We start from the raw sequence: 72,089 nt of genomic DNA, 5'->3' as shown, positions 1-72,089 counted from the left end.
GTAAACATACTGTGCTGCCTTTAACGGATGCATGCTGGAAATATATAATCAAATTAGAAAATGTCCTCTACCAGCCTTGCATTTGCAGAAAGAGCCCGTTCCCTGTAATGTGTGTACACTTGAATCTCCTTTTTCTGCCTCTGTTCTCTGCGGAAATGATGTGATAACGCATTTGTGTGCAAGTCACTGGCCAGGTAGAACAGAGCAAAACAGGAAAGGCAAACAGGATTCTCAGGGTCTTGAATTTACATTGCAAAAAACCAAAATGAAGTTTGTTAACTTCTCCCCAGCAGATGAGTTTCTCCCAGGTCAAGGTGAGAACCAAACGAGAACTAAGGCAGGCCCCCTAGTTAGTGGAAGCATCATTTTAAATGATGCAGTGTTTTGTTTTTGTTTTTTGATTTTTGTCTGCGTTTGGACTTCGTAGCTGCGCACGGGCTTTCTCTAGTTGCGGCAAGCTGGGGCTACTCTTAGTGGCGATGCGTGGGCTTCTCATTGCGGTGGCTTGTCTTGCTGCGGAGCACGGGCTCGTGGCATGCGGGCTTCAGTAGTTGTGGCACACGGGCTTAGCTGCTCCGCGGCAAGTGGGATCTTCCCCAACCAGGGCTCAAACCCGTGTCCCCTGCATAGACAGGCAGATTCTTAACCACTGTGCCACCAGGGAATTCCCAGTGATGCAGTTATTGATAGAACCTCTGCTTAGCTCACGAAGCACTGGCGAAGGAAGGCCCTCCGTCCCCTTCCCCTTCTGCACACGTAACACACACTCATACTCACACACATGAAACTGGACAGGACAAGCAGCTTTCTGGTCTCTGATCCTTCCGGTCCTCACAGAGGTAAAAGCTGTCCAAAAAACAGCTGTGTCTGGGATAGCTGCCTGAAGTGTCTCATCCTTTGAGAAAACCCCACTACCTTCTCAGGATGCTGGGCCCTCGGCCCTGACTGCTAGTCTCTGTTCAGGTCACAGAGAATGCTCTTCCTTTGAGAACTGGTTCATTCCCCAATTTTTGACATTTGTAGTTAATGCTTATTTCTGTCATCATCTTCGTGGCCTCCAGAGGTGAAATTATCCCACAATGATAATAGCTAGCATTTATGTAGCACTTACAGTGTGCCAGGCACTCCCCCAAATGATTCTTTTTAATTAAGTAATTTATTTTTATTTTTAGCTGCACTGGATCTTCGTTGCCGCGAGCGGGCTTTCTCTAGTTGCGTCGAGGGGGGCTACCGTTCGTTGCGTGTGCAGGCTTCTCATTGCAGTGGCTTCTCTTGTTGTGGAGCACCGGCTCTAGGCCCGCGGACATCAGTAGTTGCAGCACTCAGGCTCAGTAGTTGTGGCTCACGGGCTCTAGAACGCAGGTTCAGTAGTTGTGGCGCGCAGGCTTTGTTGCTCCGCGGCATGTGGGATCTTCCCGGACCAGGCCTCGAACTTGTGTCCCCTGCACTGGCAGGCGGGTTCTTAACCACTGCGCCACCAGGGAAGCCCCCCCCCCCCAAATGATTGTAATACAACCAATTTAAGCCTCACAGCAACACCGTGGATAGATACCATTAAAATCCCTATTTTATAGATATGAACATCAAGGCACGGAAGTTAAGTAACTCACCCAAAGATCCTACAGCTGGAAAGTGGCATAAAAGGGATTCAAATCCAAGTAATCTGGCCCCAGAGTGTTTGCTCCCAGCCATTATACTACACTGCCTCTTGCTATGTATGTATAAAAATGATACGGCAAGGTTAATCCAAATAATATTCTCTTTTATAATCCTCACACTTGACAGTTTATATTCATAAGCAATATTTGCACAGATATTTGTTGCCAGATATAGAATCATTTCAAATATTTTGGCCTCAAGGAGTTTGAGGGAGGATTGATCCCCAGACCTCTGTATGACATCTAGAGTCCAAATGGGAGAGAAAAAGCACAGTGAGGGAAGGGGGGGGGCAGTGAGAGGCTGAAAGACAGAAGGAGAAGCCGGGACATACATAACAGCTTAGAGACACAGAGAATTGTGAGAAGTGGATCAGCAAGAGGCCAGAGATAACAGCAGCTAGAACAGTTAAGGAGATGCCCACAAGGAAACCCGATACAAACCCAGGAGAAAGCCTAGCACCCACGCAAGTGCAATGGAGCAGGGAGAAATGAATGTGCTACTTGCGCTCTAGATAAAAGAAGGAACCATAAAGAAACTCTAAGCATGAGAGGGAGCCAAGAAGTGAACTAGATTTGAGGACAAATAGCACACTAGTTATTAGAGGGCTATCTAAATAATGTTCCGCCTATTTGGAAGTAAAGGTCCTGGAGATACATATGCCCATGTGCATCCATTCACATGAATGCCCTGGCACATCCCCGCAGGTAGCAGCCAGCTCTGCACCTAAGGCATCGATGGAGCAGCAGTTGGCATGCTTCCCAAAGGGGAGAACTCCACAGGACCTAGACCAAGGTCCGAAGGCCTTGGGTGGTAGCAGCAAAAGTAGAATGAATCTATTGTATTTATTAACAACAGGAATATATTTCTTAGGGTAAGTATGCATTGAATCTATAGGTCAACTTGGGGACAATTGACATCTTCATAGTACTGTTTTTCAATTCATGAACATGATGTATCTCTCTACATTTATTTAGATCACCTTTCATAGTGTTTTGGGGGCTTTCAACATACATATCCTCCACATATTTTGTTGGATTTATACTTAAATATTTCATGTTTCTGGTGCTATTTTAAATGATACTCATTTTTTCAAATTTTTATTTCCAATTGCTTATTGTATTTCTATATAGTAGCAATAAACTTTTGTATATTAACCTTGTTCGATCTTGCCAAACTCACTTAGGAATTCTAGTAGAATGTGCTTTTGTGGATTCCTTTGGATTGTCAGCATAGACAATCAGTTCATCTGCCAAACAGAGTTGTTTCCAATTTTGTCTATTATGAAAATACTCCAACGAATGTCCTCATACATATTTTTTTTGCTCACTTAACCAATCATACACTCAGCAGATACATGCATTTTAAATCTTGATGCAATATGTCCAACGCTAATGTATCCCCCAAAGTTCTATCTGCTCTCAGGGCCAGAACCTGGGCAGGTAGCTCGCTATTTTATGAGGAACACCTCTCCTCAACTGCAAGGTGAAATCTGGATATCTTCCTACTCACAGATAAAACTTTTAAAATCTAGATAGGATCAGCCTGAATCTGTCATCCTGGTTTTTTAGCAAATTCCTTGTTCCTCCTTTCCACCCTAACACCCAAAGATTTTTTTTTTTTTTTTTTCCGGTACGCGGGCCTCTCACTGTTGTGGCCTCTCCCGTTGCGGAGCACAGGCTCCGGACGCGCAGGAACACCCAAAGATTTTTACAGCTCCCAGAGTGCTGCAGGAAGTGGAGTGTTGAGAGGGACGACTGGTCAGAGAGCGTAGTCTCTGACTTCCAGCTCCTGCTTCCAATTATTAATTCAGTCTATGAATCATTTAGATGGCATATATATGCTGTCTCTCCTATGTAACACATCAACCCAGTCAGCTCAGACCCCTTTCCTGACTTTCCAACAAAAGAATAACTTAAAAAATGTTCACACAACCCTGTGCATGTATGGGCAGACTTGACTGAAGTTTTGATGAAACGAAGAAGATAGGCATTGCAGACATGCAAACAACATACAGTTAAAAATTAACTCTCCCTGCTCCTATAAGTCTTCTTGGCCATGACCAGTTTTATGGCCAGACCACTCCCACCATAGCACACCAGATTTTGCCCACCTTGCCGGCCCTTTGTCCTTTTCCACTGTCCCACGTCTATCTCTGTCATCATCCCGTCCCCATCAAATTACTCTCATCAAAATGACCAAAGTGATAGGATAGGGCTGATTTCATAGTCTTTTTTTTAAGTACTAAAGATTCTTATTCTGATTAGGAAGGTGAGCTTTAACTAGACCTTTCTTCAAAACTGGATTTGAGATACTAATTAGAGTACTATAAACCCTTAGTTAAAAGAAATACACTAGGGCTTCCTTGGTGGCGCAGTGGTTGAGAGTCCGCCTGCCAATGCAGGCGACGCGGATTCGTGCCCCGGTCCGGGAGGATCCCACGTGCCGCGGAGCGGCTGGGCCCGTGAGCCATGGCCGCTGAGCCTGCGCGTCCGGAGCCTGTGCTCCGCAACGGGAGAGGTCACAACAGTGAGAGGCCCGCATACCACACACACAAAAAAAGAAATACACTACCTGTGATTCCTCGGTAACAATGTAATGGTTTTTCCGAAAGACATAAGCTCTATCCCTGTTGGTATTTTAAATTGTTGGTAGTTAAAATTTTTTAAAAATTGCAATCCTTTGTGTGTATCCTCCTGTAGGTTAAATAGTGGTTGCTTTTATGTTCTGGTCCTTTTTCTCTCTTCTCTTTTTTGATTAGTATAAGGTAAGGTAAGACCTGAAAAAAATGCTTCTTACAATGATAAGGAAGAAGCAGAATTGACTGATTGGGGCAGGGGGTGGGGGAAGGACAGAAGGGGGACGGGGGAGGAAAGAGGAGAGAAAAGGAGAGAGAATTACAGGGAAAGCCTTAAAGACAGGTTTGTTATCAGACTTAATATTCACACAGAGATTATTCTTTCTTTTAATAGTAACACATTTAAAGGGTCATCTTCTTCAAAATGACACAGGCCAGATTTCAGTAGGCTCTTCAAACCATGAATTATAGTGATTAAGCCTATAACTACTATCAACAATAACAATCAAATTGTTACGGCAACAAATGATTCCCCAGCTGAAAGTAAAACCACAGGGCTATAAAATTATTTTCCCTTAAATACTAATCATTCTTTTCCTAAAATCTTAGTCTCATTTTCCTTGAAACTAAGTTCTTTCCTAAGCTTTGTTTAAAAGCATTTCCACTAATTCCAGTTCCCAGAACCAAAAATGCTTGATTTAATATCGAGTCTTAATAAAGTTGGAGACAATACAGGAATCGCTTACACCTTTTCACTTTTTTTTCTCCAATATGTTGGATAAGTCAGGTTATCCTGCAAATCGGTGTCTCCATTATAACAAAGGAGAATATCAAGGAAGTTCCTAGTCCCAGAGTTGGATTAAGTTGCATGTCTTATTATAAATAAATTCATTTCCAATCATCCAGAAACAGAATTGTTGGCCTAACACACGTGTAAAATCTGCTTATTTGGCTCATTCACAATTAAATACAAAAAAAACCCCCAAAATATTGAGATACTTTTTTCATGCAACAGTTTAGATAAATAAGACTGTATGGCAATACCCAATACTGGCGATGGTGTCAGGGTACGAGCCCTCTGACCCAGCGTTCACAAGAATACAAAGTGCTGCAGCCTTTTAGAGAACAATTTCAGGATCCATGAGATTTAAAATACACACCCCTGGGGACTTGCCTGGTGACGCAGTGGATAAGAAAGACTCCATGCAGCCAGTGAAGGGGGCCGGGTTCGATCCCTCGTGAGGGAACTAGATCCCACATGCATGCTGCAACTAAGACCCGGTGCAACCAAATAAATAAATATATTTAAAAAAAAATACATACCCCTAGTCATCCCACTTTCAGAATCTGACCTACATACATAATAGAAATATATAAACACATGTTGTGAAAACGTTCTTTTTTTCCAGTATTTTTTGTAATGTATCCAATACTAGAAGAACGAATAAATGAGCTATGCTAAACATATGCAATGGAATATCATGCAAATATTAAAAGCATGAGAGAGATCTACATGATAAACTGCCTCAGAACTGCCTTAATGTCCATGATTCTTGGTTAAATTAAAATTCTCAGTATAAAGTTATTCTATTCTTTGTAAAACTAACCAAAGAAAACTTGCATGTGGTCACTCAGTATTAATTGACAGAATTTATATTGCAATTCAGAGACATCTGCCTCTAAAGGTCTTGTCCTTCCAGGGGCCCTACTACCTTCCACTTGTAGCAGTATCACTGCCGCATTTTGTGACAAGTTCACAGAAAGGCTCTGCTTTTAAAAATCCACTCATTTGAAAAGCCAAATCTGCACAATAGATTAATTCAGAAGCAATCGTCTCTAGCACAATAGTTTAGTTCACTTTCAAATGGACTCAAAACAAGGATCCTTTAAAAGGCAAGATTTCCTGGCTCTGTAAAAATAGGACTCCATTTACACAAACTTGAGGGGAATATATCTGTTATGTAAATTGAGGAATGCAGGCAACCTAAGACCTCTGACAGTCCTTTTTCAAAGAGCACTTGGAACAACCTGTCTAGCCTGTCACGCTCAGTTTGCAGGTACAAAGGAATGACACCATCATCTCTGTCCTCTCGAAGTTGACAATTCATCACATTGAACTAGGTTGGGCAAGTGCACTCACAATTAACATTTAACACTAAATGCTTAAATGTCCTTACCGGAAGCCACACAGGCCAGCAGTTACTGCTCACTCACCCGCTGGAGCTGAAGCGCTTCCAGGTATATCATGTTTTTGCTTATTCCATCAGGCCTCTTTTGTTCTCTCTAAAAATCATCCCTAAAAAATAAGTTTCCATGAACTGAGTTTTGGGTGGGGGGACCTATGACATCAATATGAATCACAAAACACGTTAGTTTCAGCTTTAAAGCCATTGAAGGTCAAATGTCAAAGCTCCATTCAATCAACCCTCCAGCCTGTTGCAGAGAGAAGCATGGGGCCACTGAATTTGCAGGAGCGTCTGCCCAGGTTGCAGCTGGGCACAAAACCTGCCCCTCCTCTGTGGCCTTGGGCAAGGCTTTTAACAGCTAGCTTCAGTTTCTTCCCGCCTTTGAAACAGATAATTGTCATTTTCCTCTGAGATGTGTATAAATTAATTCGTTGAGGTTTGAAAGGAGTTGTGAAAGCAAAATGACACTCATAAATGCTAACTTTTAGCTGATTTTCTGAATTTCATGGTTTTATTTTGGCATCGAATATACATGACATACACTGAGAAGCAGGAAATATCACCACCTTGTATATGATTATTCTTGCTTAAGTTACAGAAGGACGAACCTCAGGGATTAAAACCAATTCCAAAAGATTCGTAAGTCTTCATGCATTGTTAAGGAAAAAGATCATTATTTGCTAGGCATCTTAATATCCTATAACATAGCCTGTTATTTTTATTAGTCATGCTTCACAAACACCCATGGCGGTGATAATAGTAGTTTTGTCACCATCTTACCTTAGGAAATAGGCAAAGATTGCACACATGCCTTGCACAGGCAACTTCCTAAAATTAGAACTGATGGTTTTTAAATTACCAATCTCTCCTATGAATCACATCTTCTGTACAAAAGAAATTGTCCAAAACATGCATCATAAGCATCTAAAAGAAAAAGGTGTATAGTTTTTAGAGATTCTGCAAATGTCAGAAACAGTCTTCTTGATAGGGATGCTTATAAAGAAAAGACGAAGTTCTGTAAGCTCCAAAGTTCTCCCTTGACCCTTGAAAGTCAGGCTATGGATATATTGGAAATTATCCCTTTAAAAAATGTTTTAACATAGGAGACTTTATGAATCCATGTCACTACTTAATTTGCTGAGAGGTGATTTGTTATCTCCTTCCAGAGCTAAGCAAAGACCAGAGCCCTGAATGCCATACTGGGGAGTATGGACCTTATTCTAAAGGCCAAGGGAGACCCAAGGTGCTAGGAAAGGAAGGGGTTATGTGAAATACTCAGGCTTAACATTTTGGAAAAATCACTCTGGCTTCATGGAAGGATGGTCTGGAAAAGGCAATACTATGTGCAGAGAAATGAATTAGGGGAGCAGAGAGATTGTGAGATTGTAGTGCCTTAAATTCAAACAGAGGCAGTGAAGCTGGAGATACGAAAAAAAAAAATCCAAGAGCTGTTAAGTAGATAAAATCAGAGGGTGTAAAGAGGCCAGAGGTAGGGAACTGAGAACCCACAAGTAGAGACTGACCTTGGGTGGAAGGGGGAACATCTTCTCCATCATGATAGGGGAGAAGAACAAATGTGTGTTGGAAAAATGAAGAAGGAACATGCCCCAAACCATCAGGGAATGTCGGTGAAAGGTGAGAGGAAAGTGCTCAGGAGATGGAAGTCAGCAGAAGACAGCCATGGATCCAGATGGCCGCAGAGGACCGGGCTTTCAGTGAGTGTGGAAGGAGGAGTGGGGCTTGAGCGGGGACCTGGGCAAGCAGCCTGCATGGGAAGCCCCCAGCAGGAGGAGTCCCGGGGAGCAGGCAGGTCTGACTTAAAGCAGGAGACAGAAGGATGCTCTGTGAACCAGGGAAGGTATTTGCCATAGAACAAAGCGGTGCTCTGCCAATTCCTCAGTTTCTATCAAAGTTATTCTGAAGTCTAATTCTGATCTCATATGTGTACTTTCAGTTGTTCCTTCCAAGAAAGTGTCATCTATAAATTAAAAGGGCAATGTTTTCTACTACTCACCAAAGGAAATATTAAAATACCTGGCCACGGGGAGCACTCAGGCTGCTATTAAACCAAGGCTGGCAACCTCCACTCCCAGACCCATGTACTCTGGGACGCTCGGTCCCTGTGCACTGATCACGAGGCATGACCAATAGCCTCCAAAGTCTTCTAATGTCAAACAAAAGAAGACAAATTTCAGAGGTTAGAGCACGTGCATGTGTGTACATACACACAGAGAGACACACACAGAGAATGGTTTTATTTAGGGCAGAAATGAAGCAAAAACACATTTTAAAAGACTAACACTAAGTCAATGTCCTTGCCACAGCATGAACTGCTTTGCATTTCAGTATAAATTAGGATAAACAGTACATCAATTTCCAGGAAATTTTGTAAAGTGGCATACAGAAAATGAAAATTTAAAGTCCTAAAGTTGTTCCTAAACATCACACGTGTCCAAGGATCTCCCCAAGTTCACTAATAAAGGTTGGTAGACAAAAGAATGCTAAGGACTCTTTAGAGGAATGTATAGCACTCCATTCCGAAAAGAAAAAATAAATTATATGTTTTTTCCATGCCACAAAAGCCACCAAAGGTCATCAATTTAACCAAAATATTCAAGTAGAGATTCTGCCAGGCCGCTGGGTCCATTTTGCCAACAAGCTGGGCAGGTGGCTCCTGCAGAAACCCTTCCATCTGAGGACTCTCCCTTAATATTTATCTCCTTTCACTTAATCTCAGTAATCCTGATTTCTGTGAGCCAAAACCTGCACAGTCAGAAGATGCTATTTATGGAAAATTTTTTAAAGCTTAGAATGTTAGAGCTTAATATCCAACGTGAAATAGTAATGGTATAAATGTTCTTTACAACTTAAAAAAAAAAATTACCTCTCTTCCCTACTTCTAGTGTCCATGTTTGTGGGCTTCTGGAAGACTTTCTATCCCAGGACACATAGTTTATATACATAGGCCAGATACAGAAGCTCAGCCATTGTGCAGGAGAAACTGTGTAGTGCCTTGCGGCCTTGTTTGTTTTTTCTGGCAAGCTTCCCCTGGAGTACCGCTCTAGAGGGAAAATGCATACCTATTACGTACAAAGCAAAGTAACAACCCCTAGAATTTTTCTTTCTCCTTCAATCATTTTTTAATCTTGGAAAGGAAACTCAAGAAAAAGATGACAACGGTGGCCCTCAAAATCAGCTCATTGGCATGAATAAGCCTTTTCTGAGATATGAAAGAAAAATCTAGAGCTTCTCTATTAAAAAAAAAAAAAAGAAAAAAAAGGAAACATTCCATGCAGCCATGTGATTGTAAAAAGGAGGTTTTACTCATGTCTTTTTCTGTGTAGATTTACGAGGGTTTCTGCTGACATGAAGTATGTTCTTTACTGAATTCCTCAAGTGAAGCAAAACCACACATATCTGGTTCTAAAGCAACATTAGCAACATTACTGAGTCACTAGTTTACACAGTAGATGTGAAATTGTCGTTTGCAAGCTTCCCGTATACCTGTGAAGTGGACTGAACCATAACAACTTTCTGGGGAAAGAGAAGATTTTTTAATGCAAAAAAATACATATTTTTAAATCACCAGTCTAAAAATCAGGTTACACCACCTCAAAAACTACTCACAAGTAGGACTATTCCGGCAGAGTGAACACTGGATTAAAAAAAAAAAGCAGGGAATCTTGGTGACCACATTTATCTAATGAATGAACTCGTATAGCTTTTGCAGGATAGACGCTTGATGCAGTCACGAGTTCCCCCTTAAATTCTAACTAATGGCTACTCTGAGATTACTGACCAATTTGTAATTTTATTGGCCTTCCTTCTAGCATTCAGATCTGGGGCTCATCTCGGCCCAGTCTCTTTCTGTTGCCATTGGGTGGAACCAGTCATCAAATTCCTAACAAGGCTACTCCTGTAACCTTAGCCTCGAGTCCATCTCTCCTTTCCCTCCTACTGTGACACCTGAATTCTGGCTCTCATTATCAATCTCTCTCAAGTCCACTGCAATCTTCCTAACTGACATTGGGTGCCCAAAGCTCCCACTGGGTATAAAACCAGCTCCGTTCTCTCAGAACACTGTTCTCAGATCATGGCTAAAAACTGAGTCTAAACTCCTTGGGTCCTCCATTTGCCCCTCTCTCCTATCAACTTCTCAACCTTCTCACCTACTACCTACCCAGCACATACTTTATCTTCAAGTCATTTGCATCACTTGTTGTTCTTTACGTTTACTCTATCTTTTTCTACCTTTATGTCTTTGTTTCTGTTTTCCCCTCTGACCACAATGCTATTCCCTCTCCCTGAAAACCTCACCATCTGTGAACGGCCAAGATAAATATCACTTTCTGTGTGAAATTTTCCATGAAAAGCCCAGGATAATATAATCAATCTCTCTCTCTCTCTCTCTCTCTCTCTCTCTCTCTCTCTCTCTCCCTCTCTCTCTCTCTCTCTCTCTCCCAACACCCACTGTACTTTGTTCATGCCTCTACTATGACACTTCTAAAATACTTTCTCGTATTCATTTTTTACACTTGTGTCTCATGCATCTTATTCATGCATTCAATGCACATACATTGAGATGTAACCAAATTTAAGGCACCCTGTTAAAAGTTGAGAATAACTGCAGAAAATGAGATGAATGTAGTCCCTGCTTTCATGGAGCCTCAGCCTAGCAGAGAGACAGTTTTGGATAAATAACTGCACAACGTGTTACAGAATGAATAACGATGGTGATTAGTACTATTAATGGAGAGTTTCAGGCTACATAATAGGGGCCCTTAACCTGGTGGGGAGCACTAGGCACAGCTCCTCAGCAAAAGTGATGTTTAGGCTGAGAAAGGAGTTTGCAGGAGCTACCCAAACACACAACAGGCCAAGGAAATTACTTGCACAAAGTCCCTAAACCGGAAGGTACCTGATGAAATCCAGTGAGATGGGACCATAGGAAAAAAAGTGGAAAGAAAAAAGTTGCTTAGAATGAGGTACAGAAGAAAAAAGACCAGATGATACAGTTTCACCTAAGCAATTTCATAATTTTAGCCATTTAACTATTTCAAGTGCTCTAAGATCTTATTTAGGACTACAAGTGAAGGTATGATGTAATTAGGTCTGCCTTTTTCTAAAAATCACTTTGGAGACAGTGTAAATCATGGAAAAGAGGGGACGTGAGCGGATAGAGAGAGAACAGTAAGAAAGATATTTGAGCCATTTAAGAACCAGCACTTGGACCAAGACACTGTCACTGAAATAGAGAAAAGTGAATATTAGTATTGGGTTGAATCATTTGAAATTGACTTTTTGTGTAGTAAATGTTTGCTTATCAGTGATTGCATATTTAGGAGGTAGGCTTGGCATGCCTTGGTGCTTCCTTGGGTCTGGGGTATGAGAGGAAGGAATCAAGGAGAATGTCCAGTCTTCTGGATTGTACAAATGACAGTGTCACTTACTGAAATGGAAAAGACAGGAGGAGGAGCATATTTGGAGAAACAAATTATGATTTCCATTAAGGACAAGTTTTATGAGAAACCTCTGAGCCACCCAAGAATGAATGAACTTGTATATACAGTGATCTAGACTCAAAGGCAAGCTCTAGGATTGAGATTTTGATTTGAAAGCCATCAGCACATGGAAGCCACAGGAGAAGATGAAATCACCTTGGAGAGAGGGAGAAAGAGATACACACAAAGAAACAGAGCCACGGTTCTTAACAAGGCGTGTTATTAGGAATCCCCTGTGGAATTTTCTTTTCTCAAAATACACACACCAGAGGCCCAGTAAATCAGAATATCTGGGGTCTGAATATGTAGAGTTAAAAGAAACCCCTCCCAAAACCCCAAACCCCCCCAGATGTTTCCTTTATGTACATTCAGGATTAAAATAACCAGAGGGCTTCCCTGGTGGCGCAGTGGTTGGGAGTCCGCCTGCCGATGCAGGGGACACAGGTTCGTGCCCCGGTACGGGAAGATCCCACATGCCGCGGAGCGGCTGGGCCCGTGAGCCATGGCCGCTGAGCCTGCGTGTCCGGAGCCTGTGCTCCGCAACGGGAGAGGCCACGGCAGTGAGAGGCCCGCGTACCACAAAAACAAACAAAAAAAACCCAGAAAAGCGATATGAGAAAAGAGATTCAACGTTATAGAGGTCTAAGAAAAGCCAACATTTAGATCTGAAAGGATATGGGAGAACTGGCAAAGGAGACTGGAAGTAGAGCAGTCAGAAGGTAAAAGAAAACCAGGAGCAGAAAGTGGAAATGAGGAAGTGGTCACACGTGGAAGGGCTCTTAGCGGTGAGGTTAAGGTTGGGAGGACTGAAAAGTGACTGCTGAGTTCAGGACACAGTGACCTTGGCACAAGCGGAATCCACGAAGTAAGTGATGGGTAGAGGATGCAGACAGGAGAGGGCTGAAGGGGGGGTCGGAAGTGGGGAAAGGGCCCTAAGAAGGTGGACGGGGAGAAGAAATTTAGGGCAGGGGTTAGAGGGTGATATGGGGTCAAGCGGGGCATGTGGTTTCCTCTTGACCGTGGACTCTTCATCGGGAACGGGAATTAATTCATTCTGAGACGCCTCTGCTCTGCACACTGTTCTCACACAGCAAGGAGCATCTGAACTAAAAAGATGCACTTGGTAAAGTGCATCTTTTGCAACTTAGAGGTCTCCTCAGTTAAACTGACTTGACTCAGTTACTTTCACTTCTTCCAAAGACTGAGTGTGCCCCTATTGTGTGCCAGACAGCCTAGTCATCACTGAGGGCACAGAGAAGATGTGGTCCATGTTTACACGCATGTTTATAAGCGGACCTCTGCCCAGTGGGGCCGTATGGCCATAGTGGAGTGGATTCCTGGGGGGGAGGGGATGCCTCAGGGTCTACACTGTAGACACAGTTGAGGGGTCATTTGATTTTACTCGGGCAAGTACCCAAGTCTTGTGAGTGTAACAGTATGGAATATGTTTTCGTGCTACCTAAACGTTCCTATGAGAACGTCTATGGGAAATCTGGACTCCATTCCTTCTTCTGAAGTTATGCAGGCAGGGTAAGACATCTAAAGCCAGGAAGCTACCTCGGGGAACCCAAGGTCACAGCTCTCAACGCCTTAATGAGTTTTTCAGTCTGCACTGACAGTAGCAATATCCCTTACCACTTTAAAGAGCTAGTTAAATGCCTTCTTTGCAGCTGGAGAACTTTCTGGCCTCTCTTTTTCTTGTGAAGCCTGCAGGGGTAAAGGCCAGGGCTCCCCGAGAAGTTCTGAACCAGGGGATTGGGCTGTAGGGGGGACCCAGTTGTCTTTTCTCATAGTTCAGAGAGATCTGTAAAGAGGAAGAGCTAGGATCACAAGATCCTCTCCCCAGAAAGGGGGCACACAGCACCTGGTTGGGGTTACCTGGCCACTAGGGGGCTTTAGTTACACACTGGAAGACAGACAGAGTCAGGTGAACAGCCCTTCACCTGTTCTTGAGAATACATTCCTTTTTTCTCCACCTAATCAAATCCCCATCAGTTCTTAGAGGTCTCATCATGTTGCTAAAAGATGCCAGTCAAACCCCAGTGTCAAAATGAACACAGAGCTTTAAAACAGTACTGTAATCAAAGATTTATGATTAGCATCTTCTCCAAGGAAATATGAAAGTAAAATCACAGACAATCCATGAATAAAATTTGGAAGATGTGGAGGGACAGCCAGGAGCTGAATCCATTCACTACATTTCAAGAAAGAAAACACAAGGGTACAAGAGACTTAGGAAATTCGAATGATGATAAAGAGAAATTAAATGGAAGATGCTTTGGTCATCTCTGGGGAATTCGCTACTCCAGGGCATAGTTTGATTTCAGAGACATTTGGAACTAAGACCCTTACTTTATAAATGAGATCCAGGCAAATCTAAGTGCTTATTTTAAAAACATCCTTTCCTAGTTGCTCAAAAGAGAACAAACTTAGGCACTGTCATAAAATGTGCCTGGAAACTATTAATGTATCAATGGTCTTAAATGGAAACATTTCCTGTAAATACACAAGATCCAACACATGCTAGCTAAAAGTAACTTTTTTTTTTCCAGGGGATTTCATACTTTTTAACCAAGTAGCTACCATACCTTTGGAAAAATTAAACCCTACATTTACAAATATGCCTTTACATTCCAAACATTTAAAAGCTTTATCTAAAATCTTTAGATACAGCTGGGACTTCCCGGGTGGTGCAGTGGTTAAGAATCCGCCTGCCAATGCAGGGGACATGGGTTGGAGCCCTCGCCCGGTAAGATCCCACATGCCGCGGAGCAACTAAGCCCGTGCGCCACAACTACTGAGCCCGCATGCCGCAGCCACTGAAACCCACAAGCCTAGAGCCCACGCTCCACAACAAGAGAAACCACCGCAGTGAGAAGCCCACACACCGCAACGAAGAGTAACCCCCGCTCACCACAACTAGAGAAAGCCAGCGCGCAGCAACGAAGACCCAACACAGCCAAAAATAAATAATAAATAAATAATTTTTTAAAATAAAAAAACTTTACATACTGCTAAATAAAAATTACTATATGGACTTCATTTGTCACTGCAAGTTTTAAAGATCCACTAATTTAAGAATATTTTAAGTGAAATAGTTCACCTTCTTCCCATTTGTTAAAACTCTCTGTATTGCAAGTCTTTCTTCGCCCTGTGAAAAGTCTATGAAAAGCCATAGACACAAAAGCAATAAATGGAACAAAACAGCAGGTTCTTCAGTTGTACGAGATATAGCCCTGATTCAAATCATATTTCTAGTCCAAATACTTTTATCTAATTGAAATTGCAGAACGACTCCACACCTGTGTATAAAAAGGTCTTTGCCAAATCCAGGCCAGCTTGGGCTGGTATAATTCCATTTCTTTGGTGTTATATTTAGGTTTCTACCTTAAATGATTTTGAAGTTGGTGCCTACTTTGTTTTCTGGTTTCTTTTTACTAATTTGGGCAGCTTAATAAAACTTAAGACCATGCATGTAAAATGTTTAAATGACTTCAAAATACTACAGAACAAAACAAGATGAGGTAGGTTTACTTACTGTATTAGTTTCCTAGGGCTGTCATAAAAAAGTACCCCTGACTGGGTGGCTTAAAAAGCAGAGATTAATTTTCTAGCAATTCTAGAGACTAGAAGTCAGATCAAGGCATCAGCAGGGTTGGTTACTTCTGAGGCCTCTCCCTGTGTCTTCACATGGCCTTTCCTCTGTACCTGTCGAAATTTCCTGTTCCTATAAGGACATCATTCATTTTGGATCAGCTTATCCTAATGACCTTATTTTAGTTTAATTGCTTCTCTAAAGACCCTATGTCCAAATATAGTCATATTCTCAGGTATTGGGGGTTAGGACTTTGAAATATGAATGGGGCGGGATGGGGGGTGGGTAATGGGGGGGCAACACTTGGGGGTGGGGGTGGAGAAATAACTCAGCCCCTAATGAATATATGCATACTCCTAATTTAATTGGCCACTATTGGAATACCTCATACTTACTAAAAGAAGTTCAATATACACTGTAAACCCTTTTAATAATATTCTCCCTAACATGAATTATGCCTACAAATAACACTAAGGTATTTAAGCAAGCCAACAGTTTAGAGTCAGGTAGTGAAACGGAACCCTTTTTGTAAATACCTTTTCCTTAGGAAGCATAATTTTGTCCAGATTTTTTAAATTTACTTTTTTCTAATTATAAAAATGATACAAAGTAAATGTTTCTTTACAAAAAACTAAAGAAAAACTCCCCTGAATCATTAAAAATCAGTAAAAATCACCCCAAGTCTTACTTCCCAGAGGTTGTCCTTATACTATGTATGTGAACATTGTCACAGCGTCTCTCCATGTACACATACACAAAAACACACACAATATTGATGGAATTGTCCTACATAGTTGTTTTCAAAACTGCTTTTATTAAATTATAAAACAGTATGCTTTACAATATCTTTCCATGACAGTGGATATAGCTATGACCCATCCTTTTTAACGGCAACATAGAGTTGCATTACATGTATGCACGGTAATGATTTTTGATTTTGATCCATCCTTTGCTGATGGATGTTTAGGTCTCCCATTATTCTCCAATTATTTCCAATGCTATGATGATTTATTTATATATTTTTCTGCACTTGAGAAATTCCTAGAAGTGAAATTTTAAATTTTGATAATCTAGGATCAAGCTGCATCCAGAAATTGTACCAATATGCACCCCATTTATAATGTATAAGTAAGTGCCATTTTTCCACGTTCTTGCAAATACAGGATATCACCAACCTGTACATCTTTATCAGACTGAGAAGTCCATTTGTGAATAATCCGTTTGTTTTATTTGCATTTCTTTGATTACTACTGAAACTCTTCGCCTTTTTTACATTGTACACAAAATATTTTTATTTTCATTGCTTTGGCTGAAAAAATGTTACTCCTAAACCATTACAGAAAAATAGGCAATACCAAGATAATGAAGTATTCAAGGCATCTGGACATATCTTGCCTACTTACCCTTCCTTTACAGTGAAACTCACCAATGTCATTCATACCACAAACAGTAGTAACCTACCACCTGATAGTAGAATCCAATTAGCTGATTCATTTCTATCTCCCTGCTATTGTAACCAGGATATCAAGAAAGGTTGCCAAGAAAGGTTGCTATTGTAACCAGGATATCAAGAAAGGTTGCCAGTTGGCAGTGTAACTGAAGGTTAAAGGATCACATGAAGTAGGTCTTGGTTATTGTCGATTCACAAAGCACGTGCAATTTTAAATTAGCAGAGAATGGAGAATACACAGTTTTGAGATAACAGGAAAGACTTAAGAAATAAGTTCTGGGGGAAGAACTAAATGAAGAGGGGGAGAAAAAGAGGAATGGATAAAATAATAATTGTTAGGATTAAAATAATGTAGTTTACTGACTGTGGGTTGGAGGTCTTGAAAAATTATGGGATGGTTAAAAGAATGTTTCTGTTCTTCCTTATGAATTTAGCCAGGGATTGCAAGCTTGAACACCTCTAAGGACAAAACAGGTAGTGTAAAAGTGGAGAAAAGGCAATGTTTGTCCCACCTTAAAGACATTCAGATTTAGAACTTTTTAAACACAATACTGGTCAAATGATCATGACCATAGACCTAATTCCACCTATGAATTGCCACAGTGACATCTGCTTTATACTCTAGTACAATAATATTGAGAATTGATGTTCACCCTGGTCCCAAGACATCATCTGAGCTCACATAAAAGTCTCCTTACCTCTATTAATGCTTATCTCACCATTGTTTCATTGTTATGGGCTGATTTGTGTCCCCCCAAAATTCCCATGTTGAAGCCCTAACCCCTATTACCTCAGAGTGTGACTGTATTTGGAGATAGGTCCTGACTGAGTTTAAATGAGGCCATTATGGTGGACCCTAATCCAGTCTGACTGGTGTCCCTATGAAAGGAGGAAGTGTGGACACACAGAGGAAAGACCGTGTACAGACACGGGGAGAAGGTGTCCACCTACAGACGAAGGAGAGAGGCCTTGGAGGCGAAATCTGCCAACACCTTGATCTTGGACTTCTAGATTCCAGTACTGTGAGAAAATAAATTTGTCATTTAAGCCACGCAGTCTGTGGTAATTTGTTATGGCAGCCCTAGCAAACTAATACAGTAATTACATATATACATGTCAGTGTCGCCAAAGAGGCTGGAAGTTCCTCCAGAGCAAAGGCTGAACCTTATCCGTTAGGCCCACTGCCAAGTCCAGGGGTGACACATGGTGGGAATTACTCAACAATTATGTATTGAGTGAATGAGGGAGTGAATTTTCTACAAATCGCACAGACTTTCCAACTTGGAAGCCATGTAAATTTTTGTGTATTCTCCTTTGTTGTTAAGAGAGAGAGAGTGAAGCAACTTATTATGAACAGGCAGAAACAAAGATCCCAGGACCCTTCAGGAAGATTCCCTCTCAAGTCAACAGCAACCAGCAGCCAGATGAATGGTGCAAGGGGCCAAATCGGGTCCTTTTCTCTGTTCCGAGAGATCAGCAGCTAGAAGAAATGCGGCAGTAACCTTCAGGCCTCCACTCTGTCAGCCCTGACCCGCCCCATACCTGGAGCAGTGTTCTCTCCCACATGCGCTAAGTCAACACAAGGTCAAAATCCTCTTGGGGCCCAGGGGAGCCACTGGCCTGGAGTTTAAGCGCCCACCATTCCCAATGGTGAAACTTTGAGGGCACAGGCCTAAAACTGATGCTGTGGGCCCCGGCCATTGATCTGTAGTTGTGCACTCACCTAGACTCCAGGCCATATTTTCCCAATTTGTAGAGAACTATATCATGCGGGAAATAATTAAAAGGTTTACTAAGGTCAATACAAACATAATTTATTGCTTCCCCTCAGTCAACCAAGCTCATCTATTTAGGTCTGTGACTAGTTAGCTAAGTTGGTTATAGCACTGTCCGCTCAGGGGCAAGGTCAAAGTATCAGTTTACAAAATCGGTGATTTTCCCTCTGTGGCACAGTCACAGATAACTTCCCTAACGATTCAGTAGTATTTTGGTCCCTTAAGGAACCTGGAGACAAAATCTGTATAGAAAAGCAATGCAAGTCAAGGACACTGATGGAAAACTGCCGCAAAGTCCACGTGGGACACAAGAGGTCAGGAACTCCTAAAAGGACACAATTATCAACCTTCAAGGTCTAGTTTAAATTTCGCTGGCTCTATGAAAGCTTATATTTAAGAAAATGTGTGATAACCTTGAGGGCTCCCATGTATTAAAGTTAAATTGGCAGGCTGATTAATTCTTTTTTAAAAAATGCATTATTTTATTTAGGCATCTTGTCAGTCACCTCTTAATTCTTCAGGATGTTTGTTCCACACTTTGTAGTCAAACCCCATTTCAGTTTTTCTTGGTTTGATCTTTTCCGTCCTCAGGCTGTTCTGATTTCACCCCTAAAACACCCACACTGTCTTCATAGGCCTTCTTGGTAACCTGGCCTAATTCCCCATTTCGAGGCATTCCAGTGGTACCACTCAAAATGAAAGAGAGCTTTCATTTTGAAAACTATAAATATTGTAGATTAATGTTCTATTCCATATGAAATAATGTAATAAAATAAGTTTCTAAATAAAGTATTCTTTGCCTCTTTCCAGATCAATCACTTTATAAATGGACCACAAATTCTTTGTAATGTCTTCATTTTTCCCTAGATTAACAAACTAGGTAGAATTTTCTATTGAAAACGCAATTTAAAGAAGAGACTATTGGCACCCATGAGAAAGAAGTGTAAAGAGCTGTCAAGTTATTCAGATCAAATGTAAACAAAATTAAAAGTCAGCACTAAAATGTTTATTTGTGGTCTGCAATACCTGAGGAAGTTTCCTTATTTTGTAGGTCTGCTACTAAATGTGTTTAGCCTAGTGAAACACTTATAAATAAACTGCTGAGTTAAGCATCTGCTGAGATAAGCACCTGTTACAGGAAAATTACAGTGTAATATTATGGATATTCTAAGCATCTCCTTTAATTACAAGGAAGGACTATTCTCAAATATTTAAAAAAACAATTATTCTAAATTAAATAGCATGATGCCACCTCGATGCCTAATAATATTTATTAAAAACTGGAAATGCTGCTCAGTACTAAGAATTGTGTTAAACCTATGTTCCATACAGCACCGAGAACACAGGCTGATAAGCTATAAAAGTACATATCAGTTAGTAATTGATTCTCATGTTATATTTACAATTATAGGTAATCTACTAAATAAAAAAAGTTACTATATACTACGCCATGTAGGTGAGGCAATGATATTACAAATATTGTATGTAGTTTATTTTAACTTTGCAACTTTAACCATATTTATTTTCTGCCTTCCGTGCTGAAATAATCTTCTTAAAAGAAAGCACACAAAGGATTAACTAGCTACCTTAAAATGGTGACCAAATTTCAACTGATAACATTTAAAACATATTTTTATATCATGCTTTAATTTTTTAAGCCAAGATGAAAATTGTGTGAATAATTCAAATATACATTTCTGGCCACTATGTCTCTCTATTCTTTGGTTAAAAAAAAATTATTCCTGGATCATAAACCACTATATTTTAGAGACTATATCTGCTTATTCTGCATACCATAAAGAAGTGGTATAATAACATATATGAACTGGACAATTCTATTTACTGATGAGAAGGCTGGTGATGTTTTACATATAATAGGCCCAGCCAAATCCCAATTATTTGTCAGTATGCTGGCCAAATATTCACCATATTCCATGACTTATAAGATGAGAAAAGAACTTGCCCAAAACTTACAAAAAAATTTAAATGAATGTTACTTTAAAATCATATTGCTTTCATTGCTGTGAGGAGATGGGACATATACACAGAGACAGAGAACTTCGCATAACATCCAATGAAGAATGTAGACTGAATCCCATGATCAAGGATGCAGGAAGCAGGGAGACTTTTCAGAGTAGCTCATCAGAGGAGGCCTTCCTGAGAAGGAGACATAGAGCCGAGAACTGAACAAGAAGAAGGCCAGCCTTGGGGAGCTCTGTCTGGCAGCAGAACTTCTTAGAGGGGACAGCAGACAGCAGAACCCCTGAGGCAGGAATGAACACTTGTGGTGGTTAAACAACAGACAGGAGGCCTGTGGGGCTGGAGTTTAGTTATCAAGGAAAAAAGAGGCCTGAAGTGCCCTTGGAGAGACAGGCAGGGGCCAAATCACGCAAAAGACCACATAGGGTTGAAGATCTGGGACAAAAGGGCGTGCTTTGGTCAAATAAATTGACGCATCCCTGGGCTGACCGAAGTTGAGCAGGTTTCTCCCTGTGGGACTTGTCAAAGCCTTTGAAATGTGAATGTTCTTTGTAAATTTCCAAGAAGGTAATACAGTTCCCAGAGCTTCCCAGATACATTTGGTCACGGCATTCTTTTCTCATAAAGGAGCTCTTGAGACTATTGTTTCAAGAAAAATGCTTTGGCCAATGCAGTGGCCAAAAAAGCAGGGGTTGATAATCTGATTTTAGGCCAAATCCAGCAGGCGGCAGGCCGCCTGCTTCTGTACAGTGTCTGAACTAAGAATAGCTGATGCATTTTAAAAAGTCTTTAAAAATCAAAATAATATTTCACAACGTGTGAAAATCATGAAATTCAAATTGCTGTGCCCATAAATAAAGTTTTATTGGGACACATCCCACGTGCTTTTGTTCACTATTCTCCAGGGCTGTGTTTGTGTAACCCTGGCAGAGCTGAGCAGTTGTGCCAGACTATGGTCCACAGAGACTAAAATAGTTGCTATCTGGTCCTTTATGGGAAAAGTCTGCCATTTCTTGTCTAAAGCATCTTTTCAGTTACTTTACTATAAATCTTCATATGAACATTGGATTATAGCCATAATTTACATATTTTATAGTAAATACTTATTAAGTACTTGTCCTATTCCATACTGTATTTTTTGCCTTTGATATTTATTTTATAACATTTTGTTCTAAATTTTTAAATTGCTACTCAACAAACTCAGTTTCTTTACCTTTAATATCCTCAATTTCTTTAGTCTGAGTGTGTTTCAATAGATTGGATAATAAGCACTTCAATTTTCTTATACTTAAAAATAAGTTATGGTTAACTCTTTAATATGCTTAGACATTTCTGAAGTTGGATGTGAAGTTTGGTGTATACATCTATATCATATCACTTTCATGTGATATACATTTAACCACATACCATTTCTTAGTAATTCCTGTACCTACTCCTATATTGCTTCTAGTTTCTCAGATGTTAAGCTCTAACGATACTTTAAATATTTCTGAGTTACGTGCTTATTCCACTGACCTCTGTTTCCACTGATAACCTAATTACAAAGGTTTCTTATAACTGTCATAACATTTTGATATCTTCTAAGGCCAGTCAACTATATTACCTTAAAATTGGGGGAAGTATTCTTCCCCATTCATTGATCCATCTGAATATCTTTTAAGTGCCATATAATGTTTAAGGAGATTTTAGTTAGTGTTGCATTAAAACACAGGGATGCAATCAATTCTTTATAAATTCATGCTTATCTTAGTAAACACTTTTCTGTTTAAAATTCTGAGTGTTTATTTATTTATTTTTTTTTTCCGGTACGCGGACCTCTCACTGCTGTGGCCTCTCCCATTGCGGAGCGCAGGCTCCGGACGCGCAGGCTCAGCGGCCACGGCCCACGGGCCCAGCCGCCCCGCAGCATGTGGGATCTTCCCGGACCGGGGCACGAACCCGTGTCCCCTGCATCGGCAGGTGGACTCTCAACCACTGTGCCACCAGGGAAGCCCTGGGTGTTTATTTTTAACCATGTGCACACAACCTAAATACAGTTTCATTGTGAAGTATTCTGGGGAAAACAGAAGTGCCTTCCTGACTCTCCCCTACCCTGTCACACTCCCCCCTTCCCAGAGTCATGCTTCTCTTAGAGAAGCCTAGATACATTGTCAATGGATGGAACACTGCAAAAGAGACCACAGATCATTTGGTCCTGTTTGTCATTTTCTTCCTCCAACAATTCCCTAAGTTTTCTCTTCTTAGTCCCCATGACTTGTCACACAACATCATTGATCTTAGGGAGATATGGCTAGATTTAGTTTCTCCCACAAATGCTCAAAATTTAACAGTTTCAACTCAAAATCGTAGTTTGGCTTCTAGCAGCAAATCCTTCACATTTTTGTAATGGCCCCTTTTATTGACAGAGCTTATTAAAGGTCTGGTTTCTTCCCTCAGATCTCTGTGACTAATCTCCCAGTTTGGAAGTAATAGACACATTAAAAGAAGCACAGTAGATCTCATGCTAACTAGAACCTCAGAGTGTTCAATCTTCAAGAATGCTTAAAAAGTCCTTTATGGTGATGGGTCTCTAAGGTGGGGCATATTTGGTTAAAATAAATTATGAGCTAGTCCTGGAGAATTGCTAAGTGACAATTAAATAAACAATAACCTACACATAGTATAGGCCCTCAGAGATGATTTAAATGCATAGTTTAGTTTGGGTAGAACAAGCAGTATTGCCAAGCGACAAACATATCAAGATAAATTTGTATAATTCCCATGCAGAGTGTCTTCAATATATTAAAAATTTCCTCCTTGAGTATTGGGGGGGTTATTAAAAATAAAATGCAATGTCTGTAAAGAAGAGGAGGAGAGATGTTGGTGGAGTTTGTCTTCCTGGAGTTTTCACCTGAAAAGTCCACACTAAACCGACCCAAACAAACAATGTTAGCAGATCTGTCCTCTCAGCAGCTATATGCTAAATCCTGCATCCCTTCAATCCGGAAAAGCTGGTCAATCTCAAGATAGATAACGAACAAAATAGCCTGAAGTTTTGGAGTTTAGGGGAGGGGAAAGGTTGATCAAACCCACTTATCACACTCCTGAGTTTTGAAAGACAGTGGGAAAAGTGGCTCTCCTTGTTAGGGGTGCCCACCCCCTCCTTTCCAGCCAAAGGGAATGCTTTGCTATGCAAATAATGAGTCTGATCTCAGAGGAAGTGAAGGACCCAGGATAGTAAAGAAACTCACCTTTTGGAGGTAAACTAACTCTTTTAAGGTACCATTGAACAAATTACTTCTCCATGCTCTGAAAGTTCTTAGTGCCCTAAAACCCCCAAATCACCTGAGATTGGTTTGCTCTGTTGAGGGTCAGGCCTCATAAAGAGTGAGTCCCACGGGGAAAACATCTTTTGTCTGTCCTAGTTAAGGTACATAAAAGAAGCATGTGGAAATCACTCAGCAACTGGACATTTGTGTTTGACCCCAACCAACTGGAATCTGAAGGCTGCAAGTGTCAAGGTCGGTTCCAAGCCTAGCAACCCAACTGAATTGGGTTTCAATTTGAGACTTACGCTGTTTAGATAATTCTGCTTCCCTTTCCCATCACCTTCAGTTCCCAAGAAAGCTGGTGCGAGAAGTCAGGGCAAGAAAATGAGGGACACACATTGAGTCCAGTAGGAGATTGTTCAACCAGTGGTTTCAGAGACCTTTAATATGTCTCTTCTTCTCTGGGTCTTGAAGGAACATATGCCCAAGATGACTACATCAGGTGGATACAAGTCCTGCAGTATAAAATTTTCTGAGCCCCAGATGTCAGGTAACCCACTTTTCAGGATACTTAAAACATACAAGGAGCATTCTGTTTAGTACTTTAGCACAACATTTAAGTTGAGCCTTCAGACGTCGGTAAGAACTTTAATGAAATTTGGAAGTGATGCCCATAGCTCTGCTATTATAACTAGGCTGAGTAAAATTACCCAAGGATGACTAAGTTTTATACCCAGCCTGCTTTCACAAAGGTGATCCGCATTAGCATATATGTAGACCATACATTTGAGACATTAAATGTTAAGGTTATAATATTTATCTCACATTAAGAAAAATGGAATACAAAATAAAAGCTTTATGAAAATTTGTAAGTATATGAGCAAAGAATGAAAAATGACAGAAAAACATGAATAGTTTTAAGATGAAGAGGTTATAAGTAAATTTGCTACCTCATAAAAAATTTTTAAACTTCATTTTAATAAAAACTAGAAACAATAGAGGAGGAAAGAGATAGTTGCATCTAAGCACCTGGAATGAGATATTACAATTGCACATTAAATACTTGAGTCTGAACTTTCTGGAGGTGAAGTTAAGTCTGGGTTAGATAGCTCTTGACCAATTAAAGAAGCCTGATAAGTAAGTTCTCAAAAGATACACCTTTTTCTACTTTGTAATCCTAGGTTAATTCAAGGAACAATGGGTATAGCCTTAACTATACCTGTTGTTATCCTAGAAAAAGAGCACTTCATTGTTTTTCGTAATAATCTATAGAAGACTAAAGTAAATTGAATTCAATTAGAAATTCTTTCTTTCCTTCTCTCTCTCTCTCTCTCTCTCTCTTTCAATGTGCATGTCTTTGGGATCTTCCCCTGGGTCCTACCTCAATAACAAACTGCTTTGAAAACAAAATGACAAGGATTAAAAAATTAGCATGAGGCTTGAGATGAACATAGTTATACATTATCTCAACTGAATCATGGACAACTCTGCACAGGATTCAGTCAGTTGCTGACACCAGAGGGACAGAGAAACAATTTCAGGAGTAAATGATAGAGTCCAATGTTTTAATCTCAATCAGTGTGCTTTGGATCGTTCAGAAAATCATCTGCTGGCCAGGCCTTCAGTTACTAAAACTAAAACAGTTGCTAAAGTAATGACAATGAAACTACGCAAACTAGAATCTACTTGCACCTTGGCTTGGGGGTTCAAGGATTTAGGCTGGGGTCCTTGTTTTTAAATACTTGTTAGAAATCAAGTTATAAAAAGTTGAGAGATCAATGAGATCTTTTCTTCAGGAATGTGTTGAAACCTATGGAAAGCTGGACTTAAGAAATTCTCATTAGCACCATAACTCAGCAAATGATTGTTCCATCTTGTCTTTTCCTGAAATTTTACATTTTTGAAAAAAAGCATTGCTATAGTAATGAACCCTACAGTATTCTATTTTCTTAAGTTTTGAACTACATAACAGCATTTATATTCAGGGTTTTTAGAGAATATTTTGAAAAGAAAGAAAAGGCAGAAACAATTGGAACTTGCTTCAGCTAATTCCTTAAGTAAGGTGACTTATGAACAGTAATTTCAAATGACTTCCTCAGTGAGAAAATATTCTAATTCCTTTTTCTAGGATTGACTAAATGTTACACACCTTGAATTTTTTATCCTTCAAAATTTCCTGTGGTTTTTAAAAAATATTAGAGCAATCAAACATGTTTCCTAAAAACAAGCCACTTTTCTTCATGAGTGACCACTGCAGTTTTGACCCGTTTATTTATTCTGCCACTAAGTGCTGAAAGCATAGGGAAATGGGACACTTGCAATACCAGCCAGGCCCCATTGCTAACCACTCAACCTACTTCCAGTTAAGTTTTCAAAATTGTGCTAGTCTCTCTCAAATGGTTCACCCAAGTAATTCTGCATCATTTCTAATTTGACAGTCCACCAATTATTCTAAATTCCTCTAGGTAATGCTAACAACCTCTGATTCTCAGGTAATGTGAAGTCACCAGGGTTGTTTTTGCGTTATTCTTTTCATTTTAAAAAGAGAGTGTGTAGGGCTTCCCTGGTGGCGCAGTGGTTGAGAGTCCGCCTGCCGATGCAGGGGACGCGGGTTCGTGTCCCGGTCCGGGAAGATCCCACATGCCGCGGAGCGGCTGGGCCCGTGAGCCATGGCCGCTGAGCCTGCGCGTCTGGAGCCTGTGCTCCGCAATGGGAGAGGCCACAATAGTGGGAGGCCCGCGTACCACACACACACAAAAAAGTTTGTACCTTGGGCTTCCCTGGTGGCGCAGTGGTTGAGAGTCCGCTTGCCGATGCAGGCGACGCGGATTCGTGTCCTGGTCCGGGAAGATCCCACATGCCGCAGAGCGGCTGGGCCCGTGAGCCATGGCCGCTGAGCCTGCGCGTCTGGAGCCTGTGCTCCGCAATGGGAGAGGCCACAGCAGTGAGAGGCCCATGTACCACACACACACACACACACACAAAAAAAAAAACCAAAAAAATAAAAAGAGAGTGTGTATATGTTATACAATTTGCTCTGTGTTGAAGCAAAAGTGTCATTAAGGACAAACAGTTTGGAGATATAGGCCTGAAGCTTTACTCTCCTAGATTCCCCTTGTAATAGTAACACCTGAGCTCCGGCCTTTGAGTGGCCGGTGACGGTAGCAGCACTGTGACTCCCCCTGGTCCAGAGGCCCAGAGTAGGTCAGCTGAGGTGCTGTCAGGTATTACGGGCTTGGCATCTCATTTCTGAAAGAAATCAGCCAACTCCACTCATGCACCCCCTAGGCCTCCTCTATTCCCCTCCCTCCCCCAACAGTTGGGGCAGGCATGGTGGCAGTTCAGCTGGAGCCCCACTGGGCTCTGTGTCCTAAGGAGGCTCAGAGGGCGGCTCGTGAGCCCTGTCTGCACGTCCGCCCTCAGCTCTGCTCCCGGCCCGCCCACACCCCGTTCAGTCCGTCCAAGATGCGAGCCCACAGTGAGCTCCCCAATTCCTGCTCTCCACCCCCAAGGAAAACCCCTCAAGATCTCGACCCCTCTTACATGGGTCCACCCAGGTGAGCTTTCTCCCCGGACTCCACGGCCCTGCGCGGCCGCTTGACCCCGTTTCACAGGAACCGTGCGGACTTGCCTTAGGACACGCGTGCGATACTCGAATCCGGCTTCCCCTGAGCACCGGGGCCCTCTGCGATCTGGCGGGGGAGCCCTCAGTGCAGCTCCGCGCAGCCTCCAGGTGCACCTTCTGGTCCCCGATAGGGAGGACGCCCCCTGGCGCCCCCGCGGCAGCCGGGCCGAGAGCTCCGGGAGCAGGCGGGGGCGGAGCCTGTCCGCGAACCTTGACGTCCGGCCAAGGCCGGGTGATCGTCGGGGGCTGCCAGCTCTGCTGCTGCCCTGAGCCCTCTCAGTGTGGCGCTGCCCGGCGGCAAGGGGGTGGTGGAATGAAGCACGGTCAAGACAGAAAACAAAGTCAGCAGGTCACCTGGCAGGTTCAGAGAGAATTATGCAACGAAAGTCGGGGAATGTGTGATGCGTTCCGGGGCCACAAACCGCCCCCCCCCCCGCCCCGTAGCTTTTTTTTCTTAAGCTCCTAGGAAGCCGGTTCCAGTTTAAGGGTTGGGCAGGGATTGACTGAGCAGCTCCTCTGATGTGGTTACGACTTTGTTGAATTCCTCAAGAGTGATTCTCCCTCCCCATCTTTATTTAAGTAATGGGAACATTACTCTGGGCAAAAAATAAAAATTAAAAAAAAAAAACCACACTGGGATGGGGGCAGACTTGATCCAAAAGCAACAAGAATCACCCTACAACTTGCATAAGGTACTCAAGTCGAGCATTAGTCCAAAATCTAAAATACTGAAACCTAAATTAGATCATCACATACACTTAATTCCTTATCTTCCTGAACCTCAGGACTATGCCTTCAAACAGAATTCAAAGAGTTAAATCTGGCCATAGCTCGTTGCTTTTCATGCTAACATTTGTGGCATTAGGACTATTTTGTTAACTAGGTATATGCAATTCACAGAATTTCACGGTAAATTCCCCAGACCAAATATTTGGCTGAACAAATAAACAACATTATCCATTCCTGAAAATAAGCCAGTAGAAGGAGGGGGGGAGGTTCGGGGGAGGCTGGTTGCTAGAAAGTGACCTGAGCCAGGCAGCCACTGGGCTCAGGATTTGCCCTCGGATGATTTGTCCAAGTGCTAGAGATCTGCGGGTTCCTCTTCAATGACACGGACATTTCAGAAAAAGTTGCTGGAAATCGGGCAAAACAAAACGAGGCTGCCTGAGAGGAACCCTTAATGGGCTTCCCCTAAATGATTTATTCGACCTCCTTACCATTAATCAAAGGGGCAGCGACCTGGGGGGCTAGGGGAGGGGGGAAGTAACCCTCTTTGCAGGGAGTTTTGGAGGAACTGTGGAGTCTTGCTGCCTTTGCCTGGGGCTCTGATCTCCTCTCTCCACCTGTGCTCTCCAGGGAGCTGGGGCTTTGGCAACTGCTCCACTTCTATTTTTATTGGTTTCCAACTAAGCTGCTCCTTTCAGAGGATTGTAGGACTTCAGCAATTAAAAACAAAAATGAGTCCTGCTTCACCTACCCCACCCCCAAGGGCACATGGAAGAGTGTGTGTACATGAATGCTGGGGCACACTCAGCACCACTACGGCCACCACCTCTGCCACTCAACCCTACCTCCTCATGAAAAGAATGCACTCCTAACAGCTCATCCCACAGACTACACGAAGACACTGCTTTTGCCCCAAACCCATCCAAGCCCATGCAGAAGAAAAGCACACACAAGAAATGAGCCCACGCAAGCTAAACTTCCAGGGCGTCATTTACTTGCTGGTGGCAAAAAAAAAGCAAAGGTCTCTCCTCTGGTCCTCTGAGCCCCTATATCCGTGTCCTTCCAGAAATCCATTTCTCTGCCTCACTGGCAGCCCTGAACTGAGGGAGACTGCTCAAGCACGTTAGCATTTTCCGTTTTTAGTTTGGTCAAAAACTGAGCTTTGTCCACGGAGAAACCCTGGCTCAGAACGTCACATCCACCAGGTGTATCACTTTCTGCCCAGCTCCAGGGAAGGGGGGAGGAGTGGCACAGAGATGCAAGGAGAGTTGGTATTTGACTCGAGAGACTCTATACAGGGGGATGCTTTCACAGTGCCCACTTGGAAATGCTGACCCTTCAGTATCTGACGTCATTCCCACCCCCCAACACAGCTCAATCTCTTGGAATTTTGAATTCAATGAAAGCCTTCATCTGGGGAATAGGAGACAAGGGGGAAAAGTCCAGAAACACTGGAGAATTTCTACCATGTGGTATATCAAAATAGTGGTCACCAAACTTTTTGAAAGTAAGGCAGATTATTTATTTTATTGGATAAAACCCACTTCTCAGAAAAAAAAAAGAAAAAAACCTCAAAAAACTCATGCTTAAAACACACACACACGTCAATATGTGAGTGTGCAAATTAGTTTTGGTTTGAAAATACAACATTGGTGCCTGTAATAACTGGAGATACCCTGGGTATCATAAAAGCAGAGGTGGGAAGCATTTCCCTAGAGTTGAGACTCTTACCCATCACACTTTGCTGGGACACACCTCTAACAGGTGAGCAAAAACAGAGGATGTACAAAGAGCCCCAAACCGAGTCTTTAATCTGGCCTACTCCTTTCATCCCACTGTTTCTCCAAGGCATGTGTCATCCAGATGGGAGAGGATGCCACGTCCTTGTCCTTGTTAACATTAAATAGAAATGGAAAACAATTCATCCTGGCAATTACCATCCTCCACCATCAGTTTACTTCCTGTCTTTCCAACTTAACCACCTCCAGTTACCACACTCTGACTTCCACAGTGCCCCCAGCCCCACCCTTAACAGAAAATAATCTCATCCAAAAGAGATGGGGTGAAGGGAGAGAAAGGATTTAAGAGAAAAAGAACATAGTTTTACCTTTAAAATAATGACTCATTTTATTTTTTTCTTTTAATATGTAGTTATAAATATATTTTGTCAAAATATATGATCAATATGGTCAAAACATTTGCACATAAAGTCATAAATAAGGTCAAGGTGAATGTTTAGATTTTTTTTTCCTTTCTTTTTTTTTTTTTTTTTTTTTTTTTAAGATAAAAGTCCAGCTATAAGGAAGCAGTCTGTGTAGTGTGTGGGTGAGTAGTGGATAGGACGTGTGTGTGTGTGTGTGTGTGTGTGTGTGTGTGTGTGTGTGTGTCCCCAAGGAAGGCCTGATCTCAGCGGCACCCACATCCCTCTACCACCATCTCCTGATAATTTTTCAGTACCACCTTGTCATACTCATCCAAGTACAGCATGGAGATGGCGCTCAGTTCGGTGGGAACACAACAGGCTTTGGGGATACTGGAATTGACAGAGTTGACCAGGGTCTGCACAATGGCATGGTTGGTTGAGTTGAGGTGGTCGGCCAGTGGAAAGGGGCAGTCCCCGTGGCAGTAGAAGGCCTGGTAGCCTGGTGGGGCCACAATCCAGTCATTCCAGCCCACATCGCTGAAGTCCACATAGAGCGAGTGGCGCCGGCAGTTCTTATTCTTCTTCCGGGCCCTCTGTGGGTGATGCTTGGGGCTACGCTTGGCCCTCCGGCGTCGGGTCAAGGCATGTCCCCGGCCATCATGGCCAAAGGTGACCAGGAGGGGCCGGAGCTGGGCCCAATCCCCACTCCCTTGAGGTAACGATCGGCTAATCCTGACGTGCTGGCCCTGGAGGGTCCGTGTCTGATGGAGGTGGGTCACCTCAATGGCCAGCCCATAATTGGGCTGCTTCTCCCGGGTCCAGCGAAGGACTGCAGGGCTCACATCAAAAGTTTCCCACCGCGTCACATTGTGGTGGACCAGTCTCGTGTCCAGTAGTCGTGTGATGAGGTGCCCGGGCACCACTTCTGCCGGGGGCTTCATAACCTCATAAATGTTTATACGATGAAAGCCCTGCTCCCAGTCAGGGCCCTGGTCCACCTGCTCCCGGAAGAGTCGAAGCTCTGCGGACGAGATCACCTCGTTCTCTGGGATGCTGCTGAGGTTAAAGAGGAAACGAAAAGCAGAGTTTTCGCTGGTCCCTGGGATGTTCTCCAGATGTTCTAGGCACAGTCAGGGAGGAAAAGAAAAAGGGAAAAGAAAAAAAAAAAAAGAAGCACATGAGCTATCTGAGATGCTGAAAAATCAAGAAATAGCTAAGAGTTGGGCGATGAGTGATGAACTCTGCTTATACAGTGGAAGCCTATTTGGGGGAAACAAGCATGCCGTTTAATCTGAAGGAGCAGATAAATGGCGCAGCTAGCAAACCAGCGAAGCCTAGCTAGCATTCAGCAAGCACCAAAGACAGAATCTCCCAATCTCCTTTATACGTCTAATAATTTCCATGTGTTAACGCCTTACTCCACCACCATCAGACTTCCCTTTTAAAGCCCTCTTGGCTTTGTGTACACAGTTTGCTTTACAAGTGGTTGTAAAGAAAAAGAGGGGCCAACAGAGCAGAGGCAGGAGGGAACATGCACACAACCACCTTCTGCCTCTTCCACTTTCGAGTATGTTACCAAACATTTCCCCAGCGATCTTGGAAGCACAGAGCATGCCTTGTTGATCATGTTACAGAGAGGAAAATAAATTCCAACACAGTAATGATGCTGGTGGATTAATAACTCAGATTTACTTTGGAAAAGAAACATCCGCTAGGAAACATTCAGATCGGATTACAAGGCCCCTATTGAATAAACCTGACAAACACACAGCTGTAATATTAAATTCAGTAGGTGCTTTGAAAAACAGGGAAAAAAAAAGGCAGAAACCTTGGCATAAAAGGCTTTGATATAGCAAAAACACACGGCTGGGGCTAGCCCACGTCTGAGTGGTGTCATTCCCCTTCTCCCCAACCCCTCCCTTCTGTCTCCAAAAAATAAATTCAGCCACAACTCTGAACACTCCAGAAAGTAAGCAGCTCTGTTCCCCAGCCTCCTGGATTTGGGGCTCTGAGGTAACCTGAACCCCTCTCCCCCAGAGCTTCCACTGTCCCACCAGGCAGCCCTACTAGCTCTCCCCAGCCCAGACTCCGGGCAGGGACTGACCTTCGTGGTGGAAGCTCCTCACGGTGTTGGCCCGACTGGCGGGGCGCTCAGGATACTCCAGACCGATGCTGTGGATCTGCTCCTCCTCCTCCTCCCCAGACTGAAGCCGGTAAAGATCCCGCATGTAATCCGGGACGACCGCGCTCTTGCTAGGCTGCGGGCGGCGGCGCAGCCCGAACATCTGCAGAAGTGTGGCCTCGAAGTCCCGAAGGAGCTCATGACTCTGCCCTGAGCGGCGTCCTCCCGCGTGGCCCTGAATCTCGGCGACTTTTTTCTTCCCCGTCTCAGGTATCAAACTAGCATGGCTCGCGCCTCCTAGCAGGACTTGGCATAATAAAACGACCATCAGCATTCGGTTACCAGGAATCATGGTGTCTCTGGGGAGGGGGAGGAGGTGGAAGGTTAAAGAATAAATAAACACCGATAACTAGAGAGAAATAGAGATGTCTCTGCATACGCACATAGGGCTAGAGCTAGAGGGTCAAGATGTAAAACAGGTCAGAAAGATCAAGTTTGTGTCTTCGCCCTCACACACACCCCTCACCACCAGCTGCAGCCATGCACGGCCTGAAAGTAGGAATTGCCCTGTAATTACTTGGTCTAACTTGTTTACAGTCAAATAACCCCAAATCAGATAGCCTCCATCCTGTTAATCTTTTTTTGTCCCAACTGCTATCTGAGCCATGATCTCAGCTTGGCTTCTTCAAGGATAAACAGTTAACATTGAGAAGGTAAAGAAGGGTGGGGGAGGGAGAATTAAAATGCCATCGCTCTCCTCTCCACTTCAGACCTTCAGCCTCTCTCCCCGTCTCCCTCCACCCCCCTTCTTCCTCCGCCCTCCGAGCCAGAGCCCGACTTCCACCACTTCCAGCTGGTTCGGAGCAGGAGGGAGGGAAAGCAGAGAAGCAGGAGCAGGGTGAAGGCACGGGGGAGGAAGGGTCTGGGAGCGGACCGAATGGCTGGAGGGTTTATTTTACTGTGGCTGATGAGTTTGAAATGCCCAGCAAGAAGCATCTGATCGCGCCCTCTCACTCACTCCCGGGGAAGGGTGTGTGGGAGGGGATGAGTCCAAGAGCGACCTCTGTGAGTTTTGACAAGCAGCTACGAACTCGCCACAGGGGCACTTGGTGCTCTCCAGTTATGTGGGGAGGGGGGGCCCTTAGCCCCCCCCCCCGGCTGAGGACCTTCCATCTCTTTAGCCCCCTCTCGCTCCCCTTTCTTGCAACGCACGGCTCAGAGAGAGCGAGTGGGAGCAAGGAGCACTTTAAATAGAACCGGCGGGCTCGGACCGCAGCGGCTGCCCGGCCTAGAAGAAAGCGACAGCGCTGCCAGAAAGCAGAGTGTGGAAGGAAGGTCCGACGGGAGGGACACAAGGCGAGCACGGGTGGGGAGGGCAGAGTGAATTCCCGGGAGGAGGGAAGGAAGAGGTGTCTACTCACTGACAGAAAACAAGGCATATAATAACAGTCCATGATTCTTGACAGCCAATCTTGAACAACTTGCTGGAAATGCTCAGAGGAGCTGCGGCAGTGCGTTGCTCTGGATGGCACTACGGAATGGCTCCTAAAATGAATATTTGAATATAATGAGACTCTGGCGCAGACAGACTCTGTTTTTCTTCCAGCCCCTAGGCGTCACGTGAGCGCAGAGGCCCCGCCCCACGCACGGAGGAGCCCGCCCTCCCCGAGGCGGGCTGTGAAAGGGCCCGCGCGCCCGCCCCCGTCTCCCCACCCCCCCCAAATCCCCGCCCGCCCCGGGCCCCGCCCCCTCCTGGAGAAGCCAGCCTCCGCGCCAGCAGCCCCAAACCTCAAGCGGTCCGGGAGGAGCTCCGGGTGGCGCTCTGCGGAGCCCTCGGCCGGTCCCCGGGTGCACGGCGCGGAGGACGTGGTCCTCGCCTCTACCTGTAGCCTTCGGTGCGTCGGGCTGGGCCCTCGCGCCAGCGGCCTGAAGCCGAGGATCTGGGGGGCACCGTAAGGGCTGCGCCTTTCAGCCCGAACCCAGCTCAAGTGGGGCCGGGATTGGGGGCAGCGGAGTCTCAGCCGCTGAAAGCCACCACCGAGTCATTTAAAAAGGAAAGTGCTGAGGGACACACAGACACACACGCGCCGCGCGCACCCCACTTCCTCCCCAGGGTCTCCGAGAGGCCAAATATTGCTCCCAGTGACAGCTAGTCACCCCCTGGCGAACGCTTGCGAATGTTCAGAAGAAGTGGGCAGCCACTTTAGCTCCCAGCCAAAAGCTGCGGACCCTGTCACGCGGGGCCGGAGCGGGAGACATTTAGGCGGTAATCGGTGTGGGAAAGTGGCGAGGGAGCCGCCGCTAGGCTCTTTCCTCCAGTTCCTTTACGGAGAGAAACTCCGCACCTCGGCGATCCCTCGCCAAGCAAAGCAAATCTCCGAAGAAAGTGGTCGGTGGGCCATTCAAGGCAGAGGGGCGGACGCCGAAGCGCAAAGCTCAGGGCAGACGCGAAAAGAGGCGTCTCCTCAGAAAGGGCGCATCGCATTTTTCAGGTCTCAATGTCGCGGAGGTTTTACAACTCCCGACCCGGCGCAGAAAGGAAATCCCACCGCATTCCCAGGAGTCGAGAAAACCGTGAACAGCTTTCGGCCTGCGCTCGACCTCTGCGTCTGCGTCTCTCTCTTACTCTCTCTCTCTCCCCAGCTTGTCTTTTTTAAACTACTACTCCTCCCCCGCCACTTCCTCCCCCACCCCCTTCCTCCTTTGCACCAGCTGCAGAGTCGCAGCAAATATTTCTTCAAGAATTTTACCAGCCTACAGCTCAAGGAATTACTGCGGTGTCCTAACCGAAGATGCTGCACGCGTGGGTCGCTCAGCACGGGGGCCTTTTCAAAAACCTGACCCACGCAACTCGGAGTCAGCCCGGCCTGCCCCGGGGTCCCGAGTCCCACGGCTCCCTCTGCAAAGCGCACGGCACCCGGCCGCCCTTTCCTGAGGCTGTTCCCAGTTCCTGCCTTGGGTCGCGTCAGAGCTCGAGGGCTCAGGTTGCCGACCTCACTCTCCCCCACAAACTTGGTTTTCTTCTTGGGGGCACTCTCGGGAAGGCTTGGAGGAAGAGGAGTAAAGGACAAAGCGCTCAACCCTCCTCCCGGCCGCGGCTGCCCGGCGCCGCCCGACACCGCGCTAGCCCGGGTGTGGAGGCCGCGGGCGCCCCTGCGCGACGGTCCACGCCCGGCGAGAGCCGCGCCGCTTTTTGAGCGGCTTTAGGTTTTCCCGCTCCCGCGCCACCGCTGGGGCTGACTGCGAAAGGGTTGGGAAGAGCAAAGAGTTTTATTGAGACGCCTAGAACCTTCAAGATGCCCCGTGGGAGGAGTCCAGAAATGGCAAAAGCACACGGAGAAGGGTCGGTCCCCGCGGGCGAAGGGACAGCGGGAGGCGCGGGCGCCCGCAGTCCGCCGACAATCCTCTGACCCTAGGAATCTCCCAGGGTGCGGCGGGAGCGCGCGCTGCGCTAAAACCCAGAGGCCGGGGGAAGAGCGGCTTGTGTTTCAACTTCGGATTCAGAAGGATTCGTCTCTAATCACATTTTTCTCCCCCAGTTTTCTTAATTAAAAAGATAAAAGCCGAAAAGCACTTTCGTCTCCAGAACTCTTTCTTGAGGGGCGGGGATGCAACTCGTCCTTTACTTCCTTGCCCGAGTTTTCGCCCAACGCCAAAGTTTGTTCAGAGGTGGCCTCAGTTTACCAAGTCAGTGTCTGGGGGGTTGAACGTCTCACAAAGCCTTCAGGACCACAAAACGCGATCCTCACAAACCGCTATCCTCACAAACCATTCACCAAATGGTGCCCGGAAAGCCTTTAAGGTCGCGGGCGCAGCTTCAGCGGGGAGGGGTCCGCAGGGACCCGCGAATCCCGGGACACTTGCCCGTCGGCTCTGAGCCGGGAGGGCCAGTAAGAGCCACGCGTCCGCCGTGCATCTCACCAGCAACTCTCCAAAGGACAGGACACCGCGGGAACCTGCGTTTCCGGGGCGGCCAGCATCCCGGCCGTCGTCCCTACAGACCCAACACCGTGAAATGATAGAGGAGCAGCTCCTTGGATGCTGCAAGTCCACGAGAGTAGCTCGTGGAGGAGGCGCGTTGGGCAGCAGCGGTTCGCCAGCTTTCAGGGGCTTTCGCCGGCTGGGGGCCGGGTCGAGTGACACTCCCCTAGACGCAGCCCTCCCGCGGAGCGCACGCTCCAGAAGCAGGAGAACCGCGCTCACCACCGCGGAACTAGCCCTGGTTAGGTGTTCTCTCTCCACCTCGACGACCCTCAGTTCCCTCACTTTCTCCGGACCTCAGAGCCACCTCTCCCCTTTCTCTCCTGGCCCTTCCCGCCGGGAAATCGCAAATGCTAGTCCACGAGCGACGTGATCGGCTCAAGACCCCACGGTCTTTCCCAACGACCTCCAACTAAAGGCTTCTCGTCTCCGCTCTTCTCCAGCCCCGAACCTACCAAACGTGGAAATCGCCCGGGGCCACCGGACGGAGAAAGTGCTCTGGGTAGAGGTAGTGGCATATATGGAAGTGACTTTCAGCGCAAGCATCCCTACCTCTAGCACCACCACCGGGGAGGGGGAAGGGAGCACCTTTTGCCTCGACACATCCAGAGCCCCCTACTTCTCCCCCCAAGGATGCACCTCAGCCTTCTCCCCCAACCCCCGCCCCTCGCCAGGTAGCCTTGCTCACCATAGATCCCTGCAGTAGCAGGCTCGCAAGCAGCAGCTCCTGGGGACCTCTGAACAGCTGCAGTGAACCTGGGCGAGGGCCGAGGACTGGGGCGCAGCAGGCTCGAGACGGCGTGGACGGGAATCCCATCAGGGAGAGAGGCGAGATACTCAGCCCTGATCTGCAGCGGCGTCGCAGGCTCCCGTCCCTCGGCTCTGATGCCAAACTCACCTAGTTTCCGGGCCGAGCTGCGCTCCCCTTTCCTCCCTCCCTCCCTCCTCCTCTGCCCTCCCGCATCTTCTTCCTCCTCTTTCCCTCTCTCTCTCTTTCTTTCTTTCCTTCCTCCTCCTCTTCTCCGGCAGCCCCTCCCTTCTTCCCTCCTCCCTCGCTCGCCTCCCTTTCTGGGATGGGAGCCCCGCCCACATCCTCCCATCCCGCCGCCGGGCCTCGCCTCGCCGGCCCTGGTCCCGGAAACCCGGGCAGCGCCCGAGTCAGCAGCTGCTGCCCAGGCTGGAACGCCGCTGCCTCAAGCTCCGGGAAGCGTTCGGGGCTCACCTGGGGACCACGTGCAGAGGTACTAAAATGCATGCATCGACTAGTCGCAGTACCTTCCAAAAAATACCCAGGGAAGTCTGGGCTTCTCTTGAGTTTAGAGTAGCTACTGCCCAAACCGATGATTAAAACACTGAGTAATCAGCATTTACCCGAGTAATTAGAGATAATGAAACACCTTTAAAATCAGGTTATGGAGAAAGGAGCTGTTGGATGGGTTTAAAGGGAGGCCTTCCATAAATTGTTAAAGGATTACCAAACGTTGAGAAACAGGCTGTGCTCAGAGCTGTGTGCTTAAAAGAGGTACCAGGTACCTCTTTGGCTATTGAAAAATGATGACTTGCCTTCCAAAGCATTTTTTAAAATGCTTCTTGTGGAAAGCCTTGGTGACCCTCAGAAAGTCAGCCCTAATAAACAGTCTAGTTTCCCCTGCCCCTCCAGACCTCACCCTTTTGAGGACAGAGGAGGCTTGGAGACAGGCTGGGGCAACGTTTTTATAATTGGAAAAGTCTGTTTGTAACTCATAACTTCTAAGAACCAACAAGGCAGTTATTTTTGTTATTGTTGTTGATTTTTGATGTTGTTGCTTTGTGGTGCACCTAGGAATCCTTAACATCAGCAAACCGACATTCTAAGGAGGTAACAACCACAGAAGCAACAACCTTTTTGGCCACAAGGACACAAGACAATATACCCTTTGGTCTGTTTTTAAAGGAAGAAAGAAGATGAGGAGTTGGGCCTTTCCTACAAGAAAGTGCTAGTAATCATATTAGCAGGGAGGGGGAATGTATGGCTTTATAAACCTTCCCAAACAGGAGCTAATTTCACACAGTGCCTCTGACAGAGCAGCGAGGAAGATATCAGCATCATCTCTCTGTTTTACAAACACCGAAGGGGAAGGACAGCCACGTTAAAGGGACTTGCCCAGAGCCCTGAAGTAAATCACAGCCTCTGCTATTGAGTCCTGAGCTACTTCAGCTGCAGGGCAGGGCTGAGGGTCGCTGCCCTGAGCTCCAGGTAGCCAGGGAAATACCAAAGGATGGAGCATTTTCTGTGCTGGATTTCTTTCCCTGGGATAGATATTACACTTCACTGTCTCAAGCAGGGCGTTTAAGTCTTCACTTAAAAAGATACTGGTCCAAGGTAGCTCTTCTGTAAAAACTACCTTCACACACCTCCAATATTTATAACACAGGTTACAAAGGGTGGGAAGTGCTTGCGATCAGAGAAACAACTGTGAGAGCAGAGCCAAGGTCTCCTGCCATCTTTTCCAAGTTAGGCCTGTGAAGTCTTTTAGCCTAATAATACATCAAACAAGGGAGACAAGCTGAATGGCTTTGGGCAAGTCCTTTAATTCTCGTGGGTCTCAGTTTTCTCATCTGCATAATGAAAGAATTAGGCCAGATAATTTCCATGACCCTTTTCAATTTGAAAATGATTTAAATGTTTAATTGAAAGTTTATTATATTAAACATCAACCTTCTTTCATTTAAATCACTGCTGAGCCCACCTCCTCTAAGAACCTCTGATTAAGCAGGACAGGGCAGATACCACCACCCTGAAAGGATGACTGACAATATACCTCCAGCTTCCAACATAATCAAAATTACATTAACTATTAATAGTAACACAAAATTAAAACTCCATTCAATCATTACCTAATGTCCATCCTAGGGCACTAAGCAGTGTGCTCCTTCAGTAAGGAATAAGGACAGATTAAATGTTTACCAAGCCCCCTAAATCAATCACTACTGTTTTAATCATTAACAAAATGTGTTCCTTAATATTTAAACTCGAAAGCAACAGTGATATGCTGTGCTTAAAAGCAGGGCTTTATTTCATTTCATTTTATAGCACCAGATAATGGGGGTTTTTTTCTTTTTTTAAAACCCAAATGTTTTTGGATGATAGCTATTATCTCATTTTGCTGAAGCCCAGATACTAAAGTGGCCATTGGGCCACCCACGTGTCTGTGAAACTCACAGTACAGGAGTTTCTAATTAAGCCACCTGACATACCTGGTTGAGACCCTGATATGAATCTTTAGATGTGTGTTGAGAGAACGCAGCTTCAGCTCTCCTGGGACAGCTTTATTTCTAGCCCACATTTCAGCTGGGTGCAAACCATCATTATCCACTCCCTTTACTCCTCTTTTTGTTTCTGTTTGTTTGTTTGCTTTTGTTGTTGTTGTTTTTTCCTGTCTCTCATGGCAAAGAACAAATCACTTGTTGGTTAGAGAGCTAAATCGATCACAGCCTAGAGATTAGGGTGGTGAGGGCAATCAATCCAGTCTTTTCACCATCTCAAGTTTACCTGAGAATCTTGATGTTTTTGTAGAACATAATATGGATGGATCAAATGAAACTGTACCCTTAAAGCATACAGATTAGGGGGAGAAATCCATCACCATTCAAGAGCAACTACTGCTCCTCTGCTGCTACTGCAGAATAAAGGGCATTCGTTTGTTGGGCATTCCCTGGAGAGCATCAGGAAAGAGTAGTTGGACAGTGAGCCCTTAGAACAGCCTTTCTCAGTGTATGTTCTGGGGACCAAAAGCTTCAGAACAAGGCTGCAGGTGCTGATAAGAATGCAGATTTCCTGGCCTGGCTGCCTGAGATCTGGATCCAGAAATCTACATATTTCACAAGGTTCCCTGATGATTCTGAGTACACTAAAGTTTGAGAACTACTGTTTTAAAAGTCATTTCCCTTATATTTTCAGTGCTGATGCCACTGAAAGGCTGACACCTAGACATTATTAAACAGGCAAGGAATATGCTTGGCTTGTGCTCTATAAACTGTTAAATGCGGTAATTATAGCATTACTACCTCCAAACACACCTAATAGGCTTTTGCAAGTGAAAATATTTTTAATCCTATAGGTGTAGTAGTCCTTGCTTCAGGTCCTTGATTAAAAACCACATCAGGTCTTCAAACCTTCTTTGCCGATTGTCTGTTGAAGCTATGGAGGGGTACTTGGAAGAAATTCCCAGGATCATTGCTGACTTTTGAGAAGCAGTAAGACAGACAAATTGGAATTGGAATTATAAGGGATCTCTGAAGGCATTTGCTTTTCTCTTATTAATATCTACCATTTGTCTCATATTTGCTGTCTAGACCTCATGACAACCCTCATAAAATTTCAGCTCTACAGATGAGAATCTGAAATTTAGACAGGTTGTGTAAGTTGCTCAAGGTCACAAAGCTAGTAGGTGGTGGCCCCAAAACTCAAATCAGCTCAGTTTGTCTTCAGCTCCGCATGCTGAGAGCTGGGCCTGCAGAGGGCTGGAAACCCATGGCCATAGTTTCTGACTAAACATGGCTTGCCCTGGAGGCTTTCCCAAGGCCAGGACACCAGCTGCAGCTCCATCCTTGCAGCTTGCTGTTACAGAGAATTTCAGGGTATCTTCCTGGTCCTTGGAAGACAGAACAAAATCAAGACCCATTAGCTTATCTCCTCCTGCTCTTATTACATAGCCCACCTTAGGGCAAGACTTATGTGACCTTACCCGGGAAAAGGCTGTGATCTTGAGTAAGAGGCTGCTTACCTCTGCTGGGTCTGTTTCCTCATTGTAAAATATGAGGATGGACCAGATTCCTCATAGGTCTTTCTCAGGCCCCAAGATCAAGGAACAATATACTGTCTATTAGTTAAAAGCGTGGTCAAATGGCTTAAACCTCCAGAGTCTTGGTTTCCTCATTTATAATCTGAGAATAACAATTTCTATTTCATAATGTTCTTATATGCATTAAATGAGTTAATGTAATAAAATGGCAGGTACATAAGTGCTCAATATTAGCTATTATTATTTTGCAAAGGTGGTATTGAGTTTTATTTACAGTTAGTGATAAACTTTTTAAAGGAAAGGGCTATATCTCACATTGATTTTGTAATCATTGGTACTGCACATATCTCAGGCATTGACTGAATAAAGCCTGTTTATGTGAATCTGCATTCATTGAGTTAACATTCATTATGATTTATCTGTACAGATCTGACCAAGGAACACATATCTGCCAAGATAACTAATACCTGTCAAAGTAGACATTCATAACCACTGGGAGCAAGGAAATAATAGACTAGATGACACAGCCAAAGCATTTTCCATCTCCGATATTTCTGGTCCCTAACACCTCTCACTTCTAACAATTTTTCTCTATACCTCTTGCTAAAATGTAAACCCATTTCCTTTTCTCTGCTCTGCAGAAGAAATATAAACCTGATTGCAAAGTTTTCCTTCTCCAAATATTTGAGACTGTTGTCGACCCTTGAAATACCTCACTCAAAGATAAATAATATTGGATTCTAATATTTTCTCATGAATAAAACAAAATGGACTACTACTTCAGTTCCTTATACCTTACATTGTTCTCTTGCTACTTTCTGGGATATATTTTTTTTAATCCTTCAAAACAGACCAAAAATGGACAGAGAACTCTAACGAAGACTCCAGAGAGATCAGATGAAAAGACTGCTTTTATGTCTTAACATGTTTAACATGTGGATGGCAGACAGGGCATGGATATTGAAATTCCTCCCTTTGCAAAGAAGGGTTATGACAAAGAGGATGGGATTGGTACACACTGCAGGATATTTGGCTTCTCCCTGTTTCAGGCTTCCTTTGCTAAAAAATGGTCAGCTGCACTCACCTGATTCTACGGCAGGGATGCTGTTTGGAAATAAATTACTATGGAATGTAGCAAGAAGGTTACAACCTTGGAATGTCTTCATTCTCAGCGCACACACCCTTCTCTTTCTCTTTCCCTGTTGTGCATGAACAGTGTGACCTGGATACAATGCAGTGTCACTGTGGGATGAGTTTTGGAGGCAGAGACAGAGTCCTATATGGACATCAGGCTGTACCAAATGAGTTGCTGTAGTTCCCCAACCAGATGTCACCTGGGCAATACCATCTAACCGTCTCCCTTCACTTCATGCTAACAGCTTTCTATCTAGTCTTTTGCAAGGAAAGTTTTGCCCAACGGGTATGTGATCCAAGAAATTGTTATGGTATAAATAAAACTTGGATGTTTTTACAAATAGTTTAAATATATCAAGGTCCTTGGGGAGGGGTGTTCCTCTTCAAGAATAAAAGTATATTATTTGTAATCCCCTCAGGGATTACACATAGATGTAACAAACACTTTAAAATGCTTGTTGATGTTCACTTTGTGAAAACTCATCAGGTTGTATACATGAGATTTGTGCAGTTTTCTATTTGTGTTGTATTTCAGTAAGAATTTATGAAAAATATTCTTTTGAAATGACTTTTTTACAGTTATTTTCTTTGACTACCATTTGAAGCCTACCAGCAAGAGACAATGTTTCTAGGCTCCTCAGATAACCAAGGGGTTGCACAGGGCAAAGCTAGAAGCACAATCTGTAGTCCCGGTGGCCACAGCAGTGATGAAACCCACCAATGGCTTCAGGGAATCCACTCTGGGGCCTCCCAAAGAAAAGCAGTTGCACCAACCAAGGCCTGGTCTCTGGGCACCAATGCAACCCAAGGTAGAGGGCAAGGTGCTGCTGCCCCCTACATTTTTCTCAAGCTGAGGAGGGCAGGAACAATTGGGCCAGAAGAGAAGCTCCTGGAGGCATCTGCACCTTGTACAGCTCTTCCCCTCCTTCGCGTCTCTGGCTGAGAGGCTCGGACTGGGCATTGCAAAGCATCAGTCTCGGGGGTGGGGGTGGGGATGGGGGGAATCAGGGACCCCAGATGCTTATTTCATAGGATAAAAATGCACTAAGTCCAAAGGAGAGGTAACATCTTCAGAGAAAGAAATAGGGTCCGTACCCAGATTCTGGGAGCCCCCGGCTTGGGGGATTGGGCTGGGGACGGGAAAGTAATAGAGAAAATGGGGTTCCGAAGGAGCGCCTCTCTTGACCCCTCGCCAAAGCCGAGTCCCAGCTCAGACACAGAGATACGTCTGAAGTGCCTGTGAGCGAGGCTGGGCCCTTTTCGGGCCCTTGTGTCCCCAGGGCCAGGCTCAGAGATGACACAAACTCAAATTCAAGGAGTCAGAGACATCGGAGAAGGCTGCTGAGAGGGTAAACTGCGGGAAGGGGCCGGGCCGCCTGTGCGGAGCAACGGGGATCCCGACTCTCACCTCCTGCTGCCGGAGGAGGGGGTGCGGAAGCCGGCAGTGCCGAGCCAGCCCCGGCGCTTCTCCGCTCCTCTCCGGCCGGCTGCGGGCACCTAGCTCCGGCTCCTCTTCCCTCGCACACTTACAGCAAGCGCCGGCTTGGGCTGCCACCCTGAGGACCTCGGCGCGCGTCCCAGGCTCGGGAGGCTGCGGGGGGCGCCGGCAGGGACGCCCCAGCAGGCGTCCCGGGGTGTCGGCCCAGCGAGGGTGGAGGCCACCCAGCTCCCCGCACCGCCCGGCCCGCGTTATTTTTAGCTCGGCGGCTACACCTTCCTACCTGCAAGAGCTCGCCCCGCTCTCAGACTCGTTTTGCAGGATTTGTGCCCCAGGTGGCTAATCTGACCCACACTTGAATAAACAGCGAAAGCGCGGGCCAAGGGGTGAGCCGCCCGCACGGAACCTCCATCCAGCCGCGCGAGAGGCTCCCGAGACGACGTCGACGTCCCGAGACGTCGTCCCCCGTGTCTTGGAGACTCTGGGTCATTCCTGCAGAAGGAGAGAGGGAGGAAAGAAGGGAAGGGGGGAAGAAGGAGGGAAGGGAAGGAGGAAGGTAGGTAGGAAGGTAGGTCCTAAACGCGGTTCCTGAGACAATTTTGCCCCTCCTGCCTGCAGTTCCCCGTGCGCCGGCCCCGCCCTTAGATTTGTTGGGGCACAGGGTACCCGAGTCCGGATTATACTCGCAAAAAATTAAATCTGGATAGTAAATGTTAAGCTAGCCGCCCCCTCCACTATCGGTTCCATCTTATGACAGGTTGTTCAAGCAGCAGAGTCTGGGTTTTCCCATCAGGTAAGGAAAAGAGTTTGTTTCCCCAGGTGTCTGGGCTCAAGGGATCTGCTATTTCTACTTGCCAAGCCCAGCAGCGGTACCTGCAAATTTATGTAACACTGGGGAGGCGAGATTTATAAGGTTAGGAAGAGGAGGAGCAAGGACCTGGCATGGAGAAGGCCAGCAGCAGGTGTGAGGTTGCTGGAAGAGGCTTCAGATAATCTTTGGTGAGCAGTGGGTCATTGCCAAACAACCTAGGGGGCCCCAGCCTTCCCTGAAGGAGTTAAAAATGAAACAGCAAGGTAACTCTGTTACCCAGTACAAAGGGATGGCAGGCTGGCTTTTGAAGCCTTTGCCTCAGAAGTCCGATTTTCATTCTGAATCCTTTTGTTCCTCCTTTGCTTCCTACACATTAGGGTGTCAGTAATAGGTAAGTATGTCTTCAGTTTGCACCAAAATGTTCTGTGCCACTCCTGACTAGTTCTTTAGCTAGAACCTGAAGAGTTTGGATAGTCTGGTTTTATTTCCCCAGCTTTAGATAAAATCCAGGTGAAAAAAAAAGGTGTGTGGGGGGGGCGGATAGAAACTGGAGGACTGAAAAACTAAAGGTCTTAAGGGGAATATAAAAGCGAGTGCTGGCTTTCTTTGTTGTATTTAAATTAAATGCTAATCTGTGTAGAGATTCTTAAACCTGCTATGTGGCCTCATTAAGGATCTCTAGATGGATTTTAGAGGATCTGTGAAAACCACAAAATTTATGCATACAATTTTGGGGGTAAGTGTAAAAGCACGTGTAAAGGAGGATAACTTTATCCAATTTTCAAAGGGATTTGGGACCCAGGAAAGGTTAAAAAACCTCTAGACTATGGTGCCTGCAGTAAATCTTTCTTCTTGGGATAATGTCTCCAAGTTGCACACACACAAACCTTGACTCAGTGGCACATCGCTTTCACACCCAAGAGCAAAATGTTCTTAACTCTAACTTAGCAGAAGTGTCTCTCCATTTAGAGCCAACACACACAGAGGAAAGGAGCCTGGCAGGAGAGCAGAAGTGTTACCCAGAACCCAGGTCCCAGCTCTGCCCCATGTGAGCTGGAGCCCACCTACCCACCTAAGACTCCCGAGATGCTTAATGTGTAGATCAAATGCTGGAGTGTATGTGAAACTACTTTAACGCCTATGTGAAAACATATGGCTAGTGGCATTTATGAAAATAAATGCTGATGGGTTCCCGCATGCTAGGTATAATTAGATGAACAATTATGTAAATAATTATAATTATGTAAATATTTGCATATTTTTTTCAACCATATACTTATAAGGAAAATCAACATACTTTGGATTCTTGACCATTGTCCAGGACGTTTAAGTTTCATTATCTCATTTAATCCCTGAAACAATTTATGGTTTATATACTATAGTTATTCCCTTCCTACTCCCCCCACCCCCACTTTTTTTTTTTTTAACATTTGAAGAGAGGCATAGAGAGGCTAAGTAAACTGCTGAAGACTGCCCAGCTAACAAACACCAGATTTTAACTCCGGATAAGGTTCCTGCTTTAGAGAGGGGATATTGGAAAAAGAGCAAAATTTGTTCAGATTTAGGTACATGTAATTCCTATGGTACTTGTACATTCTGTGTAAAAGTGTAAGAGTTTGAAATAGAGCAGCCACACTTGGGATGTTCAGTCCTCACATATACTCTGCTGGAAAACTGTCTTTAACCCATTCACTTCCTTTTCATTTCCTCCACAGTTCAGGTTCACTAGCATCTCAAAAGAAATTGATACACAGAGTTCCTTAGTGGCATCTATGCTTCAACTAATTAAGCAGCCTTAGAAGGGAAAGAACACCTCTGCCCTCAGCTCCTGCACCCCTTTGCAGTATGAACTATCATTTTTGGCAGTTAACGTATGGCAAAACGGCAACCCCTCAAATGGTTATATCTCTCACTCAAGGTGAATCAGCAAGAACATAGGTTTTTTTTTTTTTTTTTGGTCTATACCATCAAGTCACGGAGCCGTTGAAAACAAATAGATTCATTTTGCTGTCCCTGAGTTAATGGTACATTCAAAGAACCACCACGAGCTTTGGTCCACTTTCCTTTAAATACTTTCTTATGTCTTTAGCATTGGTATGTGGGTTTGTTCAACAGTTAATTCTTGTATTTTGTTTCTCTTTAGCATAAAATCCATAATGCCAAACTCTACACTACATAGTTTGTGGAAGCTCCAGAGAGCAGGCAGACATCTGTTCTTGATCTTTATGTTTTAATTACGGCTTGAGAACCAGTATCACAGAAAATGAGTTGCTGGAGGGCAAGGCCCAAAAGCAAAAATGAAAAAATATGGATCATAGTAGGTTCTTTGCTCAAAAAAATTATGAATTATGGTAAGTTTCTGTAAAGGACTCAGGTTGCTGGGCTGGAATAATAGATGAAAACATGGTCTTAGTAACATTTTGGTGCTTAAACAAGGGGGACCTGATGAAATGATTTTTAAAAGTTCAGCAGTAATTGTAGTATGATGTTTTTTAAAATAGACTTAAAATCAGACAGCCTGGTTTTAGGTATAGATAAAATGAGCCCATACTACATGTATGAACTTGGATACATGATTTGATTTTTAGAGGCCACCATTTCTTCATGATTATATGGGCTATATGATCTCTAAACTTTAGGTGTCAACAAGATTCTTGTGCAAAGGACCAGACCCAGCAAATACTTTAGGCTTTGTGGGCCACATACTGCCTCTGTCATTATTATTCCTCTCCTTCCCCCTCCTCCCCCTCTCCTGGACCACCACCCCCACTTCTCCTCCCTTTCTTTTCTTCCTCCTCCTCCTCCTTCTACAATTGTTTACAGATGTACAAACCATTTGTATTAGTTTGTTAGGGTTGCTGTAACAAAGTATCACAAACTCTGTGGCTTAAACAACAGAAATGTATTCTCTCACAGTTCTGGAGGCAAAAAGTCAGAGATCAAGGTGTCAACAGGGTTGGTTCCTCCTGAGGGCTCCGAGGGAAGAACTATTCTATGCCTCTCTCCTAGCTGCTGGTAGTTCACTGGCAATATTTGGCACTCCTTGGCTTACGGAAGCTTCACCCTGATCTTTGCCTTTACATTCACATGGCGCTCTTCCGGTGTTTCTGTGTCCCAATTTCTTCTTTCTGTTGGGACACCAGCCATATTGGGTTAGGGGCCCACCCTACTCTAGTATGATCTTAACTAATTATATCTGCAATGACCCTATTTCCAAATAAGGTCACATTCTGACACTGAGGGTTAGGACCTCAACATATGAATGGGGAGGGGGCGTACACAATTCAGTTCCTAAGACCATTCTTAGCTCATAGACCATATAAAAATAGACCATAGTTTGCTGATCCCTTTACTAAGGTCCCTGTTTGTTCTAAAATCCTATAATTCTCTATTCTCCATGACATTATATAACAAACTGTCCCATGATAGTCTTTTGTTTTGTTTTGTTTTGTGTTTTGTTTTTTGTTTTTTGCAGCACGCGGGCCTCTCACTGCTGTGGCCTCTCCCGCCGCGGAGCACAGGCTCCGGACTCGCAGGCCCAGCGGCCATAGCCCACGGGCCCCGCCGCTTCGTGGCACGTGGGATCCTCCCAGACTGGGGCACGAACGCGTGCTCCCTGCATCAGCAGGCGGACTCCCAACCACTGCGCCACCAGGGAAGCCCGATAGTCTTTCATTTAACAAATTTTTATTGAGCATCTATGTGTGCTAGGCCCTGTTCTTTTTTTTTTTTTTTTTTTTTTTTTTGCTGCGTGGCTTGCAGGATCTCAGTTCCCCAGCCAGGGATTGAACCTGGGCCACAGCAGTGAAAGCCCAGAACCCTAACCATTATGCCACCAGGGAACTCCCTAGGCCCTGTTCTAGATTCTGGCACATAGCATTGAAAAACTAATAAAAATCCCTGTTTTCCTGGGTCTGATTGTCAAGTAGGAAATGCAGACCACTGACAAAATAAACACAAGCTATAGCATGGCAAGAGGTACCAAGAATACAAATAATGTGGGACTAGAGGGGTGGGATAGGGAGGGTGGGAGGGAGACGCAAGAGGGAGGAGATATGGGGATATATGTATACGTGTAGCTGATTCACTTTGTTATACAGCAGAAACTAGCACCCCATTGTAAAGCAATTATACTCCGATAAAGATGTTTAAAAAAATAAATAAATAATGTGGGAAAGAGAGATGGCGACGAGGTTGAATTTTAATCGGGTAATCATGGAACGGTTGATAGAAAAGGTAACATTTGCACAGAGACCTGAAGGAGATGAGGGAGGCAGCAGATGGATATCTGGGGATACCACGTTTTGTCAAAAGGAAGAGTGGCGTAAACTCCCAGGTAGAAGTGGTTCTGGTGTGTGCCGGGAAACACCAAGGAGGCAAGTGTGCCTGAGTGTAGTGAGCTAGCCGGGGAAGATGTGGTCAGAGAAGTGAAGGGCTGAGAGGTTAGATGGTGATGGTCTTGCACCCAAAGTCAGAGCCAGTGCCTAGAGGGAGAGGAGGGAGGGCCTAGGGTGCACAAATGAAGGAGGTGCTCACTCCCAAGGTCCTGGAAGGGCAGGTGGGACCCCGAGAGTGAGTGCCTCCTTAAACTGTGTGCCCTCGGTGCCTCCCTCAACTCACCCTAGTTCCGGCCCTGGAAAGGGCTTTGCCTTTAATTACAAGTGAGTCAGGAAGCCTCTGGAGGGTTTTCAGCAGAGAAACAGCATGATCAACCTTACAGTTTATCAGGATCACTCTGGCTGCTGTGTTTAGCTCAAGGATAACATAAAGCAGACCAATTGTCAGACTACTGAACTATCGATAATTTCCAGAGTAAAATGCTGAAAGGGTTCTTACCTGCCGAAAATTTTGCCACCCCAAACAGCTATCAGGCAAAGCAGTGGACCTTGGGTCCTTTTCTTTTGGTTCTCACTTAACATTCTTTGGAGGTCACCTACATGCTAGACTAGATGTCTGCGAAGTACTGGGATTCCTATGTGGAACAAGAAATGGTCACTGCCTCAATCAATTGTTTTTTTCATTCTTTTCTTCATTCCCTCTTTCCTTAAAATGTTTTGAAATTTAAAACAAAAACAAAAACCTTGCCTCAAAGCTTATCTTCTAGGGAATTCACACATACTTTATTGAGGTTTTCTGGTCCAGGCTCTCCATTTCCATTCCATTCAGAGTGGTATATGAATGGTCATGAGCATCAAGGAAGGACTTAGGAAATCAGCCACGATTTATTATGACTTCTCATGGGAATACTACATCTCCCTTTCAATCATAGGACCAGGAACTTCTGGGTCCAGAAGCTCTGAGATCCTCACACTCAACTCTCTCCTTTTACAGGTGAGGAGACTGAGGCCCAGTGAGTTCAACCTGCAGTTACACACCTACTTAGTGGTAGAGTGGAGCAGGTCATATTTTTCAAAGTTGGCTGAAACAGTGTCTTCCATCCCACATGCTCTTGAACGTGACTTTGACACTCTTCCCACTGAGAGATGGGCATCTGTATTCCCTCTCCTCGAATCTGGGCATATTAGTTTTCTACTGTTTTTGTAACAAAGTACCACAAACGCCTTAATGGCTTAAAACAATACAAATCTATTATCTTACAGTTCTGGAGATCAGAATTCCAAAATGGGTCTCACTAGGCTAAAATCAAGGTGTTGGTGAGGCTGCATTCCTTCTGGAGGCTCCAGGGGGGGTTTGTTTCCTTGCCTTTTTCAGCTTCTAGAGGCTTCTGGCATTCCTTGGCTCCTGGCCAGCATCACTCTGTCCTCTGCTTCTGCATCACATTTCCTTCTCTGATTCTGACCCTTCTGCATCCTTGTTTATAAGGACACTTGTGATTACACTGGGCTCACCCAGATAATCCAGGATAATCTCCCCATCTCAATGTCCTTAATTTAATCACATCTGCAAAATCCCTTCTGCCAGGTAAGGTAACATAGTCACAGGTTTGGGGATGAGGACACGGACATCTTTAGGGGGTTATTCTTCTTCCCGTCACACTGTGTAAGCTCATGACTGCAGCAGAATTGAGCTATATCTGCCTTCCAACGGATTGTCTTGGATCACTTGCTTTTAGAACCCAATTGCCATTGTCATGCTGTAAGGTGGCCCAAACAAACCCAAGCAGAGAGGCTACATAGAAAGGCCATGCTGTAGAGATGTTCTGGCTGGTAGCCAGCTGTGGCCTCAGCTGACCACTACCCATGTGAATGAAGAGACCTCCAGATGATTCCAGCCCCCAGCTATTCCATTACCTCCAACTTTCAAGTCCTCCCAACCGAGGCCCCAGACATCACAGAGGAAGGACAAGTACCCACACTATGCCCTGTTCAAATTCCTGATCCACAGAAAATGTGAGAAATAATAAATGATCGTTGTTATCTTAAGTCATTAGGATTTGTTATGCAGCCATAGGTAACTCATACAAAGGGCCATAACCCAGGTCTTCAGTTTCTCAGTCCCAGCACTTTTTCAATGTCAAGTATTACCTCTCAGTCAAGCAAGCAAACAAGTCAGCAAGAATCGTTTATTGAGCACCTATTAGGAGCAATGCTCTTTGGGAAATTTAAAGGCCTATAGAATGTGCTCTTCACCTTTAGAGAACACTCCCTAATCTGGTGGGAAAGATGTACAGAAAGTATCTGTCAGGAATGGAATTAGGTAGCTGGTGCATTAGTCATGGTAAGAGATGGTGAGATCCTGAACCTTGGGCTGAACACTGAAACAGGAGAGAAACTAGAGACTGAGGACTTTTCTGAGGGTTAGCTGACAAGAATTTCCAGGTGAAGGATATGCAGAAAGAAGAGGTAAGGAGGATTCTATTGCTTCTAGCCATCATTGCAGATAGAAAATCTAGAGGGAAAGTCAGGTCTGAGGAGACTTTATGGTACATAAATTCAGTATCTGGTCATCAGTGAGGCTATTCCATGTTCTTGAAAGCATTTTCATCATTAAATAATGCCTCCTGCGCAAAGATGGAGCATTTAGAGAACCAACAGGAGTCACCTTAAGAGGTACTAGCATCTGTGCAAGGAGCTGGAATTCCTACCATTCATTACCAGGAGCATATCTGGTCTTTAGTACCATTTGTCATGCAGGAAAATGCAGTTTTGCATAAACTTAGTGTATTTGTTCATCACAGTAAATCATAGAAGGGTAGGTGCAACAGGTGGTGTTGTCACCATTTTGCTACTAAGAAACATTCAGAATGGGGAGGTGGCAGAGCTGTTCTCCTTTGCCGTGTGTGCTACCTCTGCAGTGGAGTTTCTCTGTCTCTGTCTTGGAGAGAGGCAAGCATTTTCCCTTTCATTCTCTAATGAGTTTCCAAGCATTTTCATGTGGTTCTCAGAGACAAAGCAAACAAGAATTTGCTACCATTTGCTACTTTCACAATGGGCTAGAAACTTTGCATCTACATAATTATAAATGTAGTATTTGCTGCTCTATTTGGGAAACTCAGATTATGGCCTAGGAATGCTCTATTTTACCAGTGTCCATGACTACGCAAGCAATCCCTCAGTGATCTGACCAGCAGAAACTCTTCTAGGAATTCACTGCAGCCATAAACAGATGATTTCTACTTTTATTTTGTTCTTTGTGTGGGCAGAAGTGCTGTGCTATATGACTCTACTGGAGGTTGGAACAACTACACATGAAACATATTCAATTGGTTGAGAAGGAATTGAAAGACTTCAACTTTGTGGTCTCGGATGGGAAATACAGAAAAAATAGGTATAACAATGCTCCAATTTAGTTATACTAAATAACATTTTTCCTGATTATGAAACTAATACAATTTTATTTTAAACATTTTAGGAAGCATGTGAAAGGCGCTAAGAGAAAACAAAATTCCCTTCTGAACTTTTTACCCACAGATAACTACTGTCATTAGTTTGCCAAAAATGCTTTTGGACTCTTTTTCTGCAAATATCCACTTAAAAACTTTTTTTTTAATGGAATTATGTTTGCTCTTACTGATTTGCAAACTGATTTTTAAAACCTAGTCTTTTTACTTAATATATCATGAGTATCTTTATATGTCAGATTTTATTCTTGAAGCCAATGTGAGATGTTTTCTGTAGGGTGAATATATTTATTACATGAACATTTTACAACATATTAACTTCATCTGTGATACTGTGATACATTCATCTTCTCCTTGTGTTTATTAATTCAACAAATATTTATTGCAGACCTACTATAATATAAATAAAATACTGTCACCAGCATTGAGGATACAAAGGATAATAAAACAGATGAAATCATTGCCACCTGGGAGCATATATTGAAGAAGGGAAGGCAAGTGACAGTCAAATAGACAAACATGTAATACAATATTAGATGGTGTTAGAATGGTACTTCTCCTATTGTTTAAGAAAAATGGAAAGAATTACAAAAATTTTGCATACAGAATTTGATTGGTCCAGATTTGTATATTTACCACAAAATATAATTTAATAAAAAGCAGTTTACAATCCTCATCTGTGGTTTGGATTTGAGTGTGTTGTAACTGTATCAGCAGCTTTGGGGAATCATGGGTGTTTCACTTATTCAGTACTTTCTAATAACCCCAAAACAGAGTGGCTTAAAATAACAATCTATTGTGAATTCCCTGGCAGTCCAGTGGTTAGGACTGCACACTTCCACTGCAGGGGGCACAGGTTCGATCCCTGGTTGGGGACTAAGATGCTGCAAGCTGCGAGGTATGGCCGGAAAAAAAGATTAACAATTTATTGTCATCTCTTATAGTTTTGTAAGTTGACTGGGCTCTTGCTTGGGTTTTGTGCAGTTGCAGTCAGATGGTGGATGGGGCTACAGATATCTGGAGACTAGCTGGGCCGGATGTCTGAGATGGCTTCTTCCCTACATATCTGACACCTCACCTAGATGGCTGCAATTGCTTGGGGGTGGCCAGGGTCTTTTTGTCTCCATGTGGCCTCTCAACATGGATAGCTTGGCTTTTATTACAGCATGGTGGTCTCACAGTAGTTGAACTTTTTACATAGCAGCTGGCTTCCCCTAGAGCATGCTTTCAAAAGAACCCAAGGCAGAGGCTCTTAGGCTTATTATGACCTAGTCTTAGAAATCGTAAATGTCACTTCTACCATATTCTATCAGTTATATAAAGGCTGCCTAGATTCAATGAGGGAGGGGTCTACACAAAAGTATGAATAACAAGAGGCATGGCTCATTGCAAGACCATCTTTGGAGACTAGCTACCAAGATGAGGAAAGTAGCTTAAACAAAACAAAATTGTGTTATACTATGGAAATACCAAAGGTTACTGCACAGAGCTCAGCACACACCAAATGAAGATCCTTCCCCCAAACAATTTCAAACCCACAAGCCTACAAATTCTCTGGGTCAGTTAATGCTGGCAGTGGACAGAAATGTAGACAGAGCCTTTGTTCTGTTCAAAAAGTGAGACTTTCTGAAGCATGGAGTCAGCAAACCTAGGAGTTTTTCTCCCCTTTTGGGGGAGAAACAGGACTCCTACCATTGGGAGCCAGAAAGTAGTATTCATTTCTTTTCTCCAGAAGGACCCAAGCATATCTGAATGTCCAATTCCCTTTGCTCAGCATACCAGGTAAGCTATCCTTGGGCTACTCTATCACATAGGCTAGTGGCAGCCCTGGCTAAGCTACCAAATACTTGGTTTGGATCTGGTGATAGGCCAGTCTCTGTAAGTGTACTTATTCATTTTGTTTTCATTAGAACCTGTGAAGGACTTCCCCGGTGGCGCAGTGGTTGAGAATCCGCCTACCAATGCAGGGGACATGGGTTCGAGCCCTGGTCCGGGAAGATCCCACATGCCGCAGAGCAACTAAACCCATGTACAACAACTACTGAGCCTGCGCTCTAGAGCCCGTGAGCCACAACTACTGAAGCCTGCGTGCCTAGAGCCTGTTCTCTGCAACAAGAGAAGCCACCGCAATGAGAAATCCGTGCACCGCAATGAAGAGTAGCCCCTGCTCTCCACAACTAGAGAAAGCCCGTGCGCAGCAATGAAGACCCAACACAGCCAAAAATAAATAAAATTAATTATTTATTTATTTATTTTTTAAAAAGAACCTATGAAGCAGCTTTTGCCCTTGTTTTACATATGAGGAAACTGAGGCACAAAAACTTTCAACAATTTGCCCCAGGTCACACCGGGATTCACACTCAGGAAGTCTAACTCCAGAGCCCATCCTCTTAATCACTGTACTGCATGGCCTTGAGTAAGTCACTTGACTTCTCTGGGTTGCAGTTTTTTCAAGTAAAGCAGAACTAACACCCCTTCCCTTATAGGCTTGCACTATGAAATGAGTGTCTCCCCAGCTTTGCCACTTAGAAGCTATGTAATCCTGGGCAAATTGCCTAATCTTTCTGGGACTTGGTTTCCTTATTTAATAAATGAATATGTTCTTATGCATGTCCAAGGGATAATGCATATAAAGTGCACTGTCTGGCATAAGGGTTTTAACAAATGGTTATTAATTGGTATTAATATTATTATTGCTTATATTGTCACCCAATTTCAAAGTTCTTAATTTTAACCTAATACCCTCATAAGACTCTTGCTAAAAGTGCTGTTATTTTGTCTGATTTTTACTGTTCCCTTACTTTCTCACCAAGGAAACAGCTGCACATTTGGGCAAAGGGACATAAAAAGCATTGGTAGATAGTCACATTGCCACCACAGATGTCCTTGCTTTGGCTGAGGACAGAGGACAGCAGCCAATATTCATCGAGGACTGCAGATGTCCTCCTTTAACTTGGATCAGAGGGTCCATTATAGACACAATGTGGGTATTGCAAACTTTTCCATTCAGAATGGAATATTGCAGAATATGCATGCATTCATCCAACACTTATTGAATACCTACTCTGTGCTGAGTTGCCTTGGAAATACAAAGATGAATGGGACATACTCCCTGTTCTCTCGGGCTTCAAAATATAGTCAGGGAGATGAAATACATATAATTAACCAGAGTACAGTGTGAGGATTCTAGGTACAACAGAAATAAAAACAGTGGTTGATCTCAGAAGGAGAAATTTTATCAGAGACGTTTGGAGGGAGACCAGGAAGACATCTTAGAGGAAGTGGTATTTTATCAGGAATGAAAGGCCTTCAATTAACAGAGAGGGGGCAGGGCAAAGATCACTCAAGGCAGAGGAAATGATGTGAAGGCAGATATGGAGTAAGGTAAGTGGGCCATCTGATTATAGTAGGTGCGTGTGGCAGGTACGACTGGTTGGCTGGCCCACCTCCATCTACAATCCTGCCTCTCCCAGTCACCTTCCACCATGTGAACCCTTCTGATCATTGAGTCATAAGCAGAAGATTGCTAGGAAAATTATTCACTTTACCCATATAAAAACAGGACAGGTTCAATTAACATGCACCTTCCTTCAACTTTTGCCCTTTGCTGTCTCTTCTTTCTCCTACTTGGAATGTAGGTGAGATGCTTGGAACTGCATCCTGAGGTTATGAGGCAATAAGCAAAAGGTCAAAGCCATATGATGGAACAGAGGAACAGAAGGAGCTTGGGTCCATCACTGAGTACTTGCACTAGCCCTGGACTGCAGACTTATTAATTTCTTATGTGAGAAAAATAGCTCTCTATTTGTTAAAGCCAGCACACATTGAATGCACTTGCTACTTGCATCCAAAGGCATTCCTGATTGGTGTAAGAGGCAATTGTGACTCATAGGATGTACAGCCAGAAAAATGAGTGGAATCCATATTCTGAAGGGCCACAGAGTCCATTTACAGACTGTTCCTTATTTAGCAGGGAGTGAGGATCCAGTGAAGGTTTGTACTAATAATATTGAAGCTGTGCTTTAGGAAGATTTATCCAGCAGCAAAACAGAAAGTGCTTGGAGTGAAAGAAATTGTTGAAGAAACAATTCTTATAGTGGTTGTACAAAGTAGGGTCTCCTCATCATAACCTCTGTCACAAATGATTAATATATATGTAAATTTGATACATACAATGAACACTTTCTCAATTTGTGTAAAGCATACTTATATAAAACTTTGCTGTATTATTAATTTGTAACAGACAGACTAAAGAAAATTTCATTTTGCTCTGTGAAGGCAGCTTCAAAACCAGTCCCCCAAACCTCCTTTCCAACCAGACTGTGATCCCCCCCACCCAATTCTTTCATATTTAAAAATTGAATAGCCATCACTCTATAGTCGGAGAGTAGCAATCGTGAAGGAAGATGAGGCATGTGAGAAGCATTTTACAGGAAGAATTGAAAGGTCTTGGCAACCATTGAGATGTTAGTTCAAAGGACCAGGATGAATGAAGGGTGACTCCAAAATAAGGCCTATATTGCTGGAAGTTTCAGGAGAGAAGAGCACAGAAGGAACAGATTTGAGGGCAGAGTAGTGGGAGGTGATGGTTCCTCAGGCTGTTGACTGCTGGGAATGGACACTTTAAGAACTGTGCACATGAAAGTGGGACTGTGATTGGAACCTGTGCCCATGAGGGTCTTCCTAGGTGAACTCTACTCCAACCTACTCCCCACCTATGATGGTTAATTTTATGTGTCAACTTGATGGGGCCACAAGGTGCCCAGACATATGGTCAAACGTTACTCTTAGTTTGTCTGTGAGGGTGTTTCGGGATGAGAAAACATTTGAATTGGTAGAATGAGTAAAGCAGATTGCCCTCCTCGATGTGGGTGGGCCCCATCTAATCAGTCAAGGCCTGAGTAGAACAAAAAGGCTGACCCTCCCGAGAGTAAGAGGGAATTCCTCTTGCCTGAACGTCTTTGAGTTGGACTACCAGTTTTTTTCCCTGCCTTCGGACTCAAACTGAAGTATTGGTTCTTCCTGAGTCTCGAGCCTGCTGATATTCAGACTGAACTACACCATGGGCCCTCCTGCGTCTCCAGTTTTCTGACTGCAGATCTTGGGACTTGTAGCTTCCATAATAGTGTGAGCCATAATTCCTTATAACAAATTCCTTTTTATATTTGGTTCTGTTTCTCTAGAGAACCCTGACAAATACACTTCCCCATCTTTACTTGCTCCATAGCCAACACCCCACCCACCAACTTTGTCCAGCTGGCCCCTAGTTGGGTTTCTCTATCTCCAGCTTTGGCATCTCTGTCTACTGACTCTTTGCCCATGGCTTATCATGCTCCACTTCTGTAGCCCCCCAGACTGCCTCTCAGTCAATCTGTCCCTCCCAGGTTGACCTCCTGGTATTGCAGCTTGGTTTGGGGGCTATAAAGATCAGTAAGACACTCTTGAGGATCTCAGAATTTATTGTACAAACATTGACTGAGTGTCTATTACTTCCCAGCCTGTGTGTAAATGAATACAAATACAATATGATTAAGTCGCAGCCCTCATGACATTTGATAAAAGAGAGAGACAGATAAACTAACGATGGCAAAGCAGCAGGGCGTGCTGGGAGGCATGCTTCCAGGACTAAGTGGGGAGTTGGAGGGACATCTGGGAAGGCTTCACAGTGGAGAGGATCCATCTGAGTGCCAAGTGGCTGATGGCATCCCAGACAATGGAGACAGAATGTGACCAAGGTGTCACCACACCTGATGCATTCTGCCATCACGCTGCTATGGCTGTAGTCAGGGAGGAGTGTGTGTAATTCAGTGGGTGAATGAAGTTCAAGATGTAATCTACAATTTACTTGTACAATTTACTTAACCTCTCTGATCCTTCCTTTTCTTTTTTTAAAAAATTAATTAATTTATTTTTATTTCTTTTTGGCTGCATGGGGTCTTCGTTGCTACGTGTGGGCTTTCCCTAGTTGTGGTAAGCGGGGGCTACTCTTTGTTGCGGTGTGTGGGCTTCTCATTGCAGTGGCTTTTCTTGTTGCGGAGCATGGGTTCTAGGCAGGCGGGCTTCCGTAGTTGTGGCACATGAGCTCACTAGTTGTGGCACATAGGCTCTAGAGCGCAGGCTCAGTAGTTGTGGCACACGGGCTTAATTGCTCCGCGCCATGTGGAATCTTCCCAGACCAGGGCTCAAACCCGTGTCCCCTGCATTGGCAGGCAGATTCTTAACCACTGTGCCACCAGGGAAGTCCCAAGCCTTCCTTTTCTTCTCTAAAAAATGGAGACTATCTCATGGGATCATTTCGAGGATTAAATGAGATAATGAATGTAAAGTGCTTAACACAATGCTAAGCACAGTAAGTGCTCAATAGCTCTTGTTACCTACTAGGTCACAGGCTAAAAGTAGATTGGCGTTTTACAAAGACTGCAGTGCTGTGTGAGAGCAGATTGTATGAAACAGGAAGGCCAGACAGGGGCCAATTGCAACGGTCTAGGCCAGAGACAGTGTAGTCCAGAGTGGACAGTGGTGGTGGGCTGGAGAGAGATGAACGCATAAATCTTCAGTTAGTCTAAACAGCATTTCTTAAAAAAAGAAGAAGAAGAAGAAGAAGAAAACCGTCATATTAAGCTGGCAAAGTAATTTGTAATTTTTTTTTTTTTTTTTTTTTTTTTTTTTTTTGCGGCACGCGGGCCTCTCACTGTTGTGGCCTCTCCCGTTGCGGAGCACAGGCTCCGGACGCACAGGCTCAGCAGCCATGGCTCACGGGCCCAGCCGCTCTGCGGCATGTGGGATCTTCCCAGACCGGGGCACGAACCCGCGTCCCCTGCATCGGCAGGCGGATTCTCAACCACTGCGTCACCAGAGAAGCCCTGTAATTTGTAATTTAAATGCTGTGAAAAAACAGCAGCAAACAGGCTAGGAAAATGCTTAAGTAGTTTATGAAATTAGTTGTGAAGATGTTGGCATCTCCCTTAATTCTGGAGGGTTGCGAAGCTTCACTGAATGCACTTTTCCATTGGATTCTATGGTGTGGCCATTGTTCAAGGAGGCTGGGCGTCCAATCACACGTATTTATTGAGTTATGTGCAAAGCATTATTAAAAGTGTCATAATCTTTAGTACAATATCCAAATTTGTTCAAAAAGATTGTTCTTGTGCTAAAGAACTCTGAAAAAAAGCCAAAATGATTATAATTTTTAAATTTGAAGATGTAAGAGCAATTAAATTTACAAATGACTCTGTAAATTCAACCACAGATTCTTTAAAAATGGCACAGTACCCAAAATAAAAGAAAAACTCGAATTTTTCTCACAGAATTTGTACAGGTCCACAAACCACCCAATATGGTTTTGTAGTGCTCTGCTGAGATGTTTTGGCAGGAGAAACAAAGACAAACTCTAGAGCTGTCTATTTACTTCAGGATGGTTTATTCTCATGAACACACACGAATTCAAATGTTTACCAGGGCTTTGCAGAATTAATCTGATGTTGAGTGGTATGTTAAATAAAACCACTGTATAAGCCATGATTACCTTTTATTCAGAACTTACCATGTGTCATATCATTAAGCTTTACAATTACCCTGAAATATTGGCATTCTCATCCCCATTTAACAGAAGAAAAGACTGAGTGTGCAGAGATTAAGGTTGAGTGGAAAAATGCGGATTAAACCTCGGGTTTGTTGACTCCTGAGCTAAAGTTCTATCCATTTTCACGGGTAGCTTCTTAATCTGTTGGTTGATCTGACTCTTGAAATAGACATACAGTTTCATTTGCTCTTTGGCAAAAAACGCTCTTCCTAACCTTTTCCCTTCTGGATTATAAAAAAATAAGCACTCATTGCAGAAAATTTGGAGAAAATAGGAACATACAAGGAAGCGTTATATCTGTAATTTTGATAATCATTCCTATGTTAGGTTGCCAAGCTGAAACGTCACTGCCCTCGTTTAAAAGGCAATGCCTTTTCTTATAAGTTGACTTAAAAGGGAATGCAGTGGTGGAGTCTTTTGTCAATTTTCAGGTATATAGAATGAATAAATAAATGCTGTGGTAAGGAGAGGGTTTCCTTTTTTCTAAACGAGGATGAGAGGTGGAGGAGACAGAACCAGACTCTTGTACATGGCACAATGGATGTCCTTCTAAAGTCATTGGAGTACAGGGTCACACATTTTAAAGACTCTTGTGTGTGTTACATTAAAGTTTCCACCAGTAGATCCCAATTCACTGCCACAGCTTTCTACCAGTGATTAGGGAGAGTCTGTATATTAGTTTTAAGCCAAGGATCCAACAATTTTCATCTTATTTCAATGTAAAAGAGCGGGGAGAAAGCCAGGTAGGATATGAAAAACACAGAAAGAGCAGTTGCCAAGAATGTCCAGTGCCCTAGTACACCCCGTACTGATGCTATTTAATTCTGAGATCAACCATCAGCAGGAGTAGATAGTCACCCTTCCCTCTTTCATCAAGGATCTCATAACATTTACCTTCACTCTAAGATTGTGAGGTAATTCTGCCCTGTTCTCACACTCTACATCAAGGGTTGCAAACTTCTGGCATATTTTGTCTGGCTTAAATAGTATCTTGGGGCTTCCCTGGTGGCGCAGTGGTTGAGAATCCGCCTGCCGATGCAGGGGACGCGGGTTCGTGCCCTGGTCTGGGAAGATCCCACATGCCGCGGAGCGGCTGGGCCCGTGAGCCGTGGCTGCTGAGCCTGCGCGTCCGGAGCCTGTGCTCCACAATGGGAGAGGCCACAACAGTGAGAGCCCCGCGTACCACAAAAAAAAAAAAAAAAAAAAAAAAAAAAAGCAGTATCTTGAAACATCGGCATCAACATTTTAAAGCTGGGAAATTTCACAAAAAATCTTTAATTTTTCACTTGTCTTCTCAAGTCAGAAGATCTGGTAATACTGGGGCTGAATTCTTCCACGGCAATACGCAGCTGGAACAGCGGCCCCCTTGAGGCCGCGTGGCCACAGCTCCTCTGCTCCCTGTGACGCCGAGGCTTGCAGGTCAGCCTCTGTTTCTCCTTGCTTTACAACTGCTGTGTTTCTTACAGTAGAGAAGCATTTTTTTCTGTGCTTATATCTTTACCTGAGGTGAGGGAATTAAAAACAAAGTCAAGAGTACGTTCCTAGAAAAATCCAGCCTGCTTCACGCATTAGATGTCTGCATGATTCCTTACATGCTTCTGTGTTTGCTGCTTTCAGCAGCCTCCATCCTTTTCAGAGGTTCAAACTGCAAGACTAGTCCTGGGTTCTAACTTCCACTCTGCCCAAACTGGTGCTGTGACCTTGAACAAGTCACTCCACAGTCGACCTTAATTCCCTCCTCCATAAAGTGAGGCTGCTGGTCTCATCCTTTCAGCGCTGACATTCCGTGTCTCCTCCCTCTGAGCTCTTTTTCATAAACGTTCCCAGGGTTAGGCAGGCAGTTCAGTTCAAGCAGGTGACCCTGACTGAGGAAGGAGAAAGGGCCGCAGAAGGATGGGAAATGAGAAGAGGGGAAAAAGCAACCCAAGGAGAGACTCAACGCAGAGATGGGGAGAGGGTTGGGAAGGGAAAAGAGGTTCAAAAATTTCTCATTTAAAACACCCAAGAATGAAATAACATGATTGGAATATTTTTATACTTTAAACAAAATTATATTGTTTTAAAAGTAATAAATATTAATTATAGAAATTTGGAAAGTTCTAAAAACTAAATAAAGTTAGAGAAAAAAAATCAACTATAATTGTACCATTTAAGGTCAAGAGCTGCTTAACTCTGCGTATATGATCTTTCTAACTTTTAAAAAAATTCTTTTTATAGTTGATATTATATAAAAACCTCATTTAATTTGAAAACAAAAAATCATGAAGTAAACTATTCAAAATTGTCTTATTAAAGTTAAAGCTAGATATACTGGTACACTTGTGTTTAATTTAGTTATTTATTTTAATAGGCAGCACTTTGAGCAAAATGCAAAACAAAAACAAAAAAGCTGAATGAAATCTTTCATTTTTCATTACCTTTTCAATTTACTAGTGTAGTTTAAGGGTTTTGACATCATTACTCTGACATATAGGCTTTATTATAAAAGGTTTTAAAAAGACCAATTTGCAAAGTCTTAATAAAGGAATAACTCTGCATTCTGACTTTTAGGTCTTAAGAGCATTTTCCTACAATCTTTTTTTTTCCTTTTTTTAAAAGAGGGCTTTCCTTTGGCAGGGCTTGGGGTGTCATTTCAGAGGTCAAGCATTCCTTGTGTCTATTATTTCATTTCAATCAAGAGCTATAAACTGTTGGTGACAAAATCCTCTTAAAATTGATTCTACCAGTTTTGGGGACACAGCCTAGAGACGGCTACAATTCAGTTTCAGATGACCTCTTTTTGATGCACAAAGGAAAGGTAAGAAGTTGTGATTGAAAATGCTTGTAAAAGTGAAAGAATAACCTCATTGCTCAGAGAAGCTGGGAAAGAGCCTATCTCTAACTTTTCTTGCCATTAAGTATACTCAGAGAATGAATGCCCCTGATACAAATCCCAGAGGACGAGAGGCTGCCCCTGCCCAAGCAAGGGTACTTGTTTGCAGGTCATCTTACCTGATTTGCAGAAGATCTCCAATCTTATCAGAATTGAACTACCTGGCTTATTCTATTTCTGCTTTGTTGCTACCCAAGCTGGGCTTTTCCCTTTTTTCTTTTCTTTTCTTTCTTTCTTTCTTTTCTTTCTTTCTTTCTTTCTTTCTTTCTTTCTTTCTTTCTTTCTTTCTTTCTTTCTTTCTTTCTTTCTTTCTTTCTTTCTTCCTTCCTTCCTTCCTTCCTTCCTTCCTTCCTTCCTTCCTTCCTTCCTTTCTTTCTTTCTTTTTCTTTTCTTTCTTTCTTTCTTTTTCTTCCTTCCTTCCTTCCTTCCTTCCTTCTTTCTTTCTCTCCCACCCCCCACCCCTCACTCGTGCTTGCGCGCTCTCTCGCTCTTTCTTTCTTTTCTCTCTCTCTCTTTTTTTTTTTTTTTTTTTTTTTAAACTGAGAATGTCTAAAGCCTGGGGCAAGCTTCTGGGTGTTCTCAAGACTTAAATGCCACTGCTTAAAGAGTTAAAGATCTCCCTGGCTGCCAGTAAAAGGATGATAAGGTAATCACTCATCCATGGGAGATGCTCCCCTTGTCCTTAACCAAAACAAGGTCTGAGAAACATGGAATGTATTCAACAGTTCAAGGAAACTCTACTGTGCAAAGCCAAAGATTACTATTAGATTTTTAAAGTTGGAGAAGGTTCTCTTTGTAATAATTTATCTTAGAGAACAAGAGTTTATTTTTCATTTATCAAGAGCTTAACATTTCCTTCTTAGGAAAAAAAAAATGTTTTGAGGGATACACTATACCCAGGAAAAGTCACTGACAACATATTTTTGTTTATCAGTTCAAGCTAGAAACTCCCCTCAGAAATAAATAAATAATGTTTCTAGTGTGAGGGGAATCCCATTGGAACTGGCTGTCCCCAGAGTGGAGGATTTAGCCTCATTTGCATCCCCAGTAATTGCTTTAGCCCTAGGCAAGGGGAAAGTTGCCCCTGAGAGGTGTTTTGAAATAAAAGTAAAAAGGATCTCCACAGTATCCACTCTGCTGCCAAGAGGAATTCCAGTCTATACCTCAGTGGAAGCCACTTGAGGCTTAGTATTTGGAAACTCAGAGTAGAGAGCACTGGAGAAAAAGTGATTCAATTGAGTTTACTGAGGGTCACTTTTAAATTTTACTTTAGTCACACTTAATAGAAAAACAAGAAAAAGTGGGGGAGAGGGGAAGTAGAGGAAGGAATACCCTTTTTAGTAAATGTGGTCAGAAAGTAAGATGCAGTCAAAATATTTGCATCCTAATGAAATAAAAATTTAGCTCTTAAAAAGTCCTAAATTCTACTCTCCTACCAAAGTCCCAAATTATAAGCAGGTTGACTCAAGGTTTGGATGACGGAGTTTTGGTAGAACACGTTGTCTAAATAAAAGATGGTCACTTTATGCAGAATTCTCTTTCAGAATTAGGCACGCTGAATCCCTTTTGATTTTGTGGTGTTTACTCAAATTTTAAATGAAAAACATGTCTAATGAAACTTACTATAGGTGATTGAAATGTTGGTGGGAGGCAAAAAGCCCTGTGCACAAACATTTGAAAATGAAACACTCCAGCACATAATCCCTTCCTCTGCAGTGCAAGATTTTCAAATAAGTGGGAAAAAAAATGCACATGAGACCTGCCTAGGAGAAGAAGGTATGTGCATAAGAATCCCTCCCTGCAAAGTGCTGACATTTGACACCACTTTGAACCCTGCATGCAGCTGGTGTTGGGCTCCAAATTCTCTCCCAGTTTGTTCTTAGTTTCTCATTCATCCCTCTGGCCAAGTACCCCAGTGCCTTAAGGGCCTCTCCCACCGCAGAGATTATAAGCAGGGCAGAGGCTAAATTGGTATCTTTGCCAGGGTTCGATCCATGTCCAATAGCAGCCATCGGAAGCCAGTTCATCAATGACTTCCAGAGAGGCCCCTTGCTGAGCCGGTGGAGATTCTCTATTGGTGTGTAACCAGCTTCTATGAGTTTGTAAATAGCCGTAATTAATTAAATCCCAGCCGCAGTGCTGGGGAGAGTTCCTTGCATAAGGGAACAGCACTAAAGATGTTGTTGTGGCTTCTGTGGTCCAGTAGCTATGGAAGCATTAGGGTGTGGTGAGAGATTAGGCTGCCGCCAAGCCATTGTACGTTGCCAGATAGAATTATCCTTTGATGTACACAGGGGTCTAAATTGTTTTCTTTCTTTCCTTTGATACATTTAAAATTAAGATTTCATGTTAATCTCCAATTAATTCCAAGATCAAGCTTTTATTTTAGCTCTTTGAATGAGTAATGTTGGAATGCTTTTAGGGAAGTGAAGCCAGAATAAAATATTTTCTAATTACATTACCTTGTGGGCATTGTTATTAGGCACTGCTGTATTAAGTGTGGGATTTTAAATTCAAATGTCATGATTTTAAATCAGAAATCATTTTAAGTCAGAAATGGAGCACTCAGGACAATAGTGCTCCACATTTAAATGGCTGAACAAAAAAAAAAAAGAGGAAGACTAGAAACTATCAAAGATGAAAGTTCAACTTCTCAAGAAAATAGAGAATCATGCGCTGTGAAATTTAAAACAATTGAATATTAAGTGTGAAAACTCAGTATAGAATAGGTAAGATGTCCACCAGCTGGGAAATGTGAAGACGGAACGAAAAGAAGGAAACCTGTGGTTGACCAGAACTTTTTCTAAACGGCAATTTGCAGAGAAAATCCACCTCCACTTACGTAGGGTTTCTTACAGACCCTGACAGAGGGTCAAAGGACAGCTGACCTGGACTGGACCCAGGCATAACTAAGGGTAGTTGGGATTAATGAATCACCTTATTAGACCTTCCAGCAATCTCATCCCAGGTGTTTGCACCTGAGCCCAGAAGGAGGGCAATTCTTTATAGTAAGGAAATAAAGCTCTCTTTGGACAGATTTTGGGGTAAACACAAATGATGCCTGAGATCTGGCAAGCATTTGTCACAAATTTGTAGGACAGTCATAATTTAAAATACTCTCTTTATCTTCATAAATACAGGAACACTTGTCAGACCATGAGTCTGTGATACTGTTTGGGGAAGAGGTGGGAGTTGTCACCATTCCTTATGAAAGCAATCTTCTAATTTAGTCCTTCTCCTCTATCTCAAGAGTGAACTTGCATTTTTTAGTCATCATTTTCTGTTTACTGTCATTTGTCCTGAAAGTTGGGTGAAAGCAGGTGATTTTCTCTTCTCTCTACCACTCCTAATTAGGGGCCTGAGTCCCATGTGATAATATCTTGGAGGGTGCTTTACCATTATCAGTGGGTAGGACCAGTGGAGTGGGCTGGGGGCACTTATCTGCATCAGTTCTGAGGGGGCCTGCACCTGTTTTACTGGTTGCTAAATTTTTTTTTGATAAACATTTTCTTTCTTTTTTTATTGGGGTATAGCTGTTTTACAATGTTGTGTTAGTTTCTACTGCACAGTGAAGTGAAGTAGAATTCCCTGTGCTATACAGCAGGTTCTCATTAGTTATCTATTTTATACATAGTAGTGTATATATGTCAATTCCAATCTCCCAATTCATCGCCCCCCCTTTTCCCCCCTTGGTGTCCACATGTTTGTCCTGGTTGCTAACTATTTTTCATATCACCTGATACAAAGACTTCATTTTATGAGTCTCTTGGTCACCCAATGAGGGCAGCTGTGGTTCAGTGCAACACTTTGGGTTTGGCACCATCAAAAGATTCTAGTTTGAGTGCTGGCTCTGCTAAAATAAAATGAGATACTAGGTGTGAACACCTAGAGCAAGAAAGTGGGCTTCTGCTCATTTCAGGTGTAAATGTGTATGATGACACATTCTTAAACGCAGCTCATCTTATGATGTAAACATGGAAAGGGAAGCACACTGGAACATCCCAGATAAGGGCAACCAGGCTACAGCTGGACTTTTTGAATTTCCAAAGCCACTGAGGTCTCACTGGCCTCACTGATTCAATGCTAAAATGTAGGGTAGACTGATCAGGTCTTGAAAGTATCCACAAGTCTTCAGAAAATCATTACTCAACCTGTGATTCATTATGGGGGGCCTCTTATTGATTTGTCTGCCAAATGCAGATTCTTAGATTCTGCCCCAGACCTGCTGAGCCAGAATTTCTGAAGGTGGGGGGCGGGGCAGGAATTTTCATTTGAAACACTCCACAGGAGGTTTTGACAGATGAATGGAAAAGTAAGAACCACTAGTTTAGGGGCCAAATACTGAGAACCACTCAGCACTGGTGATGGTGTATACAAAACAGAAACCAGTTTCTGCATACACACACTAATGGTCGCAGCTCAAGTGCTCTACCAGTGCAGTTTCTGAAACAATTACTAGTAAAATAAGTGTGTGTGTATTTGAGAGAGTTGTGTGTAGCTCACTGTGGGTAGCAGTGAGCATGTATGTGCACGCCCGTGTGTTTGTTTACACAGCAGGACAAACATGATGTTTAGGCCAGTCCCTCTGGATTCATGGCAATCCCACTAATTGCAACTGGTTTTCATGACTTTGCTCAGGCTTCCACAGAACAAAGCTAGACATACTCTTGTCAAATTTGACCCCTATGAATTTAATGAACTTCTGACCAGGCAGTCACAGTAGAGTCTGTTGAAAAGCTTCTTTAGCTCACATGAATTTGCACAAGTAAAGTTGTACTAGCTGCAGCTTTATGAAGAGCTTCTCAGGGATCTCAGAGCTTGATAGAGACTAAAACTGGATGCCCGGACCATATTTTGAAAATGTTTATTTGTGCCCACCTGACCTCAACAGGCTCACATGTGCTTTTGTTACCTTTCAACCACAGGTACTTGTTTGGGTGTGGAATGCCTTTCATGCAAATATTGGTACTTCTGAGTGAGATAGTCCGGTTTCTGCATGACAAATGGTAGCAAACTCTGTTTTCTTCTAGCTCACTCTCTTTTCTCCTGGGTAGGTCCAGTCTTTGCATTTCAACTCAGTTCAGTTCAATTTAACAAACATTTATTCAGTACCAGCTAAGCTCCAGGCACTATCCTAGGTGCTATTTGTGTTTGCAGGCTAGGGTGGGGTAGGGGAGGAGACAGATGAGCCAGACCACATTGCTGCCCTCAGAGTTCTAACCAAGCACAGACCATGAGCCAGCTACACAATTGACTATACTCTACTCAAAATGTAATGAAGGATAAGCCAGTAGTTTACCCAAAGTTTAGAAAGAGAGAAGGGTTATTCTCTTAGGGAGTTCAGGAAAGTGCTCTTGATCAGGGTCTCAAAGGTAAACAGTTTGAACCTCATATACTTGGGTCTTGAACTATCCCATACATGTTTTAAAGTTTGTGATAGTGCTGGACACGTCTAAAGTGAGTTTTTCCTTCATGCTGCTGGTGTGCTGTCCCAGGGGCCCAGTGGGGAAGAGTCAAATGAGAAGGCCCTCCAAAGATGGCATGGCTAATGAATCTTTAAACCTAGACCTACATTAATGAAGATATTATAAATGAATGTCAAAATGGTTCTGCTTAAATATGACTGCTGGCCCAACTCCTGCTATTCCCTCCTTGGACATTCTTAATAATCTAGATTTCTACCCTAGAAAAGCAATAACTTCTTAATCAGATGCTGTCAGACCTTTGTGTTTTCAGACACTCAGAAGTGCACAGTCAGGGCTTCCCTGGTGGCGCAGCGGTTGAGAGTCCGCCTGTCGATGCAGGGGACACGGGTTCGTGCCCCGGTCCGGGAAGATCCCACATAGCGCAGAGCGGCTGGGCCCGTGAGCCATGGCCACTAAGCCTGCGCGTCCGGAGCCTGTGCTCCACAAAGGGAGAGGCCACAGCAGTGAGAGGCCCACGTACCACAAAAAAAAAAAAAAAAAAAAGAAGTGCACAGTCAACAGCCAGGTAGGGAGCACCCACAGTGGGAAGTGGCACATTCGTGGGCATTGAGAGTCTCAGCAATCAGACAAAATAGGAGTCAACAGACAAAAAAGGAATCAGCTTTGCCTCTTGCCAGCTCTGTCTGTTTAATCTCTCTGCACCTCAGTTTATACCTCTGAGAAGTGGAGATAATATCTCCCTGACAGGCTTTTTTGTGAGGGTGGAATAAAGTAATGTTTGTAAAATGTTTAGCATAGTGCCTGCCACATGATAAGGAGACCATAGTTACCATTTTTTGATTGGATTATAATAGGGAAATCAAAGTATGGGATACTTTAAGGGTCAAAGGGGAGGTATCAAAAGCAAAGAGCTGAGAACTTTGTTCTCTATTGCAAACTGTGCCATCTCCTTTGACTTTGTTTCCTCATTTGGCCCAGAGAGGTTATTGCATTTATTAAAGCAGAACATTTAGGGGAAGAAAAACTGGGCAGTAGTGCTGAGAATAATACCACAGAGGCCCCAAATGTTCTCCAGGCACTGTCCTCCCAGTCCAGTGCCCAACCCTCACCCACACATCCACACTTGCTTTAAGCCTGTGTGCTACAACTGAGCCTGCGTGCTGCAGCTACTGAAGCCCGCGTGCCTGGAGCCCGTGCTCCACAACAAGAGAAGCCACCGCAATGAGAAAACCATGCACCGCAACGAACAGTAGCCCCCACTCACCGCAACTAGAGAAAGCCTGTGCACAGCAGTGAAGATCCAACGGAGCCAAACCTAAAATAAATAAATTTATATATTAAAAAACAACAACAAAAAACCCTATGGGCTCTGTAGTTGTGGCTTACGGGCTCTAGAGTGCAGGCTCAGTAGTTGTGGCACAGGGGCTTAGTTGCTCCTTGGCATGTGGGATCTTCCCAGACCAGGGATCAAACCCATGTCCCCTGCACTGACAGGCAGATTCTTAACCACTGAGCCACCAGGGAAGCCCACATGTCATGGTCTGTCCTTCTCTGAGGGGCCTGAGGGGCTGGCTCCTGCATCTGTTTCACTGGTGGGCCATTCTCTTAGACCACACCCAGTCCCAGCTTCACACAGACGTGCTTTCTATTCCTTGTGACTTTCTCTTTGACCTATAGATTATGTAGAACCCTGTAGTTTAACTTCCAAACATTTGGGAATTTTCCAGGTATCTTTCTGTTGTTAATTTCTGTTTAATTCTATTATGGTCTGAGAAGATATTTTGTGTGATTTCGATTCTTTCAGCTTTCTTAAGGTTTGCTTTATGACTTAGGATATGGTCTATGTTGGTGAATGTTCCATGTGCACTTGAGAAGAATATGTATTCCACTGCTGTTGGATGCAGTGGTCTATGAAAGTCAACAAGGTCAAGTTGCTGGATAGTGCTGTTTAGGTCATCTAAATCCTTATTAATTTTCTGCTATATATATATATATATATATATATATATATATATATATATATATATATATATATATATTTTAAACATCTTTATTAGAGTATAATTGTTTTACAATAGTGTGTTAGTTTTTCCTTTACAACAAACTGAATCAGTTATACATATACATATGTTCCCATATCTCTTCCCTCTTGCATCACCCTCTCTCCCACCCTCCCTATCCCACCCCTCTAGGTGGTCACAAAGCACAGAGGTGATCTCCCTGTGCTATGCCGCAGCTTCCCACTAGCTATCTAATTTACATTTGATAGTGTATATATGTCCCTGCCACTCTCTCACTTCGTCACAGCTTACCCTTCCCCCTCCCCATATCCTCAAGTCCATGCTCTAGTAAGTCTGTGTTTTATTCCCGTCCTACCACTAATCTCTTCATGACATTTTTTTCCCTTAGAGTCCATATATATGTGTTAGCATACGGTATTTGTTTTTCTCCTTCTGACTTACTTCACTCTGTATGACAGACTCAAGGTCCATCCACCTCATTATAAATAACTCAGTTTCATTTCTTTTTATGGCTGAGTAATATTCCATTGTATATATGTGCCACATCTTCTTTATCCATTCATCTGTTGATGGACACTTAGGTTGCTTCCATGTCCTGGCTATTGTAAATAGAGCTGCAATGAACATTTTGGTACATGGGTCTTTCTGAATTATGGTTTTCTCAGGGTATATGCCCAGTAGTGGGATTGCTGGGTCATATGGTAGTTCTATTTGTAGTTTTTTAAGGAACCTCCATACTGTTCTCCATAGTGGCTGTATCAATTTACATTCCCACCAGCAGTGCAAGAGGGTTCCCTTTTCTCCACACCCTCTCCAGCATTTATTGTTTCTAGAGTTTTCGATGATAGCCAATCTGACCGGTGTGAGATGATATCTCATTGTAGTTTTGATTTGCATTTCTCTAATGATTAATGATGTTGAGCATTCTTTCATGTGTTTGTTGGCAATCTATATATCTTCTTTGGAGAAATGTCTATTTAGTTCTTCTGCCCATCTTTGGATTGGGTTGTTTTTTTGTTATTGAGCTGCATAAGTTGCTTATAAATTTTGGAGATTAATCCTTTGTCAGTTGCTTCATTTGCAAATATTTTCTCCCATTCTGAGGGTTGTCTTTTGGTCTTGTTTATGGTATCCTTTGCTGTGCAAAAGCTTTTAAGTTTCATTAGGTCCCATTTGTTTATTTTTGTTTTTATTTCCATTTCTTTAGGAGATGGGTCAAAAAGGATCTTGCTGTGATTTATGTCATAGAGTGTTTTGCCTATGTTTTCCTCTAAGAGTTTGATAGTGTCTGGCGTTACATTTAGGTCTTTAATCCATTTTGAGTTTATTTTTGTGTGTGGTGTTAGGGAGTGTTCTAATTTCATACTTTTACATGTAGCTGTCCAGTTTTCCCAGCACCACTTATTGAAGAGGCTGTCTTTTCTCCACTGTATATCCTTCCCTCCTTTATCAAAGATAAGGTGACCATATGTGTGTGGGTTTATCTCTGGGCTTTCTATCCTGTTCCATTGATCTATATTTCCGTTTTTGTGCCAGTACCATACTGTCTTGATTACTGTAGCCTCGTAGTATAAGCTGAAGTCAGGGAACCTGATTCCTCCAGCTCCATTTTTTGTTCTCAAGATTGCTTTGGCTATTCGGGGTCTTTTGTGTT

General features: G+C 43.7%; 1 protein-coding gene across 1 annotated transcript; it reads right to left on the bottom strand.

The window, feature by feature from the left end:
• Positions 1–30,421: 30,421 nt before the first annotated feature.
• BMP4 (bone morphogenetic protein 4) lies at positions 30,422–37,473 on the bottom strand. The gene is made up of 4 exons (XM_059056361.2): positions 37,255–37,473; positions 34,007–34,130; positions 32,568–32,944; positions 30,422–31,583 (listed from the first exon to the last, which is right to left on the bottom strand). The coding sequence occupies exons 3-4, from the start codon at positions 32,935–32,937 to the stop codon at positions 30,727–30,729; spliced, it is 1,227 nt and encodes a 408-aa protein (XP_058912344.1). The 5' UTR covers positions 32,938–32,944; positions 34,007–34,130; positions 37,255–37,473; the 3' UTR covers positions 30,422–30,726.
• Between the last annotated feature and the right edge of the window lie 34,616 nt (positions 37,474–72,089).

This window comes from Kogia breviceps, chromosome 3 (assembly GCF_026419965.1).
Source record: "Kogia breviceps isolate mKogBre1 chromosome 3, mKogBre1 haplotype 1, whole genome shotgun sequence".
NCBI lineage: Eukaryota > Metazoa > Chordata > Mammalia > Artiodactyla > Physeteridae > Kogia > Kogia breviceps.
The sequence above is the reverse complement of the archived record's forward strand: the minus strand, read 5'-3'. Positions and strand labels throughout refer to the sequence as shown.

Excerpts from the sequence above, each read along its gene's own strand:
- BMP4 (XM_059056361.2), bottom strand. The coding sequence starts at position 32,937 with ATGATTCCTGGTAACCGAATGCTGATGGTCGTTTTATTATGCCAAGTC. Across the intron at positions 31,584-32,567 it reads GAGGAGCTTCCACCACGAAG|AACATCTGGAGAACATCCCA; the intron begins GTCAGTCCCTGC and ends GACTGTGCCTAG.